The 72,089-nt window shown below is 46.9% G+C and overlaps 2 long non-coding RNA genes across 2 annotated transcripts; one reads left to right on the forward strand and one right to left on the reverse strand.

The window, feature by feature from the left end:
- Positions 1–5,354: 5,354 nt before the first annotated feature.
- LOC144139302 (uncharacterized) lies at positions 5,355–15,238 on the reverse strand. Its single transcript, XR_013316137.1, has 3 exons — positions 15,132–15,238; positions 12,602–12,704; positions 5,355–5,724 (listed from the first exon to the last, which is right to left on the reverse strand). It is a non-coding gene; the product is annotated as an uncharacterized LOC144139302 (long non-coding RNA).
- Positions 15,239–15,486: 248 nt separating this feature from the next.
- Positions 15,487–24,758, forward strand: LOC144167244 (uncharacterized). The gene is made up of 3 exons (XR_013321900.1): positions 15,487–15,595; positions 18,033–18,135; positions 24,376–24,758. It is a non-coding gene; the product is annotated as an uncharacterized LOC144167244 (long non-coding RNA).
- The last annotated feature ends 47,331 nt before the right edge of the window (positions 24,759–72,089 follow it).

Below are 72,089 nucleotides of genomic sequence, written 5' to 3' on the forward strand. Positions count from 1 at the left end.
GTATGATACCATACTAGATCAAGTGAAAGCTAACCAACAGCAAATGTCGAAAGGGGAGGAAGAGATCGATGCCTTGAAAAAGACTGTGTTTGAGCAAACAATGCAGATACAGCGGCTACAGGAAGACCAGAACGAAAGCGAACAGTACAGTCGCAGAGCAAACCTGGAGATCCATGGTTTGCCTTTCGAGAAAGATGAAGACTTAAAAGATGTGCTTTCGAAAATAGCAGTCGCACTGAAGTTGCCGAACTTCTCTCTCTCCAATGTGTTGGCAATTCACAGGCTTCCTTCTAAACGTGACACTGTACCTGTAGTTCTCGTGCGATTCGCGTCACTTTCGGTCAAAGAGTCTTGGTCTGCTGCACGCGGTTCACTCAGGCAATTGCACCATCTGGGGCATTGCCTAAACTGTTTTTCAATGACAACCTGACAAAGTTCAATCGTGATCTGTTCTGGCACGCGAGGACTGCAGCAAAAGACAAAGGTTATCTCTTCGCTTGGGTGAAGACGGGAAAAATTTATGTTAAAAAGACTGAAGATGCTTCACTCCTCCGAATAAGCAAACTGTCCGACATCGCTAAAATACAATAAACTTCATGGCTCTTGCTTCTAAAGAGCTTGCTAACTTCAGCGTCCTACGGGATACGCTTCGCAGCAGTAAATCAGGTCTTGAGTTTACAATTATTAACATAAATATTCGCAGCATGCGTAAGTACTGGGACGAATTCAAACATATCGCTGAATCAGCATCTGAGCTTATAGATGTGTTTGTTATAACCGAAATAAATATTCCTCAATCCTGTGTTAGTTTGTTCACCTTGCCAAGCTACCGTTCCCACTTTGTAACTCGAACAGGCCGCCGAGGCGGAGGAATTGGTATCTTTGTTCGCGATCATTTTGAGGTAACTGATATTGATGTAACCTTCACTCATGCAGAATGTTTAGCTATTAAACTGGCAAATGGCGCAATATCTATGATGCTTTTTACAATTTACCGTCCTCCTTCATGCAGTGCAACTAGATTTTTGCTTGAATTAGGGGAAACGCTTAAATTCGGCGCAGCGGATCAATTATGTTTAGTCGGCGACTTAAATATAAATATATTGTGTCCTGTCCAACCTATTGTTGCTGACTATTTGGGATTGCTTTCGTCACACGGTCTTGAGTGCACTGTAAATGTTCCTACGCGTGAAGAAGTGGTATGTGATAAGCTGGTTACATCGTGCTTGGATCATATCTTTGTCAGGGCCGAAAACTTTTCTTTTGCTTCCTACGTCATCACTAAAAAGTTGGCTGATCATTATTTTGTGGCCTGTCGCCTTTCGGCTAACTCTGCTTCATCTAGAGCATATACGGTGGAAGGAAATTCAGATAGCGACGTTCGTTTTTCTTTCGTGAACAAAAATAAGTTTGATAGTTTGGTGTCTAACTTCAATTGGTCGGCGTTAATGCTGAACGGTTCCCCTGGTACGGTTTATGAACACTTATGTGAACAGCTGAAAACTTTCGAACGTTCCAGCACGGTTTTAGTGTCCAAAAAGCGCCGTAAGGATTGCTGCTGGATAACTTCCGAGGTGATGCAGGCTATCTCGTACAGAGATTGGTTGTGGAAACGGGGTGAGCGGTCACCTGGAGACCATGAGTTGCGCATAAATTATAAAACCGCACGTAATAGGGTCGTCGCCCTCTTACGAGCGGCCAAGCGCCGGCATTACTTTAAACAATTTAATCAACATTCAAAGAATCCGAGAAAGACCTGGTCTCTTGTGAACGCTTTACGCGGTCATGTGAGCAATAGGCGTTCCATTTTTTTCATCGTTCCATGATGATCCGATTGATGTAGCAAATGAGTTTAATCGGGCTTTTAGAAACGTACCTGAACCCTCGGAACTTTCTGGTGGGCCCTGCACACTTAAAGACTCCATTCCCTCGTCAGCGTTTTTACCTCGTTTATCCAAATCTGACCTCAAAACCATTGTGTTCAGTTTTCGTTCGAATAAGCCTGCCGGTTTGGACGGTATGTCTATTGATACACTTCGTAGAAATTTCCAGCCTTTAGCAGATGTCGTTCTTTTCATTTTAAATGGCTTCATAAACGGTGCAGATATTCCCATGGCATTAAAAACTGCTATTGTACGTCCTCTCCACAAAGCAGGTCCGAAAGATAATGTAAACTCATATAGGCCCATTTCTATACTGCCCATCCTGTCTCAAATATTAGAAAAATTTCTTCTGGTAACGATGTCCTCCTTTCTTGAAAAATTTTTCGTAATTTCACCTCGGCAGTTTGGGTTCGTTGCCGGACGTGGAACTATTACACTGTTGGAAGAATTTGCGGACGAACTGTACTCCGCTTTTGAATGCAATCTCTTCGCCTGTGCTTTATTTTTAGATATAACAAAAGCGTTTGACTCTGTTTGCCATAAAATATTGTTACGCAAACTATACTTATTAGGTTTCCGGGGGACGTTTTACGATTTACTAAATCAATATCTATGCGGTCGATTTCAGGTTGTTGCTACGGATAACCATTCAGAATTCAGCACTCCTTTGCCTTTATTAACCGGTGTACCACAGGGTTCAATTTTATCTCCACTCCTCTTCAATCTTTACATGAATGATTTTCCTTCGGCAATTGCTAAATGTAAAGTCTTTCAGTACGCCGATGACACAGTTTTACTTTCAAAGCATCTCAACTATGGAAGAGCGGTAAATGTTTTACAAAGTGACATAAATAACGCGGTACGTTGGTTTTCTCAAAATGGCATTACTATAAATTCCAACAAAACTTTCGAAATCCATTGAAAACTACATTGATCAATATTCCTGTATATTTACATGACCATCACCATCCTTGCCAATGTAATGTGGTTGAATATGTTGAATATGTCAAGTATTTAGGAATTTTTTTTGACTGTGCATTGACGTGGCAACACCATTTATCGTATGTTTGTGGTAAGCTTCGTAAGGTGGCGTGTGTACTATTTAATATGAAAACTTTTGTTCCCATGCATGTTAAGAAAAGTATCGCGCATGCTCTCGCATATAGTGTTTTAAGATATGGCATTACCATTTTTGGTAGCTGTTCTTCACGTTGGAAAACTCGAGTTGATTCTGTCCTGAAAAACATTAAAATCTATAGCTTATGGTTCTCCTGTGTACAATTCTAGACATTTTCAAAGCGTTGTACTTGCCTTCATTTGATAGTCTTGTTGTACAAACTGTAGTAACCACTCACTTTTGGGAGTCTGATTTTAAGGTTGAAAACAAGCCTGTTAGATTTGTGCGTTCGCAACCTCGTTTTGTTGTTCCTCGTTCACGTACTCGGTACGGTACGGCACGAAGATGTGTTTATGTAGCCAAAATATTAATTGAGTTGCCGGAAGAAATTTTTTCGGCCTCTTCAAAAAGGCAACTTAAGAAAACTTTGAATGATTACATGGTACAGTTTCCTGATTGTTTGTAAATTTTGTATCTCTCATTATACTCATACTTATCTTGTTAGGTGGCTATGTTTTGTTGATATCTAGGTGACATTATGTACTTATTTGCCTTTTTTTTCTTTCGCTTCGTCGACTTGCCGGGCCCAGTCCCTCAAGCCTAAGTAGGCTTTGACGGGCCCGCTACTCTGTACTTGCACAAATACGGGCAATAAAGTATTATTATTATTATTATTTATTATTATTATTATTATTATTATTTATTAATATTATTATTATTATTATTATTCCCTTCCAAGATGGCGCCAAGCAAGGACGCTTGCCTACTCTGTTCCTTTGTTTTCTTCGGAAAACAGAAATTTTTGCGTTGCGGCGAGTGCAACAAACGCGCTCACGCGAAATGTATCACGTTGCCGGATGACGACCTCCAGTTACTCAAGTCAGGTGCAAGGCGCTTCGTCTGCAATCCGTGCAAGACTGCTTCGCCGCCGGTTAGTCCTAACATCGACCCCGGCATTTCTTCGCAAGCGGCAGCGTTGCCGGCTCTTTCGTCCAGCCCTTCCCTCGCAGCCGCCACCACGCACCCCGTTGACCTCGCCGCCGAGCTGGTTTCCCTCCGTGCCCTTATCGTGGACGCCCTGGAGGGAATCTCTTTTCTCTCCGACCAGGTTGTTAAGCTGGGGGAGGACAACGAGCAGCTCCGCCGTGAGGGCGCAACAAAGGCAGAGGCTCACGCCGATGCGTATTCCGGTTTCGGCGATGCATCACCCACGAAAGGGAGAAAAGGAGGAGTGCGAGAGGGAAAGGCGAAGGGTTGGGGGCTGTTCTGCCGGTGTGCACACTCCCCGCTCTTGGCCCGGCGGCCGACCGGCAGTGAATACCGAAGCGTGCGCCCTTTTCACTTGCGCGAACCGGCAAGTGTTTCAATCGCGCGTTGGACTTCGCCTTCTGGGACGGCTGCGCTGTGATTCAACCACACTCCTAGATCTGGATATTTTAACGAAGTTAAAAGTGCTTCAACTGTGCCTGTGTTGGATTTCGCGTCCCCTTGTACCTTACCCTTGTGGTGCCCGCCGCTGTGCATTTCGAAGTGCTTCAACCGGGTCGTTTGATTAAGTTTTACGCTGCAACAGTGTTCTAGGTAATATTACCTAAATACTTTGACATCCGTGCTGTTTTGCAATCGCAGTGTAGCGTTCGCAAATCGTCGCGTGAACGGTTGCTACGCAAGCGTGCATCCACAGTTCACCCTGTGATCGGCCGCCGCTGTGAAAGTCGTCAACCTTTATTATGAATGAATTCCTGGAGTGTGACAAATAGAAATTTAGCCTAATGCCCCATAAAGTTGGGCCGAAGTCACGCTAGGAATACGCGATAAGTATAATCACTTGTCGCCCACCTTGAACATGTTGTACTCAGATTTTCTGACGATTGCTTTCAACCTTGTCACGATGGTTGGCACTTTGTGCCCTGCTGCTTTTTATGCGATCGCACAAACAACCGGGTTGCTTGTTTTGTTTTTTTCTTTATCGTATATCTAGCGCTCCGCCCAGACGAAACGGCAGTTGGCACTAAAGTTTTGCCCAGGCACAATTAAAACTGTGAAATACTCCTGCTCTGATCTTCGCCTCTTAGATTTAGACACGCAGGACTACCTATTTGCACCGGCTCCTTTTCGCGATCGTGTGTTCACGGGTCTTTTTCTTTTTTGCTTGCAAGCCCCAATGGTGCTAGCACCCACATTTATTTACGAGTTGGACTATGAAGCTTCCACTGATTACTTAAGTTTGTCCACACACACTGACCAAAACAAGCTACAAGGGGCTTTGGTATCCAGTATTCTTACGCTGGAGCATGCTTCAAGGCATGTGATCACAAAACCACTTAGGTTTACAGCAAATACAGGTTCTCAAATTGACTGAAAAACTGAAACATAACATTAAGCCTTATAAATCTTTACCTAGTATGTGTGCTAGTTCTGCATCAATTGCTAAAAAAAAAAAACCCCGCAACACATGCTAATGAACTGATCATGAAAAAGTGACGTAGTGAATAGTAAATCTGTCTGCTGAAAACAATTTTTTAATAAAACTACAGATTTGAATATCGATTACATGTTGCAATGTATGGGCATATGAAACAGCAGAAACCAAGTCCCAAAGCTCGAAAATTCTTTATTAAATGCTTTATAACCTCAAATATACATACAACATTTTACGTGCCCATCACGGTTTAGGCCAGGAACATCTGGGCTCAAAACTTTCCACAATTTCTCAGTCAGCACCTGCAACACCAAAAGAAACAAATAAACGCTTCCTTTTACAACCACACCGCAAACGTCAAGTGAATCTAAATTCACAATTGATGGTGTATTTTGTCCCATATATGGCTACATTAATATGTACACAAAAGTTAGTTTAGCCTGCTTTTGAACTATTCTAACTGCTTATTCTGAATTTTTTTTCGACGTGACACCAGAGATCCTTTGCTGATGCAGTCTTGTGTCTAAAACCTGCTTTAGTCCCTTCACACCAAACGGTATTTTTGACTTTTTTGAGAATTTGTACAAGGCCAAATAATGGCTTACACTAGTAGGATTAAAGTTCTGAGCTAGTCTGCTTTGATCTCTGATCTCGTTAACAAACTGCACTGCCTTTCCCAATAGCTAAGCAGGTGCTTACAGTGTATCTGACAGAACAGCTGTCACACAATGGCCATACAGGACAACTGGGTCGGTTTATCAGTCAGGAATTATATGAGGGGGCACTAGGCTGAGCCCAGCTCATCGCACCACTGCTGCAAAAACAAAGTTGAAAAAGATTCTATTTCGGGGGTTGTAGTTGCCGAGGCCACTCTTGGGCTATGAAGCGTCACACAGTGCTAGGTTCAATCCACGTTAATCCTGACATTTGGGTATCTTGACACGCACCGAAATCTCCACACACGGGCGTTTGATTTTTTTCTTTTTGCCTTCACTAAAAAAAAGGAAAAGAAAAAGTCCTTGGGCTCAGCTGCACAATGCTTTAGGAACTGCGGCTGCTGCTCAGGCACAAGTTGGAGCCATTACTTGACTAGGCACAAATCCTCAAGAGTTGAAAACGGATTTCAGCGCAAAGCGGCAAAACAGCACTTTATTAAAAACAAGAGAAGTGGGAAAGACCTTATAACAACACGCGCTAAAGAACGACCTCTTTGAATAAACACAGTGTCACTTTGTAAATCGTCAATGCCTGGATAGCATATCCTTCATGCACAAGTATACTTAGTTGCTCCTTTAGACCGACAACGATGGCCAGAAGAAGTCAGGCTGCTGCCTTGCACGCCTTGTACTTGCTGCTTCGCCTTAATATTACCATGTTAGGAGCCAAGTATCTGAAATACCCATCTGTTCGATGCTTTGAACGTGCCGTCTAGGTGTTGTCGTGCAGTAATCCTCATTGGACGACGAGAACGAATGCAAATTAAATGACTCGCGAGCGAAAAATGACGTTACCAAAGTTGATCAGTTCGCGACTCTGGCACCGCTTTACCATTGAGCCAATGCTGTCGACTTGTTTGTAAACAACCTGTAATTTCTCTGCGCCACGTAACATCATTGATAGTGGTTGCGGACTGAAGTAGCGTAGAAAACAGGGCTAGTTGGTGCAGATTCATCTTCGCAGCGCACAAATAACGGGACAAAAAGGAGGATAACAGTGGACAATCAACGAACCAAAACTGAATTTTTGTTCGTTGAGAGACAAACGCTCTCAAGTACTGCTCTCCTCAAGATACGCCAATTCTGCATCTAAAAGTGCTAAAGACGAGCGCTAACACACGAGCCAGACATTTTTCGAATTTTACGTGCTTCCACTATACATCCCTCACCTTTTGTTCATCGTGCGAGAACAGTACCGTTGTATCATGAAGTAAAAGCGTGCAACCACAATCTTTGCAATGGGTGGGAAGAGGGCCAGAAGGCACTCAGTGAACTGGCCAACATCAAAGCGACCACCATTGAAAGGAATGCAATAAACCACATTTAATCTATAAGGAATAACCTGTTTCTCATGTTTCACACCACAGCTGTTTGCTCGGCCCTTATTACTAATATTCTTTTCGATGGCGGGACAGCAGCAGTTTAACTTAATTTTGGCTGAAAACACCACATTGATGTTATATCTGCTCCCCACTTCTTTCAAGCGGTGAGATACATCGTGCAGGTACGAGATTACAACTATCTCTTCCTTCACAACATCACAAGCAGGAGACAAGTTTTCTTCACCAAATCCAACAACTGAAGACAGGCCGACCCAATGACTCCGTCACCGTAGCCAGCACTTTTGGGTCCAACTAACTGTTCACCAAAGCTAGACTCAATTAGGTGAAGACAAGACTGAAAACAAAACAAGATGGCTGACTGAGGCAGTTGACAACAATCCCATATTTTGCAATCCTAGAACGTGCTGATGAAGAGTTCAGTAAAGGCTTCTTCGATCGCGGTCTATAGAGCCAACATACATGATTCTGCTCGAATTTTAACAACAGGTCCAAAAACTGGATTGTTCTTTTGTTTAGCGCCTTGGAGATAAAGGTCAGCCTAAATGCGTGACGTTTGAATGCTTTTAAAATGTCTACCATTTTTCTTGTAGGGTCATAGTTTCCACAAAGTACTAGGTAATCGTCAACATACATGAAAATTTTAATTGCCAAACCCTCCAGGTCACGTTACAATACACGGTCAACATGAGCCAAGAAAATGTCACTAACAAGGTGAGGAACTTTAGAACGTCTACAGATTCCAGATCTCTGCACAAAGACACCGTCACATCATCCTACAATAGTTGATGCTAAGTAAAAACGCAGAAGCTCCAAAAAGGATTCCACGGAAATCCCGCAACTTTGCATAAACTTAACCTCGCCGTTGTAGACAGTGATACACTTTTTCACAGAGACCAAAACTTGTTCATGCGGAAGTGAGTAGAAAAGGTTTCCAGCGTCAATGCTGAAAGCAGAGCACCAGCCTGGATTACTGCGCGCGCAGTAACCTCATTTGCGCGCTGTGAAGATGAAGGGGCTTGCGCAGCGTGCCCTATCCTGGTCCTCTTGCACTGCAACATCTGCTACCTCAGACACGGAGCTGCGCAGTGGACGCCAGGTCGGCACAGAAATTTGGGACTCGATGGAGCCCTCTGGCCGACTATGCCACTTATGGTCATCTCCCATCCCTGCGACCGCAGCACCTTCTGCGGCACTGACGTTGATGACTGGACAAGCACCTACGAGAGTGTGAGCGCTAATAACAGATGGGATGCAACCTTGGGGCTGGCCAACGTAATATTTTACCTCAAGGGCCCAGCCAGACTATTGTTGGTTTGAGACACACGAAGCAGACCTGACAAGCTGGGAAACCTGCAAATTGATATTACGTGAGCTGTTCGGAAAGCTTGTTGGCCACCAACTAGCCGCGAAGGAACTTTCTTCTCATGCCAAAACCTCGATGGAGTCATCCATCGCCTATATTCAGGATGGTGTTGCTCTGTGTCACAAGATAGATGCCGACACGTCAGAAACTGGCAAAGTAGGCCATGTGCAGAAAGGAATTGCTGATGGCACTTTCAACCTGCTTGTTTATAAGGACTGCACCAGCACAGACGGCATCATTACAGAGTGCAGACGGTTTAAACATCTTGAAAAGGGCTTCGCAGCCTCTGGAAAATGTTTCTTTGGTTATCAACGTAACTAGTTGATGCATTTCTTTTTGTTATTCCCCCCACTGTAATGCCAACAGGCGCTGTGGGTACCAAATAAAGTAAGAAAGAAACAAGCGAAAGCTCACTGCATTACCCCACAGTTCACTCGACTGCCTAACACGGCTCCCACATCCTATTACGAGTATACCACTCCACTGGAATTTGCCCTTCTTTGTTCGACGACTTAATGAAAATAGTACGCCGTGAGCTGGAGGCTACGGCTATGGCTGGCCTACTAGCCCCGACCCGTGAATGAACGTCACCTTCCATCTCCCTAATCCATGCGATATACAGCAAGAGCTCGCAAGCCACACCATTCCACGCATTTGCTCTGTAGCTCACCCGAAAAACGCTTTCACTGTTCCTCGTGTCTTAACTGGTCCCCACCAATATGCCCCACGCCATTTTCAGACACAAAATTCCGAAGAGTGGAGTACTCCTGAAAACACGCCAATATGCTTCCACTGCTGTCACGGTGGGCATGTGGCCCGCTACAGCTTTCGACATTGCCACGCTAAGCCTTCGCCTCACCACAAGACTAATCAATGCAGCTCAAGGAGGTAATACTCCATCTGTGACCTGGACGACAGATCCTCTATTAACCAAGGAGTCTAAGCCCAATTTACTAGACGTTACTGTTGATGGTGTTGCAGCCCAGGCTCAAACTGACACAAATGCTCAAATCTCTGTAATGAGCTTAACCCTCCGCTGGCATCTCCGCAAAGTTCTGACGCCACCCATGCAAACATCTGTTCGAGTTGCCAATGAGAGCACACCTTCAATTGCCGGAATGCGTACCGCCTGAATATGGATTGCCGACCACGATAGTGTCGTTCTCTTCACCGTCCTTGAAAAATGCCCCCATGACATTATCCTCAACGTCAATTTTTTTTCGAACCGCTCTCATTGACTGTTCTGCGGGACTTCTCTCTTTTAAATTTTCTTCTGCCAAAAATGCTCAAAAGCACCGTTCTCGTTCCACAGATTATGTCCATTTGCTGTCAAATGCTGTAACATACATGCCCCTGTGATAAAGCCCACCCGTTTCTCACAGTTATTTCTCACCAGATTGTTCGACAAGCCGAGCGGAAGCTACTACAAGCACGTATCCTTGAGTGCCGCCAGAAGCTACGAGCTTTGGAGAAGCAAACCTTCTTTGCACGCCGGCAACTTGAGTATCTTATTCCTGAGGACTTCCCAGATGTGCAGCTGCACACAAACTTCACTGCTAGCATGGCAGAAGGCCGTCATAGAACGTCACAAGAGAGGAAACTGCAAGCACTCCGGCCGGACGTGCCACAATGCACCCAAGAGGTCATCAACCTATCTCCGTACACACCGAACGAAGAGGAGGCTAAGGTTTTGTCCCGTGGTGTGAATTTTGACACGGAAGCACCCCTGGAGCCAAAAAAGGTGATTTGTGCGGTCGAACGCGTGGTCGGCCAGCTTCCCTCTGAAGTACGGCAAGAAGCGCGCACCCGTGCTATTGGTGTGCTCTCTGGTTTGCGAAGACATTGTGCAAGACTGCATTTATCGGTAGTGGAGAGGCAAGCCATCAGGAGCCTGCGGAATAACAGCAGTATCGCAATCCTTCCTGCTGACAAAGGCAATGCCACGGTCTTGCTAGATAGCAGTGACTACCACACGAAGATGTTGGCCCTTCTCGAAGACCAGCAAACATACGCTCCTCTAGCCCGTGACCCAACTAGCAGGTTACAGTCCAAGCTCCAAGAACTGCTAACCAGGCTTTTCAAGCTAGTCCCTCCGCACCACAAGGGCCTCTACTACAGGTTACTGTGCACGAACGGTTCAGCCCCGGCAATCTACGGTCTGCCTAAAATCCACAAGCCTGGCGTTCCTCTTTGGCCTATCGTTGACTTCTCGAGGTCACCGCTCTACCGACTATCAGGCTACCTTCACCAAGTGTTGAGCCCTCTAGCTGGTAAGACGCCCACGCACGTTGGAAACTCGTCCTCTTTTGTTTCGAAGCTGAAGGACGTAACTCTAACTGAAGACGACGTCATGGTTTCGTTCGACGTCAAGTCTTTTTTCACTAGTGTCCCAGTGGATCTGGCAGTAGCCATGTGCGAAGAAGCACTAAACGCGGACATTAGTCTTCCCGATCGCACTCCCTTTGACATCCCCGAGCTCTGTGAGTTGCTTATGTTTTGTCTGAGCAACACCTATTTTTCTTACGGGGGAAGCCCCTATCAGCAGACCCATGGCACGGCGATGGGTGCGTCCATATCAGTTACTACGGCCAATCTAGTTATGGAGGCTTTAGAGGGGAAGGTATTGGCAACCTCCACACCGGCACCGAGGTTTTTCTGCCGCTATGTCGACGACTGTTTTTGTATTTAAAAAAATCAAGATGTCCCATGTCTTCTGGACAGCCTCAACGCCCAGAATGTGCATATACAGTTCACCGTGGAGTTCGAGCAAGACAACATGCTTCCCTTTTTTGGATGTTCTTGTTCGCCGCGATGTGGGCGCTCTCTCCTTCTCAGTGTACAGGAAGCCCACACACACGGGTCGTTACCCCAGTTTTGAATCTTGCCACCCTCTCGGCCACAAGACATCCGTTGTGTTGTCCTTGATAAAGCGCGCCGTACGCATCTGCTCAGATGACAGTGCACTGAAACGTGAATTAGGAACGATTCGCCGCAAACTAAGCGCCAATGGCTATCCTAAGCGACTTATTTGCCTGACCAAGTATAAGATACTACAGCCAAGAATGGCCAACAACAGGACATTACGAGCACGCGCAGCCATCCCCTACGTCCTAGGAATAAGCGAAGCATTGTCGCGCGTCTTTTCAAAATACGACATGCGCATTGCCCATGTACCGACCAGCAAGCTCCGCGACGACTGAATGAGCACCAACGTGATGTAAGAAATCATAATCACATGACGAATGCCATTGCGGAGCACGCGCACAAACATTCCCACAAGATTGACTGGGAGAACACCGCAATTTTAGCTAAGGAAAAGAACACATCATCTCGGCGTCTGCTAGAGTCACTTTTTATCCAATCAACGCCAGCCACAATGAACCGGACGGATGGGACTTTGCCTCCCGTCTACGCATGCTCTCTACGTCATGTGCTGCCTATATAATTGACAACGACGGCTTGTCATACGTAGTGAACAAGGGACCCGTATGTGGTTCCGAAACGTCAATATATTTTTATTCTTGGTCAGTGTTCGCTTTTCTTTTGCAAGTTATTATATGGTCTTCCCTATTACAGACGCGCTGCTTCTGTGAAACATCACTCTGCCGCACATCATCATTACTGTGGTAGAGAACCAAACCTGCCTTCCCTTTCAGTTTTTCAACTTCAGTTTCACACCTCAAGTCTTTCCCAAGGGGATTTCGCTTGCAATGCTGTGCCCTTTCTGCCATGAATGCTAGCACCCCTGCAGATTTACCTCCTGCAGTGCAGGCGTCCCATCAAGCACCATCAATCAAGGCAGTGGCTGCTTCGGACCTCCCACCGGATCATACCGCCGATCTCCCTCGTCTTCTGGATTCCTGCAAGGACATCTTCGACTTAGACAACCATCCACCAACCCAAACTTCTGCAGTCACACATCATATCAACACCAACGATGCTTCACTAGTGTACAGGTGGCCCTATTGCGTATCACTTGCTGAACGACTCGTCATCCAAAAGGTAAAAAAAAAAATGCTCAGTAAGGATACAGTCGAACCATCTTCCAGTCTGTGGGTGTCTCCAGTCATGTTGGTCAGAGAAAAAAATGGGACGTAGTGGTTCTAGATGGATTATGCAAACTTAACTATTATGAAGGAAGGCCTCATACAGTGGGATGTCATTGATAATATTGATTCTGCATAATACGTTTTTCTTTTCATTCCAAGCTAAAATCCCTTAGAAATAATGCATTTTCGTGCATTTGATACAATCACATTTTTGCTAAAATAGCACGACCACGAAAGTGAACCTTGACCATTTTTAGAAACCTTACATTTATTCTTCAGTATACTAGCTCAAACCCCATGTCAACAACCCATGACCTGCATGGCAGCGCCAGTTCTGCGACAAAAACACTGCTGCTGGGCGCTCTGTTCAATGAGGATGATATGCGAGGCGAGGCACTGTGCCATCTAGTGAAACATATCATAATCAAAGAGTTTCTCAGTTTGATCATAATCGAGGAAGAAGGTTCCAATGCTCTTGGCAGGCGGCGACTTCCCTCCCCAACTTCTCGCCATGCTCTGTGCTTCCCGCTCCGTTCTTTGTTCTCTTTCTGCGCTGTTCCTGTGTTCGGTGGTGTTGCTTATGAGGCCATTTTTGTTCTTGTTCTATTTGACTAGTCTTGTTCTCCTTAGGCTGCCTTGTTGCTGTGCGGGGTGTGCTGCCAGGTTTGTGGCAATGTCGAGGAAACGGAAGGCACTCAGTATAAAAAGAAAAAGTGGAAATTGTACAGAAATTGGAAGAAAACCCGAAGAGGAAATGCGTGGTATTTGGCACACAAGCTCGGTTTGCCAGTGTCAACGCTCAACACTATTGCCGGTCAGCAAGAGGAACTTCAAAAGAATCCGCAAGTTTACGGCCCCGATGCGAAACAAGCACAAGGTGCGAAGCATGACCAAATGGAAGACATCCTGCTCACATGGTTGGAGGAAGTTAGAGCGGCAGGATGAACGCCGATAGGTCAGTACTACGCGAAAAAGTTGACAACACTGCGCTCTCCTTGGGCATTGAGGACTCCAAAGCGTCTGGTGGCTGGCTTCACCAATTCAAGGCACAACGTGAAGTGTCATACAGAACAGCGTCCGCCAAAGTGAAAAATACCAGCAGCTTTTTTTTTATTTTTACATTTCCGGAGAATTTTCTCCCCCACTTCGAAAAGAAAGTGCAGCACAAATTTACCAGCTACTCCACTGTTGCTCAATAAAATTGAGTTGCTGACGGAGAATGCAGATTTTTTTCCTTTTTTTTAACAAACTCTTTGGATAATACGATTTTCACATAATGCTTTTTATTTCCCGGTTCCCCTGAAAAACGTATCAACGAGATTTCACTGTACATGATACATAGACAAGATGTGGCAGGCAACTTGTGAAGGGAGGTAACTTCGTGCAACCAAAGCCTGATTAGTCATGCTAATTCCTCCTATATTTTAATATGGTCTAACACCAGCTACCCCACTTCGGCAGAGCCAGTGGGGAACATTTCAATACTACTGTCACTGTGTACTGCAGAACGAACATCCATCCCGCATTTAAAAACCCTGCATACGAAGCTGCATCGCGCAAAGTTGTTCTATGGCCACTGAATGTCCTCGCTGAATGTCAAGGAAGCGTCCTCACCGACGCGCTTTGGCGTCGTCTATCAGCGGATTCGTATGTATACAAGCGTTTACAGCAAGAACGGTAAATATATTACTACGCCCTTCAAGCACATATCGGCGAAATGCGATTACTTCGCCGCGTTCGCAGGAATGAGCCGCACAGTAGAGAACACAGTCGTAGCATACTAGCAGGAATGAACGCATCGTACGGCTTCTTCCACGTTTCGTCACCCCGTGACTACAGTTTACCTCAACACCAATTTATAACGCACGCCCTTAAAGAGCTTACACTCTAAAAAGCGCTACAACCTTTCTGGTAACCTTCAGTGAATGTAAAAGCGTAGCCACCGCGCACATCACGTCGCAGCTAGCGCCGTCTTCAATGCGAACGCGGTCGTCGACGCGGCTACGTGAACGTGCCGCTGACAGACTCAAGGAAAGTGTATTTGGGGGCTCTAGAACAACGTATTTAAATTTAGCCCATGTTTGCGAATAACAAATGATTCCTTGAGTGCTTTAGTTACATTGTCATTCAGAATGTGCCTAGCATAAAACATACGGAGAGCGCACGGCGTTTGCAGTACACGGACAGGTATATAATTACCCGTCCCTCTTGACACCAGCACTTAAAAAAATATCTTACCTTTCGTTTATGACGCAAAAAGATGCCGAGGAGAAAGCAGCAGGTTTCGTTATCTACAAGAAATCGATGCTGGCTTGCGCTTTGAAACTCGTACACAACAGGCAAGTAGCTTCGGCTTGACATGGCTTGACCAGTGTTGCTTTTGCCTTGCGCAAACTTAATTCAACTAACATTTTCTGTTACGCGACTTTTATACTCTGCTACCTCCGCAAATAACAAATTACGAGCGGCTATATTTAGCCGGTTGTGTTACAGAGTTTTTTAGTTAAATTAAGTTTGCGCAAGGCAAAAGCAACACTGGTCAAGCCATGTCAAGCCGAAGCCACTTGCCTGTTGTGTACGAGTTTCAAACATGGTTTCAAAGCGCAAGTAGACTAGCGCAAGTAGAGTGCCAGCATCGATTTCTTGTATTTGACGAAACCTGCTGCTTTCTCCTCGGCATCTTTTTGCGTCATAAACGAAAGGTAAGATATTTTTTAAGCGCTGGTATCAAGAGGGACGGGTAATCATATACCTGTCCGTGTACTGCAAATGCCGTGCGCTCTCCGTATGTTGGACATAACTTGCTAGGCACATTCTGAATGACAATGTAACTAAAGCACTCAAGGAATCATTTGTTATTCGCAAACATGGGCTAAATTTAAATACGTTGTTCTAGAGCCCCCAAATACACTTTCCTTGAGGCTGTCAGTGGTACGTTCACGTAGCCGCGTCGACGACCGCATTCGCATTGAAGTCGGCGCTAGCTACGACGTGATGTGCGCGGTGGCTACGCTTTTACATTCACTCAAGGTTACCAGAAAGGTTGTAGCGCTTTTTAGAGTGTAAGCTCTTTAAGGGCGTGCGTTATAAATTGGTGTTGAGGTAAACTGTAGTCACGGGGTGACGAAACGTGGAAGAAGCCGTACGATGCGTTCATTCCTGCTAGTATGCTACGACTGTGTTCTCTACTGTGCGGCTCATTCCTGCGAACGCGGCGAAGTAATCGCATTTTGCCGATATGTGCTTGAAGGGCGTAGTAATATATTTACCGTTCTTGCTGTAAACGCTTGTATACATACGAATCCGCTGATAGACGACGCCAAAGCGCGTCGGTGAGGACGCTTCCTTGACATTCAGCGAGGACATTCAGTGGCCATAGAACAACTTTGCGCGATGCAGCTTCGTATGCAGGGTTTTTAAATGCGGGATGGATGTTCGTTCTGGAGTACACAGTGACAGTAGTATTGAAATGTTCCCCACTGGCTCTGCCGAAGTGGGGTAGCTGGTGTTAGACCATATTGAAATATAGGAGGAATTAGCATGACTAATCGGGCTTTGGTTGCACGAAGTTACCTCCCTCCACAAGTTGCCAGCCACATCTTGTCTATGTATCATGTACAGTGAAATCTCGTTGATACGTTTTTCAGGGGAACCGGGAAATAAAAAGCATTATGTGAAAATCGTATTATCCAAAGAGTTTGTTAAAAAAAAGGAGAAAAATCTAGCTGCATTCTCCGTCAGCAACTCAATTTTATTGAGCAACAGTGGAGTAGCTGGTAAATTTGTGCTGCACTTTCTTTTCGAAGTGGGGGAGAAAATTCTCCGGAAATGTAAAAATAAAAAAAAAGCTGCTGGTATTTTTCACTTGGGCGGACGCTGTTCTGTATGACACTTCACGTTGTGCCTTGAATTGGTGAAGCCAGCCACCAGACGCTTTGGAGTCCTCAATGCCCAAGGAGAGCGCAGTGTTGTCAACTTTTTCGCGTAGTACTGACCTATCGGCGTTCATCCTGCCGCTCTAACTTCCTCCCACCATGTCAGCAGGATGTCTTCCATTTGGTCATGCTTCGCACCTTGTGCTTGTTTCGCATCAGGGCCTTGCAGATTCTTTTGAAGTTCCTCTTGCTGACCGGCAATAGTGTTGAGCGTTGACACTGGCAAACCGAGCTTGTGTGCCAAATCCACGCATTTCCTCTTCGGGTTTTCTTCCCATTTCTGTACAATTTCCACTTTTTCTTTTTATACTGAGTGCCTTCCGTATCCTCTACATTGCCACAAGCTGGCAGCACACCCCGCACAGCAACAAGGCAGCCTAAGGAGAACAAGACTAGTCAAATAGAACAAGAACAAAAATAGCCTCATAAGCAACACCACCGAACACAGGAACAGCGCAGAAAGAGAACAAAGAACGGAGCAGGAAGCACAGAGCATGGCGAGAAGTTGGGGAGGGAAGTCGTCGACTGCCAAGAGCATTGGAACCTTCTTCTTCGATTATGATAAAAGTGAGAAACTCTATGATTATGATATGTTTCACTAGATGGCACACTGCCTCGCCTCACATATCATCCTCATTGAACAGAGCGCCCACGCCCGGCAGCAGTGTTTTTGTCGCAGAACCGGCGCTGCCATGCAGGTCATGGGTTGTTGACATGGGGTTTGAGCTAGTATACCGAAGAATAAATGTAAGGTTTCTAAAAATGGTCAAGGTTCACTTTCGTGGTCGTGCTATCCAATTTTTAGCAAAAATGTGATCGTATCAAATGCACGAAAATGCATTATTTCTAAGGGATTTTGGCTTGGAATGAAAAGAAAAACGTATTATGCAGAATTGTATCAATGAGATCCCACTGTATAAGGCCTTTCTTCATAATTGTAAAGTTTGCATAATCCATCTAGAAGCACTACGTCCCATCTTTTTCTCTGACCAACACGACTGGACACACCCGCAGACTGGAAAATGGTTCAACTGTATCCTTACTGAGCATTTTTTTTTTTACCTTTTGGATGACGAGTCGTTCAGCAAGTGATACGCAATAGGGCCACCTGTACACTAGTGAAGCATCGTTGGTGTTGATATGATGTGTGACTGCAGAAGTTTGGGTTGGTGGATGGTTGTCTAAGTCGAAGATGTCCTTGCAGGAATCCAGAAGACGAGGGAGATCGGCGGTATGATCCGGTGGGAGGTCTGAAGCAGCCACTGCCTTGATTGATGGTGCTTGATGGGACGCCTGCACTGCAGGAGGTAAATCTGCAGGGGTGCTAGCATTCATGGCAGAAAGGGCACAGCATTGCAAGCGAAATCCCCTTGGGAAGGACTTGAGGTGTGAAACTGAAGTTGAAAAACTGAAAGGGAAGGCAGGTTTGGTTCTCTACCACAGTAATGATGATATGTGGCAGAGTGACGTTTCACAGAAGCAGCGCATCTGTAATAGGGAAGACCATATAATAACTTGCAAAAGAAAAGCGAACACTGACCAAGAATAAAACTATATTGACGTTTCGGAACCACATACAGGTTCCTTGTTCAGTACGTAAGACAAGCCATCATCATCAATTATATAGGCAGCACATGACGTAGAGAGCATGCGTAGACAGGAGGCAAAGTCCCATCCGTCCGGTTCATTGCGGCTGGCGTTGATTGGATAAAAAGTGACTCTAGCAGACGCCAAGATGATGTGTTCTTTTCCTTAGCTAAAATTGCGGTGTTCTCCCAGTCAATCTTGTGGGAATGATTGTGCGCGTGCTCCGCAATGGCAATGGCATTCGTCATGTGATTATGATTTCTTACATCACGTTGGTGCTCTTTCAGTCGTCGCGGAGCTCGCTGGTCGGTACATGGGCAATGCGCATGTCGTATTTTGAAAAGACGTGCGACAATGCTTCGCTTATTCCTGCGACGTAGGGGATGGCTGCGCGTGCTCGTAATGTCCTGTTGTTGGCCATTCTTTGCTGTAGTACCTTATTCTTGGTTCGGCAAATAAGTCGCTTAGGATAGCCATTGGCGATTAGTTCGCGGCGAATCGTTCTTAATTCACGTTTCAGTGCACTGTCATCTGAGCAGATGCGTACGGCGCGCTTTATCAAGGATGACACAACGGATGTCTTGTGGCCGAGAGGGTGGCAAGATTCAAAACTGGGGTAACAACCCGTGTGTGTGGGCTTCCTGTACACTGAGAAGGAGAGAGCGCCCGCATCGCGGCGAACAAGAACATCCAAAAAAGGGAAGCATGTTCTCTTGCTCGAACTCCACGGTGAACTGTATATCCACATTCTGGGCGTTGAGGCTGTCCAGAAGACATGGGACATCTTGCTTTTTTAAAATACAAAAACAGTCGTCGACATAGCGGCAGAAAAACCTCAGTGCCGGTGTGAAGGTTGCCAATACCTTCCCCTCTAAAGCCTCCATAACTAGATTGGCCGTAGTAACTGATATGGACGCACCCATCGCCGTGCCATGGGTCTGCTGATAGGGGCTTCCCCCGTAAGAAAAATAGGTGTTGCTCAGACAAAACATAAGCAACTCACAGAGCTCGGGGACGTCAAAGGGAGTGCGATCGGGAAGACTAATGTCCGCGTTTAGTGCTTCTTCGCACATGGCTACTGCCAGATCCACTGGGACACTAGTGAAAAGAGACTTGACGTCGTCTTCAGTTAGAGTTACGTCCTTAAGCTTCGAAACAAAAGAGGACGAGTTTCCGACGTGCGTGGGCGTCTTACCGGCTAGAGGGCTCAACACTTGGTGAAGGTAGCCTGATAGTCGGTAGAGCGGTGACCTCGAGAAGTCGACGATAGGCCAAAGAGGAACGCCAGGCTTGTGGATTTTAGGCAGGCCGTAGATTGCCGGGGCTGAACCGTTCGTTCACAGTAACCCGTAGTAGAGGCCCTTGTGGTGCGGAAGGACTAGCTTGAAAAGCCTGGTTAGCAGTTCTTGAAGCTTCGACTGTAACCTGCTAGTTGGGTCACGGGCTAGAGGAGCGTATGTCTGCTGGTCTTCGAGAAGGGCTAACATCTTCGTGTGGTAGTCACTGCTATCTAGCAAGACCGTGGCATTGCCTTTGTCAGAAGGAAGGATTGCGATACTGCTGTTATTCCGCAGGCTCCTGATGGCTTGCCTCTCCACTACCGATAAATGCAGTCTTGCACAATGTCTTCGCAAACCAGAGAGCACACCAATAGCACGGGTGCGCGCTTCTTGCCGTACTTCAGAGGGAAGCTGGCCGACCACGCGTTCGACCGCACAAATCACCTTTCCTGGCTCCGGGGGTGCTTCCGTGTCAAAATTCACACCACGGGACAAAACCTTAGCCTCCTCTTCGTTCGGTGTGTACGGAGATAGGTTGATGACCTCTTGGGTGCATTGTGGCACGTCCGGCCGGAATGCTTGCAGTTTCCTCTCTTGCGACGTTCTATGACGGCCTTCTGCCATTCTAGCAGTGAAGTTTGTGTGCAGCTGCACATCTGGGAAGTCCTCAGGAATAAGATACTCAAGTTGCCTGCGTGCAAAGAAGGTTTGCTTCTCCAAAGCTCGTAGCTTCTGGCGGCACTCAAGGATATGTGCTTGTAGTAGCTTCCGCTCGGCTTGTCGAACAATCTGGTGAGAAATAACTGTGAGAAACGGGTGGGCTTTATCACAGGGGCATGTATGTTACAGCATTTGACAGCAAATGGACATAATCTGTGGAACGAGAACGGTGCTTTTGAGCATTTTTGGCAGAAGGAAATTCAAAAGAGAGAAGTCCCGCAGAACAGTCAATGAGAGCGGTTCGAGAAAAAATCGACGCCGAGGATAATGTCATGGGGGCATTTTTCAAGGACGGTGAAGACAGCTACACTATCGTGGTCGGCAATCCATATTCAGGCGGTACGCATTCCGGCAATTGAAGGTGTGCTCTCATTGGCAACTCGAACAGATGTTTGCATGGGTGGCGTCAGAACTTTGCGGAGATGCCAGCGGAGGGTTAAGCTGTTTACAGAGATGTGAGCATTTGTGTCAGTGAGAGCCTGGGGTGCAACACCATCAACAGTAACGTCTAGTAAATTGGGCTTAGACTCCTTGGTTAATAGAGGATCTGTCGTCCAGGTCACAGATGGAGTATTACCTCCTTGAGCTGCATTGATTAGTCTTGTGGTGAGGCGAAGGCTTAGCGTGGCAATGTCGAAAGCTGTAGCGGGCCACATGCCCACCGTGACAGCAGTGGAAGCATATTGGCGTGTTTTCAGGAGTACTCCACTCTTCGGAATTTTGTGTCTGAAAATGGCGTGGGGCATATTGGTGGGGACCAGTTAAGACACGAGGAACAGTGAAAGCGTTTTTCGGGTGAGCTACAGAGCAAATGCGTGGAATGGTGTGGCTTGCGAGCTCTTGCTGTATATCGCATGGATTAGGGAGATGGAAGGTGACGTTCATTCACGGGTCGGGGCTAGTAGGCCAGCCATAGCCGTAGCCTCCAGCTCACGGCGTACTATTTTCATTAAGTCGTCGAACAAAGAAGGGCAAATTCCAGTGGAGTGGTATACTCGTAATAGGATGTGGGAGCCGTGTTAGGCAGTCGAGTGAACTGTGGGGCAATGCAGTGAGCTTTCGCTTGTTTCTTTCTTACTTTATTTGGTACCCACAGCGCCTGTTGGCATTACAGTGGGGGTAATAACAAAAAGAAATGCATCAACTAGTTACGTTGATAACCAAAGAAACATTTTCCAGAGGCTGCGAAGCCCTTTTCAAGATGTTTAAACGGTCTGCACTCTGTAATGATGCCGTCTGTGCTGGTGCAGTCCTTATAAACAAGCAGGTTGAAAGTGCCATCAGCAATTCCTTTCTGCACATGGCCTACTTTGCCAGTTTCTGACGTGTCGGCATCTATCTTGTGACACAGAGCAACACCATCCTGAATATAGGCGACGGATGACTCCATCGAGGTTTTGGCATGGGACTTAGCATCAACTATTGTAGGATGGTGTGACAGTGTCTTTGTGCAGAGATCTGGAATCTGTAGACGTTCCAAAGTTCCTCACCTTGTTAGTGACATTTTCTTGGCTCATGTTGACCGTGTATTGGAACGTGACTTGGAGGGTTTGGCAAATGAAATTTTCATGTATGTTGACGATTACCTAGTACTTTGTGGAAACTATGACCCTACAAGAAAAGTGGTAGACATTTTAAAAGCATTCAAACGTCACGCATTTAGGCTGACCTTTATCTCCAAGGCGCTAAACGAAAGAACAATCCAGTTTTTGGACCTGTTATTAAAATTCGAGCAGAATCATGTATGTTGGCTCTATAGCCCGCGATCGAAGAAGCCTTTACTGAAGTCTTCATCAGCACGTTCTAGGATTGCAAAATATGGGATTATTGTCAACTGCCTCAGTCAGCCATCTTGTTTTGTTTTCAGTCTTGTTTTCACCTAATTGAGTCTAGCTCTGGTGAACAGTTAGTTGGACCCAAAAGTGCTGGCTACGGTGACGGAGTCATTGGGTCGGCCTGTCTTCAGTTGTTGGATTTGGTGAAGAAAACTTGTCTCCTGCTTGTGATGTTGTGAAGGAAAAGATAGTTGTAATCTCGTACCTGCACGATGTATCTCACCGCTTGAAAGAAGTGGGGTGCAGATATAACATCAATGTGGTGTTTTCAGCCAAAATTAAGTTAAACTGCTGCTGTCCCGCCATCGAAAAGAATATTAGTAATAAGGGCCGAGCAAACAGCTGTGGTGTGAAACATGAGAAACAGGTTATTCCTTACAGATTAAACGTGGTTTATTGCATTCCTTTCAACTGTGGTCGCTTTGATGTTGGCCAGTTCACTGAGTGCCTTCTGGCCCTCTTCCCACCCATTGCAAAGATTGTGGTTGTATGCTTTTCCTTCATGATACAACGGTACTGTTCTCGCACGATGAACAAAAGGTGAGGGAACAATAGTGGAAGCACATAAAATTCGAAAAATGTCTGACTCGTGTGTTAGCGCTTGTCTTTAGCACTTTTAGATGCAGAATTGGCGTATCTTGAAGAGAGCAATACTTGAGAGCGTTTGTCTCTCAACGAACAAAAATTCAGTTTTGGTTCGTTGGTTGTCCACTGTTATCCTCCTTTTTGTCCCGTTATTTGTGCGCTGCGAAGATGAATCTGCACCAACTAGCCCGGTTTTCTACGCTACTTCAGTCCGCAACCACTATCAATGATGTTACGTGGCGCGGAGAAATTACAGGTTGTTTACAAACAAGTCGACAGCATTGGCTCAATGGTAAAGCGGTGCCGGAGTCGCGAACTGATCAACTTTGGTAACGTCATTTTTCGCTCGCGAGTCATTTAATTTGCATTCGTTCTCGTCGTCCAATGAGGATTACTGCACGACAACACCTAGACGGCACGTTCAAAGCATCGAACAGATGGGTATTTCAGATACTTGGCTCCTAACATGGTAATATTAAGGCGAAGCAGCAAGTACAAGGCGTGCAAGGCAGCAGCCTGACTTCTTCTGGCCATCGTTGTCGGTCTAAAGGAGCAACTAAGTATACTTGTGCATGAAGGATATGCTATCCAGGCATTGACGATTTACAAAGTGACACTGTGTTTATTCAAAGAGGTCGTTCTTTAGCGCGTGTTGTTATAAGGTCTTTCCCACTTCTCTTGTTTTTAATAAAGTGCTGTTTTGCCGCTTTGCGCTGAAATCCGTTTTCAACTCTTGAGGATTCGTGCCTAGTCAAGTAATGGCTCCAACTTGTGCCTGAGCAGCAGCCGCAGTTCCTAAAGCATTGTGCAGCTGAGCCCAAGGACTTTTTCTTTTCCTTTTTTTTAGTGAAGGCAAAAAGAAAAAAATCGAAAACGCCCGTGTGTGGAGATTTCAGTGCGTGTCAAGATACCCAAATGTCAGGATTAACGTGAATCGAACCTAGCACTGTGTCACGCTTCATAGCCCAAGAGTGGCCTCGGCAACTACAACCCCCGAAATAGAATCTTTTTCCACTTTGTTTTTGCAGCAGTGGTGCGATGAGTTGGGCTCAGCCTAGTGCCCCCTCATATAATTCCTGACTGATAAACCGACCCAGTTGTCCTGTATGGCCATTGTGTGACAGCTGTTCTGTCAGATACACTGTAAGCACCTGCTTAGCTATTGGGAAAGGCAGTGCAGTTTGTTAACGAGATCAGAGATCAAAGCAGACTAGCTCAGAACTTTAATCGTACTAGTGTAAGCCATGATTTGGCCTTGTACAAATTCTCAAAAAAGTCAAAAATACCATTTGGTGTGAAGGGACTAAAGCAGGTTTTAGACACAAGACTGCATCAGCAAAGGATCTCTGGTGTCACGTAGAAAAAAAATTCAGAATCAGCAGTTAGAATAGTTCAAAAGCTGGCTAAACTAACTTTTGTGTACATATTAATGTAGCCCTATATGGGACAAAATACACCATCAATTGTGAATTTAGATTCACCTGACGTTTGTGGTGTGGTTGTAAAAGGAAGCGTTTATTTGTTTCTTTTGGTGTTGCAGGTGCTGACTGAGAAATTGTGGAAAGTTTTGAGCCAAGATGTTCCTGGCCTAAACCGTGATGGGCACGTAAAATATTGTATGTATATTTGAGGTTATAAAGCATTTAATAAAGAATTTTCGAGCTTTGGGACTTGGTTTCTGCTGTTTCATATGCCCATACATTGCAACATGTAATCGATATTCAAATCTGTAGTTTTATTAAAAAATTGTTTTCAGCAGACAGATTTACTATTCACTACGTCACTTTTTCATGATCAGTTCATTAGCATGTGTTGCGGGTTTTTTTTTTTTTTTTAGCAATTGATGCAGAACTAGCACACATACTAGGTAAATATTTATAAGGCTTAATGTTATGTTTCAGTTTTTCAGTCAATTTGAGAACCTGTATTTGCTGTAAACCTAAGTGGTTTTGTGATCACATGCCTTGAAGCATGCTCCAGCGTAAGAATACTGGATACCAAAGCCCCTTGTAGCTTGTTTTGGTCAGTGTGTGTGGACAAACGTAAGTCATCAGTGGAGGCTTCATAGTCCAACTCGCAAATAAATGTGGGTGCTAGCACCATTGGGGCTTGCAAGCAAAAAAGAAAAAGACCCATGAACACACGATCGCGAAGAGGAGGCGGTGCAAAGGTAGTCCTGGGTGTCTAATCTAAGAGGCGAAGATCAGAGCAGGAGTATTTGACAGTTCTAATTCTGCCTGGGCAAAACTTTAGTGCCAACTGCCGTTTCGTCTGGGCGGAGCGCTAGATACGATAAAGAAAAAAACAAAACAAGCAACCCGGTTGTTTGTGCGACGGCATAAAAAGCAGCAGGGCAGAAAGTGCAACCATCGTGACAAGGTTGAAAGCAATCGTCAGAAAATCTGAGTACCAAAATGTTCGAGGTGGGCTACAAGTGATTATACTTATCGCGTATTCCCAGCGTGACTTAGGCCCAACTTTATGGGGCATTAAGCTAAATTTCTATTTGTCACACTCCAGGAATTCATTCATAATAAAGGTTGACTTTCACAGCGGCGGCCGATCACAGGGTGAACTGCGGATGCACGCTTGCATAGCAACCGTTCACGCGACGATTTGTGAATGCTACACTGCGATTGCAAAACAGCACGGATTACAAAGTATTTAGGTAATGTTACCTAGAACACTGTTGCAGCGTAAAACTTAATCAAACGACCCGGTTGAAGCACTTCGAAATGCACAGCGGTGGGTATCACAAGCGGACGCGAAATCCAACACAGACACAGTTGAAGCACTTCTAACTTCGTTAAAATATACAGAACTAGGAGTGTGGTTGAATAACAGCGCAGCCGTCCCAGAAGGCGAAATCCAACGCGCGAATGAAACACTTGCCGCTTCACATGGAGGAAAGAAATGGGTATTCACTGCCGGCCGGCCGCCGGGCCAAGAGCGGGGAGTGTGTGCGCCGGCAGAACAGCCCCGCAACCCTTCGCCTTTCCCTCTCGCACTCCTCCTTTTCTCCCTTTCGTGGGTGATGCATCGCCGAAACCGTTATACGCCACGCCGATGCCGTGAGATCGCTGCGCCAAGAGGCGCATTCCCTGCGCAGCGATTTGGCCCGGCTGAGGGGTGCGCCCCGGCTGGCCGATTTCCCGCCGCTGCCAACCAGGACGGTCGCGGAAACAAAACCCCCTACCCCGCGGACGCCCGGCTCTTCGCAGAATCCCGTGCTGCCTGCCTCTGCCCCTCCAAGCCCGACGCCGGTGAATTCGGCTTCTCCGCCTCTCCAGAACGTATCGCCACCGACGCAGCAGCAGCAACGCCGTGCAAGGCACAACCCGCGTCCGCTGACAGTTGGCGTTTCTGACGGGACTGTACTTGCAGCAGTCGGTCGTCCCAGGCCCCCTAAAGCTATGTTTCTCACCAAGCTGCGTCCTTCTACAACATCGGCGCAAGTAGCCAAGCACTTGTGCTCTGTGGGTGCTGTGCCGATCATGTGCAAGCGACTGAAAACGAGGCATGACTCGTACGCTTCCTTCTACGTCGCCGTGGACGACGTGTGTTTCGAGAAACTGAGAGACCCTGCGCTTTGGCCGCGGCACTGCCTGTTTAAACCCTTCCGCGGTGAGTTGTGTGAACAAATGATCTATGTCGAGGAACCCCGTTTCGATGGCGAGTAACTGCAGTTTTGATTTTTTCTACCAAAATGTCCGTGGGCTACGTACTAAATCTGCCGAATTTTTTTCTAATGTAGTTTCTTCTTGCTTTCCAGTAATAATTCTTACAGAAACCTGGCTGTGCCCGGAAATTAGCTCTAATTCCTTCTTTCCCCCAAACTACCAAGTCTTTCGGCATGACCGCGACCCTTCGTGCGGCAAACAACGGGGAGGTGGCGTTTTGGTTGCCCTACACGATTCGATTAAATGTAAACGGCGCCTGGACCTTGAATTGGAAACTGAGTCTATCTGGTTAGAGGTGCTTTGCTCTCGGGGCAAACGCCTCTTACTATGTACTTACTACATACCACCCGAGACAAATGCCACTGACTTCAAACATGCCCTAAATTCAATAGAGAATGTTGTAACCTCTCACAGTGATCACGATTTTCTAATACCTGGTGACTTTAACGCACCCGGCATTACATGGGAAACTCAGTTGGTTGATCGGGCGTCCCATCCGATATCACAGAAGTGTGAAATTTTGCTAGATTTTATTTCTTTCACTTCGTTACAGCAATGCAACTTCATTAGGAATCGGTGTGGAAACGTTTTGGACTTGTCTTTTACTAACATGGAACACGTTGAGGTGTCGCGTAGTTATATTGACCTCGTAAAACCAGACAGGTTTCACCCCCCATTACTCATTTCAATTTCTAACGTATCCCTTGCCCACCACAGTCCTCCCGTCAACCCACCAGGCGTCCGTGGTTACAACTTCGCTCGTGGGGACTATATTGGCTTGTTTCACTTCCTTGCTGAGACGGATTGGTCACCATTGGACACTCTCAATGACGCAGACGAAATGACTGATTTTTTCACCGAAGTACTTCACGATGGCTTAAGCAGATTTGTACCCAAAAAAACTAAAAAAAGTAGCAATTATCCGTACTGGTTTTCATCTGAACTACGAAAGGCCCTTGGTAGAAAGAATCGAGCTCACAAACAAGCAAAAAAAACTGGCCAAGAGAGGTGGCAGAGCGAGTTTCGTCAACTCAGGTCGCATTGTAAAATTCTGCTTAAGCGCGATAGGTCCAGTTATATAGCCGCGGTTGAAGCCGATGCGCCGCGCAATGCTAAAGCTTTCTGGGGTCATGTCCGTGCACAAACTTCCAAAAACAACCCTGGAGATATTAACCTCATTGACAAGAGGGGTGACAGCATTCCTGACGTTCCTAATGCTTTTGCTCAACAATTCAGTTCAGTATTCGGCAAGAAAAGTGCAGCCTGCCCCCCTCAAGTGTTTCCGGGGTATGATAAAAGCTCAGAATGTTTTATTTCGGAAAGTCTTGTATCAAGAGCTCTAAAGCGAGTTAAGCCCTCTTTTTCGTGCGGCCCTGATGGCATTCCTTCGGCGGTACTGAAGGCGTTTGGGGATCTTCTTGTTCCGGTCTTGGCGCGATTATTTCGAACGTCACTCAATACCGGCAAGTTCCCTACTCGTTGGAAGACTGCGCGGGTTCTTCCTATATTTAAGTCAGGGTCAAAGTTAGACCCCACAAACTACCGCCCGATTTCTATTCTCTGCGCTGCTTCAAAACTCTTTGAGACTGTACTACATACAGTACTCTCTTTCAGCGTAAAAACTATATTATTACCTCAGCAACACGGCTTTCTCGCTGGGAGATCGACCACCACTAATCTCGTCAACTTCATGCTGCATGCTTCGGAAGCTGTGCAAGGGAGAGGTCAACTTGATGTAGTCTACTTTGATTTAAGCAAGGCTTTTGATGTCGTCTGCCACGAGCTCTTAGCCAAAAAACTATCTGAGCTTGATATACAACCATCCCTGATATCTCTTATATGCAATTATCTATGTGATAGGTCATGTTTCGTGCATGTAAATGGACAGTCTCCTCTTTCCTATGAGGTCACCAGTGGTGTCCCTCAGGGCTCAGTTCTCGGGCCACTTCTCTTCTCAATCTTTATAAATGATGTCGCGACAATATTTAATGATTGTAATTTTCTTTTATATGCCGATGATGTAAAAATATTTAAATCTGTTTCCAACTCTGCCAGCTGTTCCGCTCTCCAGAGAGCAATCTCGTCCTTCTCGCATTGGTGCTCATGCAACAAACTCCTCATTAATACATCTAAAACTAAGGTAATGACATACACAAGAAAGACTGACAACATCTTGTTTCCCTATAACATCAACGGTGAATTACTCTCACGTGTGGTAGAGGTTAATGACCTAGGCGTCACTTTCGACAGTAAACTGAGCTTCTCTCCACATATTCAGGTAATTACTCGTAGAGCTCTTCGATCGCTTGGCGTTGTCTGTCGCGTGTCCAAGGAGTTCAAGGAGCCGATTTCTCTTCTCAAGCTCTACACAACTATATGTCGTCCTCAGCTTGAATATGCATCTGTTGTCTGGAACAGCACGAGTAAAAGAAACCGTAAGCTTGTAGAAAGAGTCCAAAATAAGTTCATATCTATCTTCAACCATCGCTTTGGCGATAGTAGTAATTATAACCCTGGATCGCCCTCTTCATTGACGCTATCATGCTTAACTTCCAGGCGGAACAAGGCTGATATTCTCTTCCTCTTTAAAATTATGCACGGCATAGTGTCTTGTGGTGAGCTGCTACAACATGTTCGTCTTTATGTGCCGCAAAAGTGGACCAGGAAACATGATACCTTTTGCAACTCCAATTGTCTGCGTGTCTTGTGCCCTGTGTGCCGACTGCAATGCACGTACAATCGGTACTCGGATTACCTTGATATATTTAATGATTGTCCTACTCTGTTTCGCAAACATGTCTGTGAGTTTGTATTGGCGTAACTGCCAACTTTTCTTATTCTGCATTTGTCTTTTATCCTTGAGTTCATGCACTTAAATGACTTTTATTCCGTAACTTCAACATAAGCTATTCTTTCGTTTTTTTTTCGTATTTTATTTTGTATTTGAGAGATGTGTACATTATGTTTCGTGTGTTTCTGTTTCCGTGCGCCAGCACAAAGGCCCCCCCGGCTGTTCCTGGGCACGCAAATAAATGATTGATTGATTGATTGATTGATTGATTGATTGATTAATATTATTATTTTGTCTGTTGTCTGGAATGGAACTTGCAAGTCCAATAGTGACCGCATCGAAAGGGTTCAAAATAAGTTCCTTTCTATCTTTAGGCACCGTTTCCGTCATGTACAAGAAGACGCAAACGGCAGCATGTCTTGTCTCAAAAGTATTCCTTCCCTTTGGTGTCGACGAATGAGAGCTGACATTATCTTTCTTTATAAACTTCTTCATGGTGATATTTTGTGTGATGACTTGGTTGCACTTATCAATGTCAACTTGCCGAACAAACTTTTCCGAAGATTTCGAACTTTCAGAACAGATGCTTTAAGTAGACGACGCTCGTCCATCTGCAGAATACAATGTGCATATAATGAATATTCCGATCGTCTTGATATATTCCAGAGCTCTTTGTCTTTGTTCTCTAATGAATTGAAAACTGTTGTAGCTTAAGTGCCTTTATGTCATTTATGTGCCGTATTTCTGTTCCATATTTATTTTATGCAAATCATCATCTTGCTTGTTTGTTTTTCACTTTTCCTGATTTTGTGTTGCTTGAATTTCTGTCGGTTTAAGTGTCAGTGCTTGTAATGCTGAACTTCGTTTTTCCATTTTGAAACTTCCTAACATTTTGTTACAAAACCTTTGTTTTATGTGTATAATCTATCTCCGTCATGTTCATTGAGTATTTGCTTGTGTATTTTCAATTTTTCACGTGCCTTCATCGTTTTTGCTGGCCGGGTGTCATGGCTTCTAACACTAGGCTTCCCTTTTTTTTTTTGCTGTTTTGCATTCTGGGATCTCTGTAACTATTTTTACCTTATTGTTTCTTTCATATACAGTCTAGTCCACTTATAACAATATCCAAGTGCCAAGAAAATCCCATCGTTATAACCGATAATCGTTATAAGCGGGTCGAGAAAAAAAAAAGCCACAAGAGAGATCAAAACATTTTATTAGCATGCAAGTGAGGTAGTGCAACTACTCGTTTGCAGAAAAGCCATAGTCAGTCAGCTTTGACTGCTTCACGCGAAGCTGACGCACATCTTTTTCGAGAGCATCTAATTGCTTCACATAGCTGAGCGGGAGGTCCTTCGCGAAAATGAAGTCCCGTAGGGACTGTATCATTCGTTGGGCCTCGTGCGATGACGGTACCTGGGTAGGCTGCTCAGCCGCGTCGTCGTCGTCGTCGCTCTCACCGCTGTCCGCTGCACCACGCACACTCGCAACGATCGCCTCGTCACTGAGGCACTCGGACGTTTCCACACCATCGTCGGCATGGAGAAAATCGTCGAGACCCGACGCGTCTTCGTGAAGCGCCGACCATAACTGTGGCACCCCTTCATCGTCGGGTGCTTCCGTGGCCTCCCCTGGGATCGCTTCCTCCTCGCCTGCTTCCTCCTCGTGACGCATTTTCGCATTTTCGGCGCGCGCGGTAAGCGGATTCAATCGCTATATCCGATATCGCAGCTCGGGAGCATCGTAATAAGCGGGTTATTTTACCATAAAAAGCATACAAAATTGGACGGTGCAATCGTTGTCCATCGTTATATCCGATATATTGTTATAAGCGGTATTGTTATAAGTGGATTCGACTGTATATGGTTTTCTGTGTTGTGTTGTCTTGATTTTAGTTTGTTTTTATGAATGCTTGTATATGGTGTACCAGTACCAAGACCCTAGGGTTGTTCCTGGGCACCAAAAATAAAGGTTGATTGATTGATTGATTGATTATTATTATTACAGACGATTGCGTGGAGTATGCACCAACTCACCAATACAGCCTGAGGCCGAGAACGACGCCTAGGTGGGCGTCTCTTGCCTGAAATGTAAGAATGCCATTTCAATCTAACTTAAGATATACAGATTGGGCCGGAACAACGGAACGAGGACGAAGCCCGACCTATCCGCTGTCAGTGTCGGTCCTGCGGACGAAAGATGGGTTTGTACCAGCGCCACAGTACGTTGAGCTATTTCCGCACCATTGCTTTATCCGGTGTCTGGTAAGCCATATACAGGTATCATCTGCATATATTGAAGTACGAGCTTTTCTAAGGCCCTTCGTCAGCGTAGCAGTCAAACCAGCTACAGTGAACTAGAATATTGTAATAGCGGCAAAACAGCACCACCGAATCGAAGCCAAAAATCCGGAAATTCGCTAGGGGCGGTGCTGTGGAATACTGGAGGGGACGTTGTGTAGTGGAGAGTGTTCGCCTTCCAATTGGCGTTCATGAGTTCGAATCCCGGCGCAGGACTATTTTTTGTGGATATGCACCGATCCCACGTAAAATTTGTTTACGTGGGATCGACTTTAGGCCATGGTAATTTATATTGTTTTACAGCGGCGCTGCATTACGCTACGATTTCGTAGAATTTTCGACACCCTCACATCAGGACGCCTTGCCGCAAAGCCAACTTCATCCCCGTCTTTTTAAAGTGCGAGGAGTCAAATATAGAAAGGCGTTCGTACAGCTCCAGATGCACCAAATTCGTTTGAAGCGCTAATCGTACCAAAACACGCGCTTTAACCTAGCAGTAGCTCAAAGGAGTACTGACACGAAATTTTCGTGCTACGTTTTTTTCGCTGCTATGCGTGCCTACCAACCCACTAATCATAGCATGACACATTGGACGATTGAGCGCAGCGTAAACACTCATTTACGGCGTCGTTCATTCGTATTAGTTCCGGTATCGACAAAACGAACGCCGAGTGGCCGCCATGACAGGAGGTATCACGTGACGTCCCCATTCTTGCCGAACCGCTGCCGCTCTGGACGCGCGCCAGCGAGCGTACGGGGGCGCCCAGACCGGCCGAGGTCTTCACCGTCCCCACGCACCCTGGCAGCATGACGTCAGTCCCAAACCCATGACGGGTACACACGCTGGGGCAGCGCGCGCCAACCACAGCCAGCGCGTCGGCTTTGTAACGGCAGCCCCGACGTCGGCAGTTTGGGGCAAGTAGCAGGTGTCATGTCGGCACGCTCTGGGCTTTCTCATGCGGGGGAAGATTAAAATGGACTTAAAATATGTTACGGCGAATCTATGCTGTTGAAACTTGCTGGGAGACATCTCCTGATAAAAAGAAAGCACTTTACATAGTTACCTCAGCTTTGAAATTTCGTGTGAGTACTCCTTTAAGCAAACAAGCGTAGGTGTAACGCGTAGGAGACTGGCCGCATGCATTCGTAAGCGTAAGGCGGAAGGGGATAAAGACGAGAATTTCGTAAACTCGAGAAGGAACAGGGGTTTTAGAACATGAGAGGAAATCGTAAACTGAAACAAAACACGATACTGAACAAGAAATATTTCAAAAACTAAAAAAACTACGGCATGCAGTTGGCGTGCTCTTCAAACCATCTAATCGATTTACGTTTTGCTTTTCTTAACGAGCATTATTTAATTGGCGATGTTTGAGCCCAGATATCATTGCGCCGATAGCACAAACGTATTGTACGATGACGGATCAAATTGTGGTGAATGTAGGAGTCGAAGCCCTCCAAGCTTGTTCCCTCGTTTTCAAGAAAAAAATAACTGTCGGTCGTCAGTAGGATGGGCGTGCCAATATTCCATCCGTCCCCGAGGAAACCAAAAGTTTCAGGAAACGAGGCGGCTCCTGCACGTTTCTTCCTTCTTACAGCAGAGTCCATCATGCTTTCTGTGGATGCGTCCTTGAAAAAAAAAAAATGCACGTGCCTACGATGTGATGTGCGAAGAGCTCAGTAGCCTCAATACGTGTGTGCACTGGGCCACCGTTACCGCTCAAACACGAGCGCGACCTGATGTTGTCTCCTCTCCACTTCCTCTTTTTTCAATACCAGAACGGAGGCAGGTTAGGAGGGGCCGGGAAAATGTAGGCAATCCTGAACGAGAACTTGTCAGACGACGTCTTCAGGGGATTTTGTCCCGAGCGCAACTTTGAGAAGCAAAGGCAATTGCAAATGCTGCTCGGGCGCAGTTCACTGAAATATTTCAGTTCACTTTCTGTAAAGGAAGAGAGGAATCGGGGATTAGGGACAGCGTACAGCCGTGATACCTTGCCTACGCCCCACTTAACCGCTTTGCCGAAAGCAAGACCTATGCGACGTTTTCTGCTGGACATTTTTGTTGTTATTAATCATAAGAAGCATTCAATCAATCTTTGTTGGGCACACGGGAGATATTTTATTCATGTTCTTGTGTTTCAAAAAGAAAGAAGAAAAACTTCGAAAACGCCAGTATTCGAACCCAGGGACGACGAGTGGGAGGCGGTGACTGTACCCATTACACTCTTTCCCCTCTGGTAATATGCAGCAGCGCGCCTTGCGTATTTCCGGTTTTCTGGCTTCAGTACCTCCCATTGCAAATGCCATTGCTTTTACCGCTAACAGTATTCTAGTTCACTGTAGCCCAGCCATGACGACGTTAAACTGCACAGCCATAAAACACTGCAATGTTGTACACTTGCGCCCTACTCTTCTTTTCGAACCAAATATGTTCCCTCGGTAAGCCCGCATGCATTGTCGGTTAAGACAGCATGAAAGGAGCTGTTTTTAGGATCGTGCCCACCGTATTGCAGAAAACTCAGAACACTTAAGAAAACAGTTATGTTCATTACATAGCAACAGTTACTAAGCCGTATGGTCTATCGACCATACTGAGCGGTTGACCAAGTTCAGTACGCCATCTTGGGCACTCAGACACTGGCGGAAGTGGCCATCCACGCAAGAAGCTGGTTGCTATGCTCCAGCCGCCTCATTTTTCTAGTAAGAACTATTAGTTTCTTAGTTTTGAGAAGTTCGTGAAACACGTCGGTATGAGCTGGGCTCTGCGTGATCTTTACCCGGGCAAGCTTCCATAGAAAGAGACTGTGGCCTGCTTTCTACTGCGATTAGCTATGTCAGGAGGCCTGTTGACGGATGTATGTAGTTATGAAAGCGTGAATGGGGTCATATATAGCGGAAATTGAGGAGCGAGCTGAGGCCGCTGGTTTCTTAAAATTATAGCCGCACAAGTGCGGTTAAGTGGAAGCTACATCCACTGAAGTTATATATGTGCCAGTGCATTGCGATCGCGAATTATCCCACGGCGAGGGATGATTGTCTTGCCTATTTTCAAGACCAACGCCTCGAACTGGTGGGTTAAGTGACTCTTGCCATAAAGGAGGAGCACGATGACCTAGGGCCCCATCCGTGCCAGTGGGGTGAATACATTTAATTTCGAGAAAAATGCTACCTACTCGGCTTGCCAGAGTTCGTTTGTGTAACACCGAATCGCCAAATGCAGCCTATTAAAGGCTGTCTTCAATGTGAACACTTTCCTCCGTGTGAGCTGATGCTCCGCCCTTCGTTGTGCCGTGCATATATGTTTTAAGGTTTCATTCTAATGACGAGACGGACGTTGGTAGCCTCAGGAGCAGGGTCTCTGTTGCCTTGCTTGCTGTCAGTACGTAGAATGTCCGCGGAAGGAACTTTTAATTCCGTTCTGTACATGTCCCAATTCACAACTTAGCCATAGAAAATAACATTCTGTGTCAACTAAGATAGGATAGTGATTACTGCCTATTCGTCTGGAGCTGCGGTAAACGCTACCTGGTTATTGTGCAGCGTTGTATAAGGTATATCGCATCGGTAGCAGGGGGTGGCCTCAAAAAAGTTGGTAGCCCGTCATATCTAACACGAAGACCAACACTGTCCCCAGCTTCTGCTAGATAGTTCCCTCGACCATCTGTAGCTTTATTTCTTTGCAGGATACGGTGTGTGTTGGCTGGACAACGGCCACACAGTTCCTTGAAAAAACCCTTCATATAAACTTTGTTTTGCCGTTGCACTTGCTTGCTCTGATGCAGTGCCTGATTTCTCAGTGTCTAGTTGCAGCTCCCAGCAGCCACCTCGGCGACATCTCAGCGAAGGGCCTGAACAGGCGAAGCTACTGAACCACAGCGCAAAGGACAAGACGACAGGACAGACAGCAAGAGGACACGAAGCGCTGCTCAGCGCGTCGTGTATCCTCTTGCTGCCGTCTTGCCGACTTGTCGTTTACGCTGTGGTTCAATGTGCATCACTAACTCGATGAACTTTTCTCGTTGCTAAGGAAAAGCTACGTGCAGTATTTTCGCCAAACGTAAAAAGCAGCGCTTCTATGCGAACAAGTTTGCAAGTTTTCATTTTTATAAGCTACAGTAGCCGTAAAGTGACCTCTTTTCTATTTATTACATGTGTCCTCAAAGGCAAGGTTGGATTAGATATCCTTTCACATTTACAAAACTGTTGACGACATAATCAAAAGCATCCCAGTGGGAAGCAAGCTTCTCGTGCTCGGCGACCTCAAGGCCCCGCACCCCTTGCTCGGATACGACAACGAATCCCTCCGTGGAGCCAACCTCATAAAGACCATTGAAGACCAATAACTTTTCGTGCTCAATGATGGGAGAACGCCCACAAGAGATGGGGGTTTGCGAGCTCGAGACCCAAACCCGGACGTAGCTACAGCGAGCCCTAACATTGAGTGCCAGTGGTAAGTCATACAAGAAACGCTAGGGTCTGACCACCACTTCATCATAATCAAATTGGATGAAGAAACAACTACGAGGTGACCCACTTCACTGGTCGCGTGACAGACTGGGATCATTTTCGAGAACACCGAAAAGGGGTCAAAATCACCCCGAAACACGAGAAAATGGAGATGACGTACCAACTTACGACAGCCTAGTGCAGGGCATTCTCGACGACGTCCAGAAATATACGAAAACCATCCCTGTCGATTCGAGGAGATTGGAAGCCGACTTACTGCTAGTCTGCCTATGTAGGACGCCTAGAAAATTGATCAAAAGAGGGAAAAAAATACCAGAACGCCTGAGTTCGAATGAGGATACGTAACATCACGAGGCTAGCGAAAGACCACGCGAACCAAGTGCAACGTTACCGATGGCACAATATCTGCGAACAAATGAAAGGAAGCCTCGGTCTCCGCAAAACATGGAACCTCCTGAAGTACCTAATTCATCCCAACTCAGGTAAGGCGGTCACAGATCACATTATGGCTAGAATTTTAGACATGTATACAGGCCGGCGGCAAGACCTCTTCGCTGAGCTAACGTCACTTTATCTGAAAACAGCCCGAGGAACCACTCACCTAGATTATACCGGCCAACCGAACACCAAATTAGACGCTGTTATAGAAATGCATGAGCTGATGGCCGCACTTAATTAGAGTGGAAAGGAAGTTCTCCCGGCTGGGATCAAATCACATATAGCATGCTATTTATATTGGACGACAGGTAGCTGGAAATTCTACTGGAAAAATTCAACGAATATCGGCAAGCAAACAAATTTCCAGCTGAACGGAAGGATGCTCAAGTGCGGTTTATTCCTAAACTGAACAAACCGCTCAATATAAACAACATTCGGCCCATCTCCCTCTCGTCTTGCATAGGCAAACTCATGGAGAGGATTGTGCTGAGAAGGCCTGAACATTTCGTCGAAGCTACGGCACAGCTTCCCAACACGATGTATAACTTCAGAAGACATTTCCATACCCAAGACGCCTTAACTCAACTTAAGCACCAAATGAATGATGTGTATGATAAAGACAACCCACAGGGAATATTAAACTTAGACCGCACAGGAGGCTTTGATAATGTCGTGCACAGCGCGATCCTTGGGAACCTCCACGAAACCAGGTGTGGGGCACAAATCTACGAGCACATGAAGGACTTCTTCACGATCACAACGGCCAAAATTAAGATCCGGAACGTCACTTCCAATGCAATCCATCTCGGTGACAGAGGAACACCTCAGGGAGCAGTGCTGTCACCACTGTTGTTTAACCTGGCACTCATCAAGCTATCTGGTCAACTACAGGCAGCAGAAGGCCTGGAGCATGCGCTCTACGCTGATGACATAACACTCTGGACCACCGGGAAGCAATCAAGCATCATCACCATGACCCAAAAACTACAAGAGGCGGCATCCCTTGTAGAGGACATCACCAGTAGCTCCGGTCGGGAGTGTTCCCCACAAAAATTGGAGTTTCTTCTATTGGACGGTCACAAGCTCCTCAGCAAGGTACGGAGTTGTAAGAGAGCAACCACCTAAGTCGGCGGTTATCTTATCCCTGAAGTTGCCAACATTGGCTTCCTCGCGCTGCACCTTCAAAAATCAGGAACTAGCACTATCATGATCCGAAAACTCAAGTCCATAGGCAGACAAGTAATACAGCAAATCAAAAGAATCGCAAACAGAATTCGTGGTATGAAAGAGGCGGAGATAACGAGATTTGTCCAGGCCTTCGCAATTACCCGAATTGAGTTTACAGCACAGCATACCTTCTGTCTTTCTGCTCGTGAAACTGACGAGATTAACATCCTTATTTAGAAATGTCATAAACAGGCATTGAGCATACCACAATAGACAAATACGCACAGACTTGAAGAACTAGGTCTGGATAACACTATGGACAACCAATCGCAGCACATCTGACGTGTCAATACCGACAGCTCGAAAAAAGCAGAGGCGGGAGTACACGTACTCCGACGCGTAGGCCTCCCCACGCATGGGCCTCCCAAGAGCCGAGGAAGAACCCATTACCGACATCTCGGAAAACTAGAATACATGTTGATCCAATTCCCAGAAATGTAATCAGAGGCAGCATCCTGATCGCAAACGGAAATGGGCTGCTGCCATCGAAGATCACTTATCTTCCGTCACACCACAAGCCGTTCTTTACGCTGATGCCGCACCCCTACCTATCCACCAAAACAGCCACAATCAAAGACCTCTGGCTGCGGTAGTGGTCGATGGAAGTGGAAACACCGCCTCCGCTATCAAAAGCCTGCCACAGGTCTCTGTTCTCGAATCCGAAGAAGTGCCTATCGCCTTGGTCATTGTCCAGGCACCAACAATGCCCCCCATCACCTACGTAGTCTCTGGCTCTTCGGAGGCCTGCAGAAACTCTACCTCCGGGATTGTGTCCAAGAAATCCCAGCATATTCTGCTCGCCCCCCTCATCAAGGCCTCGCCACGCAAGTACCATATTGCACCTGCTTTTGACCCCGGCACAGTCAGGAAACAGGGGCAATGAGTGAGCTCACACGGCGGCCAGCGCTCTAACCCACCTGGCCCATGGGTGGGTCAAAAATTCACCTTCCTACCCCGTGTTCTGGAAACACCAGTTTCAATCAAGATGAAGCGGTTGAATGCATACCCGATAGCCTGATGTGTTTCGCCGAAATCATTGAGCATTTTCGTGCCAGGAGACGACAACTACCAGATCTTTATCCCAATCTCACCAAACCACAGCAGACAACACTCACGAGACTGCATACAAACAGACTAATTTGCCCAATCAGACCACACCAGTTTTATCCGACCACGTTCATGGCCCGTAAGTGAAAGTTCTATGGCGCCGATGGAACCATGGAGTACATGGTCTGACTCGGCCTTCACACTCCGGGCCTCCCGTCCGTCTCTCTCCGGGTTCTTCGGACCGGCTCTCATCCTTCCTTGCTTTCAGGACAGGCTACACCGCCGGCACTTGAACGAGCCACCTCAACCAGCAGCTTCTTATTTCCCTGCCGTCTCGCTCCTAGGCCTAGGAGGCTTATCCTGGGCAGCGCCTTCCTCGAGGACCAGCTCCTGTTGGTCAGCGGAGCTAAGGCCGCGTCCATTGCACTCGGAGTCCCCTGAGCCGGGGTCCGGGCCTTCTCTCCCCATCCTCCTCTCCTTTCTAAGGCCAACAAATTGCGTTTCACCACCACCCACCATAGTTTCAAGAATATGAAGTGGAATGAACAATCACCAGCCGAGTGATGGTGACTGCGAACCTTGGAATAACGATACCCTCTAAACTTGGTTGTACAACACACGTTAATAATATAGCCGCTAAAACTAACAAACTTTTCTGTTAGATAAGACACTTACTTAAAAAAGCCTCCCCGGAGACGAAAGCCCCTAGCTTACAGCATGCATGCGAAGTGTGAGAGCTGTGTAAAAATCTTATGTCCAGATTGAGCAAGTTGAGTGACATGCACCTCGCTGGTTTGATAACAAGTACACAAGGCAGGTTTTCCTTTCACCCCTTTGTACATACTTACGATAGGCGGTGGTCCCGGATTCAAATCCTGGACCAGGGCCAATTTTTCTTCAACTGCGAAGTTTCTGAGAAAGCTGTACAGCTTTCCTTTGTAGCCGTACTGCTGCTGCATTTATTTATTTATTTATTTATTTATTTATTTATTTATTTATTTATTTATTTATTTATTTATTTATTTATTTATTTATTTATTTATTTATCTATTTATTTATTTATTTATTTGTTTATTTATTTATTTATTTTTACATACTGCCAATCCCATTTGGGAGTTTTGCAGGAGGGGCGATACATAGTTTCAAATACACAAAATTCAAACGTGGTTTTCTTTCATTCAGGAAGAGAACAGTATGAACATGCGGGACAGTTTTTCTGCATGACAAGCGAAGGTTACATATTACATATTAAATCTCAAATCTCATGCATCATACGTCACCAAGTTCATGGAAAAAACAAAGCAACAAAACATAATCAAATTCAATGCAGGATGAAACACAGACAGAATTTGGAGGCAATATTTACAGCAGCGAGTGAAGAACGAGCGCCACCAAACATTTTATGAAACCAAGCCAAACATATTAATGAAGAACTACTCAGTAATAGTGGAAATCATAAGTGACCCAGAGAGGGAAGGAAAACCGTGTAGACTCATTTGATTAAGTTCTCGCTGTCGTTCTGGTTAATTTGTTTCGTGGAGGTGGTTTTCAACTAGGGTTAGGAGTCGTTCCATAGGTGCGCTACCGGTAATCGATGAGTGCATACCGTTCCACTCTCTTACAGCTAGTGGGAAGAAGGAATATTTAAGGCAATCAGTGCGATAACTGTATTCTTTAAAAGTTAAACTCTGATTATGCCGCGTGGGCCTCGCTTCAATGTTAGTGAGATACTCTGAAGTATCAAGGTTCGCTCTAGTTTATTTATGTGTACTTTAGCATACGTGAACCAGATAATGCTAGAGTATTCGAGTAAAGATCTCACAAAGGCGTTGTAGGCTAATTTCTTTGTTTCTGGCGGTCCTGATCGAAGGCGTCTTCTGAGGGAAAACAGCCTTCCTAGTGCAGCTGATGCGATATGGTTTATGTGGGCATCCCATCTGATGTTTTGCGTAAAGATCACTCCCAAGTATTTGTGCTGGTGCACCCGGATTATAGGACTATTATTTATGTTGTAAATGTGTTCGTACCTGTTCTTCCTTCTTGTTATTGATAAATGAGCGCATTTTTCTACATTGAGGGACATTTTCCAGTCATTACACCAGTAATAAACAGACTTTAGTGCAGATTGTAATATCAGGTGGTCTTCTATGGTGTTAATTTCCCGGTAAATTACGCAATGGTCAGCAAATAATGGAATGTTGGCTGAAATACTAGAAGGCAAGTCATTTATATAAATAAGAAATAAGATTGGGGCCAGGACGCAACCCTGGGGAACTCCGGATGTGACATGTGTTAATGGTGAAAATTTGCCATTGTATTCTACGTACTGCAAACGGTTGATTAAGTAGTTTTTTATTCTTTTTTTATTCCTTCGCAGTAGTAATTTTCCTTCACTGAAACTTACTCCACCTTGGGGATTTCTCCAAAATCTTCACGATTAACACTTCTCCATCAGTTCGAGCTGTAGATCAATTCGCTCTCACGCTACAAACGGCTGGCCTGAGCCCTGCTTCATAAATTGTAAGGATGGTCTTTTGGTATGTCTCCCAAAGAACTCTAAAGAAGGACTTTGAGTTGACTTCAATAGTATACAGTAACTCGCTTCACCCGTAGACGGTGATGTGCCAGATATTTGTTTTTCTTTATGCTAGCTCTGCATAGTTTATGGAAAACGAGGACGCTGGATAGGCACGCTGAGGCTATGGTTTCTTGTAGATCACACTTCTGTCAAATGATCAGTAATGTTTAATTGTTATTAATGAATGAATTAATAAGTAATGATTAATTTTTGATAATTGACTAAGATGTCTGCGACCAAACTGATTCTTGCCCTGACGGGTATCCCCTGCTTATTAGTCGTTAACTCTTGCTACCGTTTTTAATTAAATGTACATAATTGTTGATTGTGTTTAGTATTGTTTTCATCTCGTAATCAACTTATTCTTATGTGTACATAGTTAGAAATATGTGTTGTAAATATCATTTTCTGCATTGACCCGTAGTGCAATAAATATCATTTGGACAGCAAAAAAAAAAAAAATCCTAGTTAGATCAGTTCGTAGAGCGACTGTCTGAGACAGACGTGGTCCCGAGCTCGAACCCTGGACCAGGACAGATGTTTTTTTCAACGGCGAAGTTTCTGAGAAAGCTGTACAGCTTTCCTTTGTAGCCGTACACATGAATTTGAGGTGTATGACAAATTTTCATTCGCCGATAGTAATGTTTCGTATGTGGCGGAAACCTGCTAGAAGGCTTTACCTATAATCGGGTATTCATAAAAAAATCAATACCTAAATGGAACAACACCAAATTCTGCACTCAACAAGGGCACTACGTACTTGATCCAATGACCCAACAAAAAGTTTTCGACGAGTCAGACTTGCCAAATGTTTCGTTAAACGGTGCGAGCCTTGAACAAACTTTATGCCCGTGTGGTCGCATTCACATGCCGCGAGAAATTTGAAGTGACCTTTGGTATCTCGCTCAACCATGTTTCGGCGGAAGGAAGTTGTTTTCCACAGACATATATAAGAAAATATTGACAAATATCACATTTCGTGCGACAGAATGCCAGCGTTGTTGGCACAAGAGAAATAAGAGAAACAGCTGTTTGGATTCAGGTGGTGCTATGAACTGGGGGCGCAGTGAAGTCGCATAATCATATTCGCTTTTGTTTCTTTTGTCGGTTGCCGCTAATACTCTAAACTAGTACCTGTGACGTTTAGGGGTAGGGGAAACTGTCAAGTTATCTGCCGCTACTCTGTATCTTTCTCTCGTTATTGAGACTAATTGTTTAAAGTTTTCGTTCATATCGGCATGGTTGGTATTGGGACGTAGCAACCCATGGTCCCTTTAAGGCGGTGCAGCGGATTCTCTATGAAAACTTAAAAAGGAAGGCGCTTTCCCATCTTTTGCAGGCACCCGAACCATGTCTTGTGTCAAAAAAAGGAGCGTGCTAGTACTTTTGTGTCCCCCTTATATTGCTCACCATGGTACATGAGGTATTGCTGTTTATGCCTCTCTTTCGACTAGCGCTTTATACTACGTGGTATTATTAGCTTATTGGTGGGAGGATAAATTGCTTTGTTCGTGCAAGACCAACATCACACCGTGTATCAACACGAACCACCCGAAGTGAACCCTTTTATGCGTACGTGCAGCGCATTTACAAGGCGGTACAAAGCCAGGCTATTTAGATTTCCTGCTATACTTTTCCCCCTTTTTTCTCTCTTTTTTTTACTAGTCAAGAGGGACTGAAGGCCCCCACTTCACACGGGTACTGGCACTGCTTTGCGCGTTTTATTCTGTGTATTTTGGGACTCCCAACTAGGGTTCCCCTTTGGCGCACTCTAATCCCTGGCGGGCTTCGGCATTCGTCTGCCCACGAACGTTAGCACTAGTCACGCGTTAACGCCTTCAAACAAAGGACCGCTGGAACAATCCTCAGTGCTGAGCACAAAACCTCAGGGGCAAAGCGCAGCGCACGGTATTTCCCCGGGTGGTTGCAGCTTTAACACAGATGAAGTGAAAGTGCCGCAGGATTGCTGCAGCTATTGACAAAGAACGCCCGAAGAAAGTACCTGAACGGGTGGAGCAGAAAGCGAGTGAAAGCGACAGCGAGAAAGCCCGAAAAGAGCGGATCTTTGAATGCCACCAGCGAACCAAGACCTAAAGGATCAGGGGAAAGCTACCCGGCCTGGTGCCAAAAGTTCCCCACAGACAGCCGAATCCTCGCACGAGCTGTTAGAAGGAATCAACGCCAGAGAGAGAGAGGGATGGAGAAACACACACACCGAGGTTGATACGCGTAAACAAGCAAAGTTATGTCCGGTGAGAGCATGTGGCACATATGGGTAAAGCCTGCCGCCCAACGTCAAAATAATAATACGTTGAAACTTGCCTTACGCAATCACCCTCAAAGACTTTCTTCTGCAGCAAATTTCGTTCATCCGTCCCTTGACAATAGTGCACAGAACTGGCTCCAACGAAGCCAAATCGTCTTTTTCACACACCCTATTGGAACGGCATTTGTTTTTTTCTTGTTTTTTTTTCTTTTACGCCTGCGCAGAGTTTCCGCTAATACCTGCTTCGGGGATAAGACTGGTCCCCCACGCGTGTTTGCGGTGTGTAGATGTCTGCTTTTACTTCTCCCCGTCATTTTTCTTCGCGTTCGTCCGGGGCCTCAAGAAAGGGTGGCTGAAGAATAAGCCTCCCGTTTAATCCTCCGCTGCAATCAATCTAATTACCTTTTCGTGCGCAAAGACGGCTCTGTGGACACTGCCGGCGTATTTCGAACCACCGCCCAATCCCGGAGCTCTTCGTGAAGGAGTAAAATTTATATTTCTTTTTATTTTTACTCTCGGTTATCATATTACACGACCAGCTTGTTCTATTTGTGTTTCGCTTATCGTCATTGCTGCCGTAACTTCTCGGATCAAGTTTGTCGAGAAGACGTTCTCTCGGAATTTCTGCATTAGAAACTTTACGGAATGCGCTCTTTTGGAGCGAAAGATTACCTCGCCCGTAGCCAAAAAATTTTTTTCTTCTTTTACATCCAGAGAACATTTTGTTTGGCTTCTGAAGGATACTGATAAATTATCTCAGGCGTATTTTATGAAAGATGCTCAGTTGCATTGAAGGGCGTCGTCTGGGACCCACATATAATGGTGTGCAGGTATTAGATGCATAAAAGTGGACGTTCCTAGGTGAACGAAACAAACTAGACACCGTTCCGTGGTCGCGTCCATAAGTTTTATTAACATTCATGGAGCATAATTATTTATCAGTACCGAATTATGTGAGTAACATTGTGTCTGAAAGTCTGAGTAGCTGAAAGTGTCTCTTAAAGGAGCCATGAAGAGAAAATACAACTTCGTGTAATTTGAAAGAACTAGGATTCAGTATCACACTCAGCTCCATTACAGCCACAAAAGATGTTTTTTAACGAAAAAAAAAGCAAGAAGTATTTAAAAACTTTCAGATTTTGCGCCACAGTGACGTGTTATGAGCAAGAATGACGTCATACGGGCCAACAATAAAACATAATTTTCAGTGCGTTAACTGCACGTTAGCATTCAAGTGATTCGGACAAATGGAACTAGAGGCCCTATTACAGACGTCCAGTCATGTGTCGTCGCGACAGGTCAGTTAGGCGACCGCCAATCGCACAGACAAGGTTCCGTGACGTCATAGGAAAGTTGCGGGAAATTGGCTAGGGGGGCGCGACTGCTTCACACGTTTTCTTTAATATCTCCGTTACTTTTTCGAAGATTGCGATGATATTGGTGTCATTGTTATCGGGACTAAGCGGTCTTTCTAATAAACTCAACTTGTATTTTGTCTTCATGGCTCCTTTAAAGCCTGCAGATAAACTATCTGTAAATGTGTTTCTTGGTACTATTTGCGCACCCATCTTCCACCGAAAAACAAATTTCCTGCAGAAGAATGTGGATAGGCGTAATGAAATGGTTTCGCGTGGTGGGAGGATTGAATGTGAAAATGGATTTTTCTGGTTCGTTAGAAAAGTGGGAGACATGAGGTCTGAAGCTAGAGAAAGTAAAGCACTGTAATCTATGCGCCAGCAGCGTATCACTTCGAAGTTTGAGAGGAAGATCAAGCGCTCTACAAAAAAAAATTGAGTTAAAGGCGGGTTTATATAGTTTCTTACACGCTGACTTCGAATATCACATTGAAGTGCATCATAAACGAGTCCAACCGCCATTTATCCTGCAAAACGCGCGCTCCCGTTTCAAAGACGCGCGCGCTTCGTCCTTCACGCCTTTGATTGGTCGCGCCTTTCATGATGTAAAGGCAGGACACCCTTCGGCCACGCGAGCTGTCTTAAACATTGCAAGCGATCGCGCGGTAGCAGTGCTGGCCTCTTCCTCAATTTAGCTGGCGGTACAATGTTAGCAGCTGACCGCAGTTTCACTGTCGAACTTCCAGACCTGTTTAAGTACCTTGGAGCTTGAATTTCCCCTACACGCCTGATAACCGCAAAGCAGTGACTTTGTGGTGTTGGCTGGAGGGTTTCGGTAGAATATGTGTAAACTGGGCAACCAGCATAGGGCCTTTCTATTCCTTAAGTTAGCATTAAGTGTTGGCACAGCTGTTTGTCAATATATAAGTAACCATTTATGCTAAAACAATGTACCAGAGAAAAGCAGGTATGTGTCCTGCGCTTAAATATAAAGTTCAGGTTATGTAGACGTATATGCAGAACAGTACTTATGTTAGTGTTGTATGCATAAACCAAAAATCGAACTCTGCTTGTCCAATTTCCTTTCTTCGTTGTCCCGGGATGATATCAAGAAATTTCTTCACACGAGCAGAGATCGAAGTAGTCAACGATTTCTGTTTCCCCCGGTTGGCGTCCAGATACTCCTTCTTCAAAACTTTGTTTTGGGCCTCTGTACCGTTATTTGTGGTAATGACTTCACTGAAGTACAGTCTGCATGCTCTCAACTACATCTCTTTGACGGCCAGCCATCGGAATGTTATGTATGACCTCAGCATTTTGATGCGATGTCGCCATCATTGAAGGTCCTATGTACAATTACATTTCGTCTTCGAAAGTTGTATTTGCGATCTTTCTCATACGAGTAAGTAAAAAATCCTTTCACTGCACACCGCTTCCCGTCGTTTTAAGCCATTGGTCGGAAGCTTTTTCCCTGCGGAAGTCGTATAGAACAACTCTGCTTCTCGGAAAATGCTCGTTCAAAGCATTTCTTTCAGCTTGACTGCAGCCATCCATCGAGTATTCAGGACTGGAGTCAATATTCCATTCTTTGAACACTTGAAGGGCTTTAGGTATGCAGATCCCCTCCTCGAACTGTGTAACAAAAGCACCAAAGGTCAAGTATCCATGCGACGTCTTCACAGCGATCACAAAAAAGTGGCAATGCATAACTTGCTTTATTAGTTTCATTGAGGCATCAGAATAGCGTTATTCGGTATTTGTAACGAAAAATATTCTTGATTTTACCTTAGATGACCACCACAACATGAGCAGGATGTATTTGACTTATCCCTGTTTTGCCAACTTCTTCATGTACATTTCATTAGTTTTTAGATGCGACTGCATCTCATTCACTCGCCTTGTCCCTCCATACGGCGTTGTCCGCACCCCTCCCTGTACACTATAAAAAAATAATAGTTAGCGGGCCCGGTTTAGATCCCAAGACCCTGTGGGCGGAACGCGAGGTACATGGTGCTCTTCCCACTGCGCCACAAAACCGAGACAGGATCAAAAGCTACGAACGCGCCTTATATCCTTGACTACGTCAAGACTTATAACTTATATCAAACTACGTCAAGAGGCTACTGATATAACGCATGATGGGGCAATGATTAACACTTGCAATAAAAGAAAAGAAGCTCCCACTTACAGCAACAATGTCGGAGTAAAGGTCGTTGCGACAGCGAAGCCCCAAGCATACCACTTAGAGAGATTGACCAAGATTGGCCAATAAAACATAATAATAATCATAAAACATAATAATCATACGCGTTGCCGACACGTTTCACGCGATTTCAGAATCAATCCAACGGAAACACCAAGTGAACCCCACGATGCGTCGCATCTACACAGGGTTCCCCTCGCGGGGAGGTGGGCGCAATTTTTTTTGCATTTATTTCATTTATTATCAGGAAAAACACGGGGAACCATGCCTTATAAGTAAAGATCTGGTTTAGTCGGTGAGAACTTGCAAAATTATGGGCACACAATGTACCGGTGTGTGATGTATTCTTAAGCCGTCCGCTTCAGAATTCTTTAATGCCTACGCACTGCACCTGATTTTGAGTGGCAGTGGTCAGAATGCGCTTTCGTGGGATCTCATGTTTGTTGTATAAATAAATAATCAGCGGATTGGCGTTTCGTAAAGTGTCACAGACTCGTGATTTTTGTACGAGTCAGCACAAAATTGGTGTGTGCACTTTCCAGTCTTTCGTCGGCATTTGCAACGAACGGAGCAGATACGCGGCCATTTTTTCACCAACGGTATGGTGATTTAATTGCAAATGATTTATTATTGGAAAATGAACATGAATTCAGGTATAAGTGATCATGCCACTGGCGCCCCTGCCAAGTAGATGCCCCCCTTCTCTTTCCCGCTCACCTCTCATGCTGTTCCGCTCCGTTCTCGTTCCTCCCAAGATAACACGCTAGAGGTTCGCTCAAGAAAATTTAAATGCATTCCACTGCTGCAAGTCAGGAGTCTCGATGCCAGCGCTTCCGTACGGTGGAGACGCGCATGAATCGAGGCACCCTATACGACAACGTTTATAGAACCAAGTTGCCCTACTCCACGACCGTTCCAAGCAGAACGTGGAACCTACCTAGAGGAACCTTTCGTTGCTGTTGCCAAATAATTTGTTAAATGCCGCCAGAAGCGCGGGCAACCGCAGGCGATGGTTTTCTGGAGTTGATGTAGTATTTCATTCGCTATCGTAAAAACCAAGCATCCATGAATTTTTTAATAAACGAACACTGTAAATATTACTTATGAATTGATTTTCTGCCTAATGTTTGCGCAATGTCTTGATCTTCTTCGCAATGTTGACAAGTATGAACATCGACACGGGACTTAGACGTTCATATTTGGCTGTGGGTATATATGACTATTGCGCAGATACTGTTTCAGTTTGGATGCGTTGCTGAATCGACTCACAGACAGACAGACATACAGACAGAACAAAATTGGAATGGAATAAAAACCAGCGGTAAACACCGGTCCCAGAAGAAAACGACGGGACAAGCTTCTGTGTCTTATGTTTAAGGCTGGTTTTAGATGCGAAGCGTCTCACGCTCGGGACTGTGTCCCTCCCTCCCTCGTTGTCGTTGTCGTTCTCTGCCGTCCGCACTCTACTGCGCATGCGCGTCTCTTCAGCCCAGTCAGAGTTTGGGCTGACGTCAGTGCAGTCCACTATAAAAATAAATAGTTCGGTGGCGCCCGGTTTCGATCCCACGACTCTCTGGCCGCAACGGGAGGTACGTGGCGCTCTTCCCATTGCGCTACAAACCGAGACGGGACCACGTGCTACGAACGCGCCTTATGTCCTTCACTCATTCAAACTACGTCAAGAAGCCTGCTACAACGAAGGCACGCGAAGCTGAACGTCAACGGAAACGACGAACTCTAAACTAATAGGAACTTCAGTCGACCCCTTAGCTCCTTCGCATACTACTCAGAGTTCCCCTACGGGAAGATGGTGTAATTTTTTTTATTCCACTCAAGCATGTACAAAGTAGCCCAGTCCAACGCCTTGGTAGACCAAAGTTTCTCCGTTTAACTTGCCCAAGAAATACTATCGTCTTTAAAATAATAGATGTTCCAGTATCTTGCCGCAAACTCAAGTGAGACCCACCGTGGTGGCTCAGTGGCTAAGGTGTTGCGCTGCTGAGCACGAGGTGACGGGTTCGATTCCCGGCCGCGGCGGCCGCTTTTCTGATGGAGGCGAAAAGCAAGAACGCCCGCGTGTGCGATATTTGGGCGCACGTTAAAGATCCCCAGGTGGTCAAAATTAATCCGGAGCCCTCCACTACAGCGCGCCTCATCGCCTGCGTTGCGTCGGCGCGTTAAACCCCCCAATCGTCATCATCAAACTCAAGTGAAGGAAATCGGTCGAGAGTTGTTAGGATTAGTATTATCCCCTCCAATAAGCAGATATTTCACCTCCGCATTGTTTACAATCCTCTGGTATTATATTCGTGTATAATGACTTGAAAAATTAGCGATTACAGAGCGGCCGACATGTGAAGGGTCATTTTCGGAATCTACGTACTAATGTCATCCGGCCCCGAACTAGAGCTAAGGTAAAGACGGTTAATTGCTTTAATCAGATTGACAGCTTTACTATGCGGACCTCTAGCCGAGTAGTTTGAAGACCGTTAAGGCGTAAAGTACGAGCGAACATTCCCTATGAGGCAACAGGCTCTAGTAATCTCAGCCCACGTCGAAACACGATAATTCAGGAGCTCTGTACTCTGTACATAAACAAAAACGTGAAAGGTTTGATTGTTCGGTTGATGTTACAAAAAAAACGAAACAAGTATACGCGGATACGGCACGCTTCATAGCGGTCTGTCGGTGCTTCCGAAAGCAGCGCACGTCGGTGCAAGGCAACTGATCGGTACTCCTGGTTTCAGACAAATGTAGTGGCCAGTGCTAATTAAGGGCCTGCCTAATCAGGATTTCAGCCCGCGTTGTCGTCACCGGTTTCTCCTTGCGCTCGAGTCTCGAGCGTACGCCGTGGAATAGAAAGGCAGCAGCCATGGCGAAACAGTAGCGCTATTAGTAGACTTTAGAGCGGGGCCTAATTAGGCTTAGACGACGAGCTATTCATGCAGACAAGAGTTCAGAGCGCGAGAAAATGGGGCAAGGAGACGGGCTTACGTGCGTTCCCGAAAGCTAGGTGGCTCTTTTTCAGCTAATTCATGCCCAATGTACGCTGTCCGGTTTGGTGGGAAGGGGAGGGGGGGGCATCAACATATATTTTTTAGTTTCCTTGAAGACCTTGTTAAAACCATCACGTTGCGTCCTAATTCGCTTGTTAGCCACGTCTGCGACGGCTGAACCCCATGGGAAAGATGGATGGAGGTAGAAGCGGCGCGTTGCGCAGTTTAAGCTCCTGGGAAAGCCCTTTTCTCGGCACTAATTTAAATCGGCCTTGCAGAGTAGTCAGTACTAGTCACAAAAAGGTGCGTCATTATCATCAGCTTTTTGACTATCCTCCGTAATAAGTCCAAAGGTGGTTGTCGTGCCTAATCGTGCGCCTGGCACCTGCACAAAGAACCTAGCAACCAATAGGAGACCATGTTTTTCGCTTAGGGGAACATAAAAACAGTTTTTGAAGGAAGCAGAAAGGCCGCCTTCTCCCTCGTAACATCAATGCGGCAAGGTATGCTCACAGCTCTCTTTGTTTTGAATTTCGTGTTAAGCATGCCACATGTGAATAAAAGAGCCTTACTCCTTTCCCTCCTCAACTTTTTTTTTTTTTTCACCGTTCGAATGAGGCTCTCTGTATGCGCGCTGCTTGCAGCTATTCGGCGTATACCCGCTCTAAGCCCAGTTCAGATTAATGCGGCAACGGTAATATTATTGCTAATAAAAATAAATAATAATTAAATAAATGAAGGATACACTTTGACGCCTCAGCCAAAGGAACATCGAAAAACGCTGTTTCTTAGGCCTGCCGCTTACAATATGGCTGTTGCGTCAGCAGTCTGAAAGTCGCGTTGCTTTCGGCCAATGCTTTGCGCCATCCTATGTGAATCCTTTCTGTTATGTGTTTGTCTTATTTTTGTATTTCTGTATCCTACCCAATCGTCACCCCAAAGAACTGCAGCTAAATGTTCTTTCAAAGTGACTCCGGAACAAACTACGGAGTGCCCAGTGCTATACAAAAATTATTGCTGTAAAGCGCCCACCAGAAAGTCTATAGTGTGACTTGTGATTACCGTAGACGCGTAGAGTTAAACGAAAGAATGATTACTTCCCAACAGAGACCGTCGGCAGCCCCAATTTGTTGTCTGGACCTGACGCGTAAGTAACTGGAACGCGAATAGCACCGCCTTCGTTTTCTTTCCGGAGCCGCGCCAGAACGCAACATTTTTTGTTCATCGGAGGTATGGTGGTCGGCGTCGACCAGATTCGTTTCAGCGTCTTTATTCTCCCGCCACGCCGGTCCCGGCGTTACAACAATCCAATCCTCCGGTCGCGTCCTTCTTTTCCTTTAACCATTTGATTTCATGCCTTGCTAAGGCGAAATGTAAAGTAACCGAGACTACCATGCGATGTGCGTTTGGTTGCAGCAACACAAGGAAATAGTAAAACGCTCTTTTCTTGATATTCGTACGTATTAGGTACGTACCATTTCATGCATTATGCCACGTTCTGCTTTTTGATATGATTTAATCGTTTCACGTTTTTTTACTTATACCCCTGATTTGTTTCAATTTGTTTGTTTGATTTCGTGTTCACAGCTGTATGGGTGTTTCCAAACCTATGCGTTTATTGTAGCCTGGGCCTTTCTGAACTTGCCAAGAAAAAGATCTCAGACACATCCAGTTGCGGTGAGCACATTTCTTCCCTGTTGAGATCATTTTTTTTATTTGAATATTCTTAACCGCAGGAATGACTTCACAGGGAAGGTTGTTTACATACGCCGGACATCAAAAAGAAAGCACATCCCCCAATGGGTAGGCAAACTGAAGAAAATTGTAACACTAAATCTCACTACATATCAATGCAGTTGTCTACACTCCCCCATGCGGGTGAAGCATAAAAAAAATTAAGCGAAAAAACACACTAAACCCCGCCAAAAATTGCCGATTGAAGGGAATCGCAAAAGTAAATCGTTGCTAATTGTGAAGTAGGCTGCCGCCAAAAGTTACGAGCCACCATCACTACTAAGTGGCCGTGCTTTATATTGCATAACATATTAAGGATTATGGGCTACATTTATTTTATATGCGAAGCGTATCAAGGGGAAGCCAGCCTGGTTTCTGATTGTGTATTTCTTAGAGTTGCTCTTTTGGCGCCGCTATTTTGACGTCGCTTATTTGAAGCCGTTTCCAGCTCCCAGTGGACCACATACATTGGCAAAACTTTACTGCCGCAACAAGAACATGAAAGCGAAGTATACATAGGCAACGCAGTTCCACACGACGGACATTGATAGTACGGCTTGGACATGGGAACAATCAGGAGCATTGAAACTTGGGTTGGTTGGCACATAGTTTTGACAGAAAGCGACAGCGCATCAGACGGAATAGACAGAGAGGGGGATGAACACTTGTTTGTCTACTTCTCTTTTGGTCAGTATGATGCGCTGTCGCTTTCTTTAAAAATGGGGAATATTGCTTATCGCAAAGAAGCCCCTGGGCATAATGGAGGCGAATAGTGATTATAGCAGCCGAGAATGGTAGCATTCATTTGATGAAAAATACTCCTTGAGGTTGTTTCTCGAGTAAAAATAAAAGAGATTTTAAATTTTTTTTTGAAAATAGGCAAAATAAAAGTCCAACAATGAAAAAAGACCGATAACGAAGAACACCCTCTCTCGTGCTGTCGGCTCGAGTGGCACCAGCTTCTCGGAAGTTCAAAATTAACAAATCCGGACAAATCCGTCCAGCCTACCCTTAACTGGGCAGAACAGAATACTATAACCGGTGTGTGCTGCAGCTGCACGCAGGAAGCCGCGGCTGCTGCTGCTAGCGAGTGGAGCCCATACTTCGGTGGTTTCGGTGGCTATGGTCGCTCCTCTTTTAAAGACGATGGTCGTTCTTCGGCTACTTGAATGCGAAAATTTTAGATGCGACTGCATCTCATTCACTCGCCTTGTCCCTCCATACGGCGTTGTCCGCACCTCCCCCTACACTATAAAAAAATAATAGTAATAAATAAAAAAATAATAATGATGGAGTAAAGGTCGTTGCGACAGCGAAGCCCCAAGCATACCACTTAGAGAGATTGACCAAGATTGGCCAATAAAACATAATAATAATAATAATAATAATAAAACATAATAATCATACGCGTTCCCGACACGTTTCATGCGATTTCAGAATCAATCCAACGGAAACACCAAGTGAACCCCCCCCCCCCCCCCAGGGTTCACTTCTACACAGGGTTCCCCTCGCGGGGAGGTGGGCGCAATTTTGGTCTGTCGGCCTGTCTGTAACTCGATTCAACCACACCGCCAAAATGTATCACAAGCCGCACAATAGCTTTATGTAACCCGCCGCGGTGGCTCAGTGGCCAAGGCGTTGCGCTGCTGAGCACGAGGTCGCGGGTTCGATTACCGGCAGTGGCGGCCGCTTTTCTGATGGAGGCGAAAAGCAAAAACGCCCATGTGTACGAGATTTCGGAACACGTTAAAGATCCCCAAGTGGTCAAAATTAATCCGGAGCCCTGCACTACGGCGCGCCTCATGGCCTGCGTTGCATCGGCGCGTTAAATCTTACAATCAATCAATCAATCAATCAAATATTTAATCAAATTATCAATCAATTAAATAATTGATTAATAATTATCAATCGATTAATCAATCAATACCTTTATATACCCACAGCCAAATTAAAACGTCTCATTCCGGTGGCAGTGTTTGTACTTGTCAACATTGAGAACCAGTTGGGCTTGTTGGTACATAGTTAAAATGGTTGCAGCGCAAAAACGACGACGGACGAGTGAGGAACAAACGGGACGAGCGCTATCTTTCAACTACTTTATCATATTTCATGTGTGTTTTCTAAGATAAAGTAGTTGAAAGATAGCGCTCGTCCCGTTTGTTCCTCACTCGTCCGTCGTCGTTTTTGCGCTGTAACCATTTTAATTTTGTCTACATTGTTGACCGAGAACATGACATTACGCAAATATGAGGCAGAAAATCAATACATGAGTGGTATTTGTAGTGTTCCTTCATAAAAATTCATGGATGCTTGATTTTTGCAATAGCGAATGAAATACTGCATACAGTGCATAATAAATTCACTCCATAGCCTGCTGCCGCCAGCGCCACATAGCTTCTAGATGCATTTTAAAAAATCAAACGGGAACAGTTACGAAAGATTTCACTAGATAGGTTCCACGTTACGCTTGGAACGTGGAAGTGTCCTTGCGCATTTATTTATTTATTTATTTATTTATTTATTTATTTATTTATTTATTTATTTATTTATTTATTCCAAAACATGCCACACACTGAGAGTAGAGGGCAGTGCAATGAACGAGACGAAGCAGAGACGAGACAAACACAAGCGCTAACTAACAACCAAATGATATATTGAATCGGGGCGCCAGTTTTATACATGCTGGTCGACCACCAAAAATATCAAGGAAGAAAGAAGAAGGGGTAGGGGAGCAGGAATAAGGGGAAGCAGCACCAAACTGATTCCTAAAAAAAACGCACAGCAAAGGTGACAGGGGGCACGTGTCAAGTTTTGAGATAGTGAATCTCTTTCTCGATGAGCGAAACGCTCGGTGTGCTAATACAATCTTCACTGTGCTGTACAATGCAAAACGCCTCATAAATCTCGTGTGGCTGCTGCTCCCGATAACAGCCCAATATACTGCATTTTCCAAGCAAAGGCGTGCGGCCACAACTTTTGCAGTGCGCAGCAAGGTGCCCGCCAACAGAGCCATTGAGCGCATTTGCGTGTTCACGTATAAACGGTCGAAAATGAACGGCCCGTCTGGCCTATGTAGCACTCTTTGCAATTCCGTGGGATGTTGTACACCACATGAGATTTGCATTGGACGTAAGGCCGAGCATGCTTCTTTTCGCATATCTTGGCTGGACTGTGCTTGTGAGTAACTCTTCTGCACAGGCGTGAAAGTTTGTTTGGCGCGGTGAAAACAACGCGAACTCCCGCTCTTCCAACTACGTTTTTGATATTGTGGGACACCCTACGCACATAAGGGACTGCAGCAGCGCTATTTCTGGCCACATCCGGCGGTTCCCGACTGGCTTTGTTGGCAGTAGTGATACCACGAAGAAGGGAATCTGCCACACTTTTTAAAGTTTGACTTGGGAAGGCCGCCTCGACCACCCTACAGACCTGCGAATTGAAGCTTGCCTCCCCTGAATGCTCGCATGACCGTTTAAAGGAGCCATGAAGAGAAAACACAAGTTTGGTTCATTCGAAAGATTGCCTCGTTAGAACCATAACGACACCACTTTTAACGCAAATTTCGCTCAAATAAGCTACATAATTAGGAAAAAAGGAAATGAGCATGCGACCCACCAGCTCTTTTTCCGCAACAGAACCTATGATGTCACTCGAGAATGCTCTGCGATTGGCGGAGGCCGGCAAAAGCAAACGCATGTTAGGCAGGGCTTACAGTTTGCATAGCGAGCTAAATGCCCGTGAAACATACTGCACATTCTTTTTATGACAAAGAACGGTGGAGTAAACAGTTGAAGTTCCGAACGAACACGCAAGCGTGTATGCCAATGCTTACGAAACTACCGCCAGCCGAACTCGACATCTCGCCGTCGCCACCGTCGCGCAGACAAATTTTCGGGTACAAGGCTCTTCGGGGCCAACGAACCGTCCCAGCACGCAGAGCCGCGACCTTGCTTGGTATCGTAATCCCTTCACAGGAGGTTGGCCGTCATATCGCCAACCAGCAAAGGTAAAAATAGAAACAAGGGGAGTAAGGAACCCAGAGCAGCAACGAGACAGTGCCACTCGTCGCACAGGTTTCGGTATGGAGGTCGTTTTGGCTTGCTGCTGTCGTTACGAGCTCGTTTACAGTTTACAACCACTGAAAACTTCAGTTTGTTCGAGTACTTTACAATGAAATTTCGTTGCTGTGTTTTGAAATGCCCCTGTAGTACGGGCAAATCGTCGAGGGAGTGCGACATCCCCGCCGGTGAGATCTCCTTTCATGTGCTGCCCAACGACGAACCTCGGCGAAGCAAGTGGCTACGTTTTGTGAACTTTGCAAACGAAGGAGAAAGAGAGCTAAAGGAAGTACGAGTGTGCTCGCTTCATTTCCGAGGAAGTGATTACGGCAGGGACCCGGACATGCTGGCGCTCGTCGCCGACTTCGTCAAAAGCGCTCTGACCTTGGGGAAAAAAATTGCCGTACACACCGCGCATTGACGCTCGAATCTTTCTGGTCGGAGCAGAGAGCTCGAGCGAACGGCTTTCCATACACGATACCGGCCAACTGGCATAAGCGATACTGCTACTGAAATTGAAAATACGGCACATACGTACCAGTCGGTATTCGTCCGTCGCGACGGGGCTGACGAGGCAGCGGTGCCGACGGCTGGGCGTTCGTCTGTTGTGGCTATCGCGGAATGGTCGCTTTCCCGTCCACCGCGTATCCCACAACTCTTGCCGCTCGTGCACTTAGAAGCATTGAGCGTTCAAGTGGTGTGAGGTTGTTAAATGCAAGCCCGAGCTCCTCGGCGAGAGTTTTGTTCTCCGGATCAGGCGATTCCATGACTAGGGCTGCGGGTGTACTAGGTTTTACTAGTATTTTTAAAATGGCCGCCGTCTCGGTCGACTCCCGCGTGTGGGTGCTATATGGAGTCGACATACTAAGTATCTATTTCATAGACCGGCTCGTATGACGCCATTGTTCACGTGACGAAATGTGAAATTTTAGCGGGAGATTTAAAATTTTGGCTTAAATTGCCTTATTTCTCAGTGAATAAAGCATCATTTGCTTCCGGGAAAGCGCTTGGGGTACTATGAAACACCTAATCTTTCGAATAAAACAAACTTTTGTTTTCTCTTCATGGCTCCTTTAATGGCCGCCTCCAGGCAAGATTTCGCTATGCCTCTCTTCACAAGTTTGGAGTGGCATGAGGAGCAGGGGTGAAGGCGCTTTTGAGAGCGGGGGGCATATGTCCAACACGCGTGAGAGTTAGTAAATGTTAGTTCTACATCTCAAAATCTTATTTTGCAGTCTCCGGGAGGTTCTGACGTCAGCTGTAAGGGCTTCAACTCAAGCTGTAAGATATCCAAGATTTCTTCCATGTTCATTTTGGGGTTGGTATCCTCCGGCTGATAAAAAACGAGAAAATCGACGCCGTATCTAAAAACGTTTCCGCATCTCGTTTCGGCAAGGGGCAGCAGAAGGATTCTGTCAAGTTTAACTGACAACAAGTCGGTTAAGACTGGCGCCACGCATGGCCGATACATATGCCTTCCTTTTGAATGAAAAGACAGACTACTGCCATAGTTCACAAAAGTAAACTAGAGGTAAAACCTCAGCAGTTCCAGAAAACGACCCACATCAGTGCCGCAGGAGTTCTGGAATTTCACCACTCCTAATCGGTCTATGCACGAGCTGACCTCTTCGCGGACGAGCTCTTGGGGAAGTGAGTGAAAAAGGTCCTTCACGTCCACAGAGAAGGCACACAAATTTCTGGGACATTGGGTCTGCAGGTACTCCAAAACACAGTCAGGCTTCCTGAGTACACAGGGATCGTCGAGTTCCAGTAGGCCCAGGTACTTCTGCAGGTAGGCCCCCACGAGGCGTTGCCACGTTCCCCGTTCCGATATGATGACGCGAAAAGGACACCCATCCTTGTGCGTCTTTGCCGTGAAGAACGCCGACAGGCTGAATTCTTTGCATCCTTTTAAAGAAGCCGCCAACCTCGTGAGGCCGGCTTCTTCACACATCTTCACCGCCTGGTACTTTACCCTCTTGGGTTTGACCTTGGGGCGTTCCAAGAAATTGCCGAGTACTGCCTGTTCCGCTTTTTCTTTGTAGATGCCCTCCGGTACCAGCCCGAAGCCTCCTTCCTTATCAGACTATAACAGCTTCAAAACCGCCTGACAAAGGGGCATGACAACAGCCACGATGCGCGGAAAGATATTTTGCATGACCGCGCTTGGAAGGCACTCGACTCCGTCTTGGGTGCACCGGTCAACCAACGTCCTCAGCCTTGACTTTCCCGGCTACCTTTCTGACGAGGCAAAGCATCTCGGGCTTGTCAAGCTTCGGCGGAAGATTCACTTCTTCGTGGTATCACTACTGCCAACAAAGCCAGTCGGGAACCGCCGGATGTGGCCAGAAATAGCGCTGCTGCAGTCCCTTATGTGCGTAGGGTGTCCCACAATATCAAAAATTTACACCATCTTCCCGCGAGGGGAACCATGGGTAGATGCGACGCATCGTGGGGTTTCCGTTGCGTTTCCGTTATGTTGTTTCCATTTAGCGTGTCAATTTGTTGTTGTTTCCACTATATTACGTACGGTTGCGCCGACAATCGCGATAGCAGGCCTGTTAGTCTCCATTAAAATCATCGGTGGTCATCGGATGTCATTGGAGAGGTGGAACGACTGAGCGGAGCGGCGCAGTTACCGCGTTTATATGTACCACGCGTTAACGATGAGGGAAATGTGAGAGAGTCGCGCATGCGCATGTGTTAGATGTTTAACCGAGCGCTAACGCGCGCTGACGCACAGCTGGCACGGCGACGGGAGCGAGCGCTAACACGCAGATGGCGCTGCGGTGAGAGCAGCGTTAAGGTCCCTGTATTTTTCAAAGGTAACGCAAACCATTGTACAAAGTAGAGAGGAGAATTTTCTCCCCGCCCTCTACTTCTCTCCTTCCCACTGCGCCCTTTTCTGCTCCCTTATTGGACCAGGCGCGACACGTGACCAATGAACCCTGTTGACCCCTCGTCAGTTTCGGTTTCGTCGGGTAACGACGCCATTAGGGAGCGTACTGCTCCTCGCTCCCATGTGCGCTGCCTTTCGCAAGGCGGCCTCGGCTGCAGCGTAATGCCGACCTGCTGTGCCGTTGGCTGCTCCAGCAGCATTGCAAAAGGCGACAAGCTTTTTGTGGTTCCACGAGGGAAAAATGATACCGAGCGGCTAGCGGTATGGCTGCATCGTATCGGCAGCAAAAACTTCGATTGTCATCGAGGGAGGCTTTGCGAGGTAAGCAGTCACTACAAAACTTTTTCGCGTAGACATGCCTCTGGAAGGCTTTTAGATGAAGCTCAGCCTTGGTACTGACGTTCAGGTTAAACAGAAAAAAAGCAGCTTGATGTTTCCGTCGACGCTTTCTCCCACGATTTCAACAACGATGACAGCCCGATCGTGTTTAGCTCGCTCGTATTGGATCGGGTATTCAAAAACGGTCACAATATAATTACTGCCAAATGTTTGGCGTTCGCGATTTTCTTTCTATTTGCGACCATTTGCAGCGGAAGCAATTTTTTTTAATTGCGATAGTATGCCAGTTGGCATAAATAACATTTCACCGGAAAGAAACCACGTGTTTGATCTTTTTTGCTATAATTTTTTTTCGCTTGAACTTTGATTACCCTGTAGGCAGAATTTCGCCGTTTATTGTTTTATTGTGGTTTATTGTGTTCTCAGTTTGTATTCTTTCATATTTATCCCCATTTCTGTGCACTTGCATGGGAATTTTGTGCATGCTTGTACAGCTAATATAAGAGAGTGCATAGTTAATATAATGTTGTATAGTTGTTTATTTTTGAAATGCATGGATGCTTATGTTCAAGTTTCGAACATACTTGAGAACACTTTCGATTAACAAATAGTGAGGAACCTAGTGAATGCAAGAACACCATCCTGTTTTCGCGGCTGTTTGCATTTTCTAACATAAGAAGCACAATGTTTTGCTTCAGCAATATTTCTTCAGCCAAACTGCAAAGAATGCGATAGAGGATGTCTGTATCTTTCAGAAACACTTCACGAGGGATCAATTTGAACCAGTAATTCTGTCACAAGCTGGCCTCAAGAAACTCAAGCCAAATGCGGTTCCTGCCATATTTGCGCATCGGCATCTACTTTTTCCTTCGTATGCCGCAGGGCCTATCTGATTTGATAGTGAGAGTGTTTCGCCCTGTCTTCACTCCACTGGAATGTTCTCCGGGAGCGTTCGTGATCTAAATCGACGCCTCCCGCAATCATTCGACGCTTCCCGCATTTTGTTTACGCACTGAATAAAACCTGCTTTCGATCCACTGAACGTTTGTGTATTTTATGAATGAATCGTATACACACGTCCCGATTGATTGATTGTAGGGTTTAACACGCTGACGCAACGCAGGCGATCAGGCACGCCGTAGTGGAGGGCTCCGGATTAATTTGGACCACCTGGGGATCTTTAACGTGCGCCGAAATCTCGTACACAGGGGCGTTTTTGCTTTTTGCCTCCATCAGAAAAGCGACCTTGAATCGAACCCGTGACCTCGTGCTCAGCAGCGCAATATACACCCGTCCCATTCTGGAAGTGGGCGTGCATGTTCCAAATTTTAGTGGGGCTCTGTTGTTCCCGTACCAACTCGAGCTCTAATAGCCCTCATATGAACTTTGAGGTGCTCTTCCACACTTAAAAACTCCAGAAAAATTCCACATAGACCAGATTTTTCTATTTTGTGAAGCAGGCCCCAGATTAAATCGACCGCGAGTACTACAAACGCAGATTTCGATAGGCCGGCACTAAAGTGCAGTTGGCTCCCTCAAAACGCGAGATGATAGCTAAGGCACTGGCCAACCACACACAGTTCTTCCTACACATTATCCGCGAACACCGTTCTGAAAGGGAGTTTGCGCTACCTTTGAAAAGCAGCGTTAGCGCGCAGCTGGCGCGGCGAGGAGAATGGGGGAGGGATGCGGACTAGGGAGGCCGGAAGACGCTGGAGGGATAAGGCGAGTTAAAGAGATGATCTAAAACGTAGTTGGAAGAGCCGGAGTTCGCGTTGTTTTCATCGCGCCGAACAAACTTTCACGCCTGTGCAGAAGAGTTACTCACAAGCGCAGTCCAGCCAAGATCTGGGAAAAGAAGCATGCTCGGCCTTACGTCCAATGCAAATCTCATGTGTACAACATCCCACGGAATTGCAAAAAGTGCTACATAGGCCAGACGGGCCGTTGCATTAACGACCGTTTATACGTGAACACGCCAATGCGCTCAATGGGTCTGTTGGCGGGCACCTTGCTGCGCACTGGAAAAGTTGTGGAAAATGCCTTTGTTCGGAAAATGCAGTATATTGGGTTGTTATCGGGAGCAGAAGCCACACGATATTTATGAAGCGTTTTGCATTGTTCAGCACAGTGAAGGTTGTATTAGCACACCAAGTGTTTCGCTCATCGAGAAAGAGATTCCCTATCTCAAAACTTGACACGTGTCTAGGTGTAACATTAAGGGTCAAGAAGAGAGCGGAGTGGGTCAGGGAACAAACGCGTATTAAGGACATATTGGTATAAATTAAGAAGAAGAAATGGACGGGGGCAGGGCATGCAATGCGAAGGCATGATAACAGTTGGTCAATAAGAGTAACACAGTGGATCCCTAGAGAAGGCAAGCGTTCCAGGGGGCGGCAGAAAGTTAGATGGGCAGATAAGATCAGGAAGTTTGCGCGGATAAATTGGTCACAGTTAGCACAGGACCGGGATAATTGGAGATTAATGGGAGAGGCCTTTGCCCTGCAGCGGGACTAGATAGGCTGGTGATGATGATGATGATGAAGCGCTTGTGTTTCTCTCGTCTCCGCTTCGCCTCGTTCATTTCGCTGCCCTCTACTTTCGAAGTTATGCACCAACCGGCACAAGCTTCTACTCTTCTAATGCCAAACTCGAGGAGCTATACAAATGCGCCCAGCTCTCGCCTCGCACAGAAGTCATTCGAACCCGTCAGGAAGGCCAAGACTTCCGACGATCATCCACTCTTGCCGGCTGGGCGCTGCTTGCACTACTGCCACATGTCACTGCACCCCACCATCCCATCCCTTTGCCGCTGTTGCCATGGGACGGCTTCATCGTCGTATACCCACAGCCACTTCCAGTCCCCGGTCCTACGCTTCGCCATACTAACGAACACAGACGCATGACTCGAATGAACGAGCGGCTTCCGCATACAGCTGTTTATACCGATGTCACTTGGGACTAAACCCCAAATACTTCCGGATTAGCGGCCATTCACTCGATATTTCATGCCACCTGTCAACAAGAATACTCAACAGCGCCTTCGTATACCCACCTCCCACTCGAAGCGATATTACTCGCTGTCCGACAACTCGAAATTTCTCACTCCCTTACCAACCAGCCTCATGCAACTATCTTCACAGCGAGCCAGGAGGCATTCCCCGCCCTACGCCGGGTGCCTTATCAGGATTCTATCTGTGCATCCATTAAGATGCTTTCCCGGAGGCTACATCGTACAAAAGGAATACAAATTCGGGTAGACTGGGTGCCAGGGCCCGGTGTTAACTTCTTCAAAGAGGCCGTGCGTGCCCCGGCCAGCGATGTTATTTTCACCCGCTCCCACCCAGTTTTGCATCATCATGACCCCAACTTGGACCCATTTGAAGCCCGAGCCACCTACCAGCGATGTGCTAGAGCTCGACTCCGCAGCCACATTCATACCAATGACTACCCGTTACCTACAGGACTGCCACGTGCCCTTCAGGTTCTGATCCACAAGGCTCGTGCTAGGGCGGCGCTTACTGAGGACACCCCTTTCATGTGGCGCTCTTACATACCTAAGAAAGGGCGGTCACCCGTTCTCCCAGGCATCACCGCAAGCACTTCGCCCCCACCGGCCATGACACCACTTACGTACGTGACGTGCTTTCTAGGAGCCACACTCACCATTGATCATCTACTTTGGCAGTGTCCTGGACTGCACGCGGAGCGCACCTCTTGCAAACCCAGCAGCGTTACGTGTTTGAAGGACTCGCTCTATCCATCCGCAGCCACAGCCAAGCGGGTGTTTGCCTCCTTGTGGGACTTTGCTCTCGCCACTGGCGTCCATCTGAGAATGTAAACATGACCAGACTTATTTGCAACACCCTCCCCACCCGCCCCCACTTAGGCCGAGTCGCCATCTTTATGCTAATAAAGTTTAATTAAATAATTAATTAATTAATTAATTACTTTCAATGCCCTAAGTATTTACAGAAAGGCGTGGGAAGCAAACAATAACAATTGGAAGGATCTCTCCTAATTTTCTTGTTCATTTATTGCATGTATTTAGCTACAGTTTATTCGATTGTACGAGCCATCCACTCTGATCGCAATCAGTACAATGTATACGCGCTTTGAAATCAGAATATTAACTGTGTATCACAGTGAGGGGGGAGGGAAATCAATTTTGTGGAATGATGAAATATGGGCAACCGAGAACATATTGCGACTCACGGCATAAGTGCACAGCAAAGCATGCATATCTTGATGCAGATATCTTGGCGGCCTGTACATTACCTGACATGTCCCCAACCCCTCCTCCTCTTCACCCCCCGCCCCTCATGTTCCAAAACTGTGTCAAGAAACGCCGCGTGGGGATAGAGTTTGGTGCCACTCAGGTAAAAAATATAATGGAAGATCTATTGGTGGGTATAAAAAACGCGTGAGAATCCCGTCCTCTTCCCTCGTAAGCATGCGGCTCAAGTCATTGTGCCCACCTTGTTCCTACTTTATAAGCCTGCAACACGGTGTTTCTCGCAAGCGCCGAACCCACCGTTCCTACGGTGCCTTGTGGTGTAACCATTTAAGTGGTCACACTTGTTCACTTTAGCAGCATCATTCGCTCCCCGCCGCTCCTTTCACTGTCCACGAGTATGGGCATTTATTTGGTTACCGTCATTTATCATTCATCCATCTTGCCGCCAGCTCGGCCATGCACTCGCTGCACGCTACATTTCATAACGCGTGCAAGTGGTGATGGGGCACGTCGGGACGCTGTGGGACGGGTGCTTCGATTTCATGTTACCCCTAGCAAAGATGTCGGCAGCGATGCGAACGGAGGGCCACCGCAGCCAATGCTCGCCCCACGTCACCCTCTCCTAACAAGCTCTACCTTTCTCTGCTCTTCGGTGTCTCTGCGTCCGGGGATATGTGGCGACGTGATACGTATATTACGCATTAATAACCAGGCAGTTATTAGGAAAACGTTGAACAAAACAATGTCTGAATTCTCAAACTCTAGAGAAACGAAACAGCATGCAAGCGTGTAACGAGCATTTGGTGCACAACAGTAGATCACTCGTTAAAAAATGTTTCTTGACTTTGGTGGCAATGTTTTTCCCGTGCCGGCATACTATGCCGCTGTTCTGTGGTATTTTAGGGGCTCAGGCTGTCGGCGTCTCGTGTCGTCGTATTCTCATGGGGTCACGGTACTAAAACACCGGGACACTCGTTTTCCAACGCCTAGCGTTACAACGTAACGCGTACTAAAAGTGTATAATGGATAAAACCGGTTCAAAATGAACTAACATGATTTAAATATTTGTGTAGCGCTTCCCGTGCGCTTTAGCAATCGTCAAGCAAAAGCTGTTTGTAGGCGGGGTATAATTTATGTTACACACAAATAGCCACCGGCTCTTGACGCTAGGCCGGATCGGGGTTGTTCGGTCGAAGCAAGAAAAGGCCTACTGGCCCGGTGCGAGGGCCTCGTTGATCACGGAGCTCCCAGGTGTTGTGCGTTCCGCATGGTTTCCGCACTGCGGCCACAGTGAAACATTAAAACATGCATTGTTTCACTGTGCTTCCACTGTGCTCCACTGGGATTCCACGACACACACGGATTGAGGAGCTCTATCGGTACGCTGGTCTTCCCACTCTCGAAAGCATAATCCAATCCAGGGCAGAGGGGGCGAAAGACCGTCGCAATCTCACACACCAGGGCCGCCGCTTACTATGCCATGCCGGTGAGGATTTCGACACGTCTGTGCCAACCATACATAAGCACATTCCACCTTGGGAGGATGAGCTCATTACTGAGCAACGGCCAGCACCCACTCCACGTCACCAAGGAACTTACCCATCGCATAGACATGTTCCTTCGGTCACCTCCCCTCCCTTGAACACAGAAGACTCAGCAACACTTTCTGTCTTCGTGACTGCTTTGTGGCGGCGCCATTTACAAACGGCGTCCCTCGCCGCCGTTACACGTGTACCGGCCGTAGACACAACCCGCACCTTCAAGATGACTATACCACCTACCGCCACAGCGCTGGAGCTTCGCGCCATCGACGAGGGGGTCCAGCTGGCTGTACGCCTACTGGCAGCTGATCCCCAAACGTACCGAAGCGTCAGCATATTTACGGACAGCGCAGAGGCTTTACGTTATCTCATTGGACCACCCAGACGGCACTCAGTCGCTCATAACATTAAACGTTCCTGTGCAACGTTGCGACTGCGCACTGGCATTACTGTGACCGTTCGCCTGACACCCGGGCACGCAAGAGCCCTCGGTAGTGAGTGGGCCCATCAGCTGGCGAGCGAGGCTTGTCGAAATTTCCGCCCGCAGCTTGACGGCTCCCGCCCTGAGGAGTTCTGCTTTGATCCCGATGGCGAACGCCGCTGCCGCAAACAGCGCCGCCGACAGGAGATCCTTTCAACAGTGCCCATCAACCCGGACCCAGTGCCTGCTGGGCTTAGCCGCGCTGCACATGTCTTCCTTAACCATGCGCGCTCCGGATACGCTTTAACTGATGACGTCGTGGCCAGGTGGAGGCACGCCTCGAATAGAACAATGAGGAGCGGCAATTCCACGGCAGCAGCTTCCGAAGACCTTTCATCTGCGGTGGCATCACCATCCGACCCTTAGTACGTCTGCTACGCATGTGGGCAGTCACTGAAGCCAACCATCCATCACCTTGTATGGGCCTGCATAGGTCTCGTAGGGCCACGTGAGACACATCGGCCTGCCTGGGTACTCGCGTACGAGGACTGGATCCGTCCGAAGGGCCGCATCAAACAGACTTTATCCGCACTTTGGCGGTTCGTTCTGGACTCCTCCATGTTGGGACACTATTGAGGTCTTCATCCCCCTCCCTCCTCTTCCCCATGTGGCCTTGAGCCATCCCTTTTAATAAATGTTCGTTGTTGTTGTTGTTCACTGTCGTGTCGCGACAACGTTTTGGACTGTATTAAGCAGGATGTTCGGACTCACACTTCGAATGAACACTCGTTCAAATGATGTGTTAGTGAATTTTCTGATGTGTGCTGGTGCTTTTGTTTTGTGGAGGAATCGTGGTGCTGCATGCCTTCGAGCTCGGCCGCAGCGGGCAATGTTCCCACGGCTGGGGCGTGTCCGGTCGATTCTGATGACTGATTTGGAGCACGAGTTGGCAGCTATAGGAGAAGAAGCGTTTCTTTTGAGTTGGTCTACGCGCTTTATAGGGGTGAGGAGCAATATCCTGAGCGTTTCTCTAGCGCCGTACTGAGTTCAGTATAGTTTAGGAACTCTTTCTTTGAACGCTGGTGAACTTTGTGTGACTTAATTGTAGAAGCTTGTTACGCACGCCAAACATTTTTGTGCAGTGTGTAGAATGTCCATGTTAGATGAAAACTGATGGTATGATGTTTTGTTCTTAGGGCAGCGCTGTTATCACTAGTCGCTGCGCCCTGATATGTGGGTTATAATAAATTATCCCCCCCCCTCCCAGGGAGGGCATATAGCACTGCGCTCGCTTTGACCCCTGCCACTACCCCAAACTGGGGAAGATGGGGCACGCAAAATCCGTATGAACTTGTAGGGCGCTATGTCGGGCGAGAGGAAGAAGCCTCAGGCAGGACGACCGTTCGTCGCAAGGCAAAACCAGATTCTATTTTGTGAGCACCAGCGAGACCCCCGTGTCCTCGTGCGACCACGCGGCCACGCAGCCTGTGACCATGTCTATCGGGCTGCTGCGCGAGGAGCGGCGCTCTGTCCAGCGATGTCGCTGGAGCTGGTGCTACAGGGCTCCCCCCCAGAGAGGAGCGAGAGTGACGATCGGAAAAGTCATGCGAGGTTCCAGTGGACACGCCCGGGTGGTCTTGTTGTAGGGGGCACAGCAGGTTCGAACGAAGTGACTTCGGCTCGAGGTACGCGGGCTTCAGTCGTTCAATGGCCACGGTGTCTTGGGTTCCATTGATGTCCACGACAAAAGTGGTCGAGTGGCGTTGAACGACCGGATAGGGGCCAAGGTAATGAGGCCGCAATGGTCCTCGAACGGGTCCGTAGCGCACGAACACATGCGTGGCAGTTTTGAGGTCAGGGTGCATGTAAGTCGTCGGGTACTTTGCAAGGCGTGTGGGTTGAGGCCGAAGAGGCCGAGGGCGAAATGGCAAGTTAACCGTTTGCTGCGACTACGCCGGCGCCCATGGTGCCTGCGATGGACCCGTCATCGATTCTGCCCGAGTCGTCGCCTACTTTTGGTGACATCCCCACCACGCGCATACAGCGGACATCCCCGGCGTCACCTGCAGATTTCGCGTCAAGTACCCTCATACATCCTGCGCCCAGCTCCATCCCCTGAACTTCCACTTGGACAGCTCCGGCGTGCTGCTAATAGACGGGCACACTCACGTCGTGGGACGCTACACTTACTACGCCCGCTTTTCCAGACCCGTCCTATCACCTACATTAATGTGGACACCCGCGACAGCCGGACATCGGTTCAGCCGATTCGTGCTCGACATCCTCCGCTGCTATACTCCCAGCCCAGACCACCGGAGGCTACAATGCCCTCCGAAAGCCCTTAAGCTGACAACGGGGACTGTTCAAGGACCTTGACCATGGACACACCGTGTACATATACTTGTGAAGCCTTCGTCACGCCCGTTCCAGCACTAGTTGCTCATGTTCTTGTTTTCTTGTGTCGCGCTCCGCGCTAGGGGGGAGCCCCGTAGCGGCCACTTCGTCATCGAGAGCAAGAGCCCACTATCATCACCATGGCCCGCTGTGCCAGCGTCAGCAGCGCGCCTGTCCACGAGAGGCACGACGAGCCACAAAAGAGAACACCCAGGCTACTGTGCTGCTCGGCCGCGTTCCACGGGCGCTCCCCGTCTCGCGGGGCTTCTGCTGCCACCGAATCCTCCTCAGTAAATAAATGTAGGGTCAGCCGCACGACTACATCGGCGCCCACAAACTCAAGAGAGGGCGCCACCGCCTTAGTAAGCGCGCGATTCCTCCTCTCACCGGCGCTTCTCCGGCGCCCACTCCGCGCGCGCCATGTGGCAGTTGGGGATATAATCTTTCAATACGCTGATGCAATGCATGCTTCGCCCCTCCCCAGGTGTCATGTTAAGGGAGATGGCCCAGTTTTTTCTCTTTTTATTGGAACATTAACCCCGTTTTTTTTCTTTCAGGCCAAAAATCACCAATGCGATAGGTATAGAAAAGTTTCCACAGTAATCGCCAATTTCTGCATGAAGCGGACGACTCGCTTTCCGCGTCGAGCCAAATCTGACATCCCTCAAGTTACCATCGCGCGGCCTGTTGATGGCGGTAGTTCGAAAGTTCTAGGGATCCAGTTCTCAACTACAAGAATATTCCCCGTATTCTTCATCGCACAGCAAGAACGTTCTCATAGTGCGTCACGTGTTTCTGCCTCAAAATATGGCTGTGTGTGCATTTGCAATTATTAAGCTCTATGTTTTTTAATGCCAACATCGATCAGTTTCGTGGCTTTTACTGCATCATTCTCCTGGCTGGCTATGATAACTAGCCGAAAGGTATCGAAGAGGACTATGAATGAATGGATGAATAAAATCTTATTACACAACAGGTGCTGCTGTTAGGGAACCCGCCCGGTGAAGGGGATCCTCAGTTCGGGATCTACTGTCTGTGGCTGGCTGCGCGGGCACCGTTCACCAGGTCAAGCTGGATCGTAGGGTCCCTGCCGGCCAACCTCGTCATCCACTGTGGATGGTGGGGTTGGAGATTTTGGGGCACTCCCATACCTGGTGGTATAGGGCACCAGGTGCTGGGCAGTAGTTGCAGGTGGCTTGATGTTCGGTGAGATATATGGCATGGAGGAGGGTACAGTGCGGATAGATGTTGGTTTGGAGCCTCCAGAAGGTGGTGGCTTCATCTCTTGTGAGTGGCGGGTGTGGATGGGGGAGCATTTACCGCTGGTGTCGACAGTGGGCCAAGATATTCGTGTAGCGCAGGAGAGTTTGTTGATTAGATGCCACGGCTGACGATCCTCCTGCGTGAGAAACGGCCCGTTGTATTAGGCGCGGGCAGCGGCGTCAGCCGCCTCGTTTACCACGAGGGATGTGTGACCAGGAAAGCAGACTATGTAGACCTCGGGAGTGTTCAGGCTTGTTTGGAGAATATGAAGTGCAATGTATAGTTGATTGATTGATTGTAGGGTTTAACGCGCCGACGCAACGCAGGCGATGATGCGCGCCGTAGTGGAGGGCTCCGGATTAATTTTGACCACCTGGGGATCTTTATCGTGCGCCGAAATCTCGTACACACGGGCGTTTTTGCTTTTCGCCTCCATCAGAAAAGCGGCCGCCGCGGCCGGGAATCGAACCCGCGACCTCTTGCTCAGCAGCGCAACGCCTTAGCCACTGAGCCACCGCGGCGGGTGCAATGTATACTTCAGTTGCTCCCCTACAAAATTACCGCGTGCGTAAAGTCTAACGTCCATGCTTCTTTTGTGATTGGCTTAAACGTGGTGATGTATTTTGAACCTTTGGCAGGACAGATTACTCCTTATGTTAGCAACTATTGTTTTGCGCAAAGCTCACGTCATTTTACTCGTTAGGAAGCCATGTGTGCCACCGGTGTTCAACATCTGACGAAAAATTTCACTAACCAGGACCGGAAGAGCCATCCTGAGGAGACTGGGCGTAGACCCCGACTCGAGAAAGGACGGCTACGGCCGCACGGGAGAGATCCCGGACCAGATACGAAGGAGAATGAGAGTCTATCCCATTCCGAAGAACATGAGCTCCGAACACACCCGGGAACGGAGAACGGCGAGAGCCAAGGCAATGGTGGAACTGAACGCGGAGCTGCCGGGACGAGGTACGCCGACGCGGCGGGGTATCGGGAACGCGGGACGTTCACGGCGATGGTCATCGACGCCAAGACCGGCGGCACGATCACCGCGGCGAGCGTACTCACGGAGGAGGTGGGGGGCGCGGAGTTGGTGGCGATTGGACTAGCCATATCGGATCCAGACTGCAAGACTGTGCTGTGTGACTCTAAGAGGGCGGTGAGAAACTATCCCAAGGACAGAGTATGTTGTGGAGCTGTACGGGTGCTCGCCGCGCTGGACCTCAAGGGCAGACAAGTGACAGTTTAGTGGTTCCCGGCCCATGCCGGGAATGAAGTTTCGCAACGTTACCTGAACCACAACGACACTTCGAACTCGACCGCGCGAGAGTTAACAGGCCTTCTGCAAAATGGTTGGGGGAGACCACGGATAGACTGTGTACACACAACAAAATGAGGAAGCACAACAGGCTAAGCATGGGGAAAATTGCGCTGTCCGACCCGAGTCTGACTCGAGAACAGGCAAATGTTCAGACAGATGCAGACGGGTTCGCTACTCACCGCGGTCATCATGAAACACGTGTACCCCGAACAGTACGAGGACGACACGTGCAAGGTGTGTCAAAGTGCGCGCGACACCGCGGCTCAGCTGATGCAGGACTGTACGGCAAGGCCCAGCGAAGCGACAACAGCAACAACGATCCCGCCGTGGTTTGAAGCTGCGGCGCGGAGCAACGACAAGAACCAGCAACTCCAGGCCCTCCAGTTGATCCTGGCGGCCCTTTAAAGGCAGAAGCCGGTCGAAAGCCATGATTGATTGATTGAAGGGTTTAACGCGCCGACGCAACGCAGGCAATGAGACGCGCCGTAGTGGGGGGCTCCGGATTAATTTTGACCACCTGGAGATCTTTAACGTGCGCCGAAATCTCGTACACACGGGCATTTTTGCTTTTCGCCTCCATCACAAAAGCTGCCGCCACGGCCGGGAATCGAAGCCGCGACCGTCGAAAGCCAAGAGGCCCCGGCCCTCCATCCAGGGGCGGCTTAAGGACCTCGAGGGGAGTAGAGATGCGGCTGTCGAGTAAAGGGTCTCTGACAGGATGGCTATAGGCCGCGTCATGGTGCTCTATTAGGAATACCACAGCAGGCGATTTCAATGAGTCTTTACTCACTCGTTCACTGACCTTTGGCTCCGAGAATTATTTGAGAAGTTGTAGCAGCCGATGTTTCGCACGAGGTGTCGGTTAAAACTGCCGCACGCTGCCGTCGCTGCTGGAATCTCGCCCAATAGCACGCTTTACCGGGAAACGCTTGAGGGGTAGACTATTTGCTTCGCATGGTCATCAGAAGACATGAAGTACCTTATCATCAATTATATGGCTTGCATGAATATTTCATGATGGTTCTTTATTTAAGCGAATGTTGTTGTCTATCCTGTATGCGTGGTTACAACGTATGTATACCCCTTTCGCTTCACTTTGCTGAGATTTGTTTGTTACGGGAGACGACCATTTTAGAAAAAAATCAAAGTACCTCCCATAAAAGAAAGATGGTTAAAACGCGAAGCTTTCTGCCATTCAACGTGAGCCAAGGCCACAGTCCAAAATCCACTCTCCAGAGTAAAAAATCCAAACCACCAAAGTCCTAAACCAAAGTCCAAACCTGCTTAGAAAGTGTATCTTATCTTCATAATCGCTAACCATGTGTACCGCCAAACTATATTTTTCGTATTACGAGAGGGCCGTTAGGTGTGCAAAGACATTGTTATTTTATGTGGTGTCATTGATGTACCCTTTGTGAAACCACTTGTGAAAAATTTGCTTTCCTGCAATGTGCCGAAAGTTGGCTTTTCTGCAGTGGGTTTTAATCGGGCCCCGGCGCCATTCGGTGAGGCATCGAAAATTTCGCTTAGAAAAACACCCAACTGGGTGTTTACCACTTCGTTGTAAAAGTTCGGGAATTGGTCTTCAGTCCAACACACATCCTTTCCTACGCTTCGGGCCAACGTCACTTTACCGTGGTGTGATATTAATGCTAATTTTAACTCTGAAAAATGTCGATTTCTTTAGAAGTAACATCCC

The sequence above is a fragment of the Haemaphysalis longicornis genome, unplaced genomic scaffold (assembly GCF_048455015.1).
Source record: "Haemaphysalis longicornis isolate Haplotype H1 unplaced genomic scaffold, Haemaphysalis longicornis Haplotype H1 scaffold_1, whole genome shotgun sequence".
NCBI lineage: Eukaryota > Metazoa > Arthropoda > Arachnida > Ixodida > Ixodidae > Haemaphysalis > Haemaphysalis longicornis.